Source organism: Aplidium turbinatum, chromosome 14 (assembly GCF_918807975.1).
Source record: "Aplidium turbinatum chromosome 14, kaAplTurb1.1, whole genome shotgun sequence".
NCBI lineage: Eukaryota > Metazoa > Chordata > Ascidiacea > Aplousobranchia > Polyclinidae > Aplidium > Aplidium turbinatum.
The window spans coordinates 18,438,674-18,508,092 of NC_137485.1; the positions used below are offsets into that span (position 1 = coordinate 18,438,674).

General features: G+C 37.8%; 2 protein-coding genes across 2 annotated transcripts; both read right to left on the reverse strand.

Annotated features, from left to right (window-relative positions):
• Window positions 1–679: 679 nt before the first annotated feature.
• LOC145783453 (ZP domain-containing protein-like) lies at window positions 680–26,892 on the reverse strand. The gene is made up of 11 exons (XM_082595332.1): window positions 26,737–26,892; window positions 25,397–25,447; window positions 23,555–23,624; window positions 23,099–23,276; window positions 11,462–11,625; window positions 9,870–10,041; window positions 9,531–9,601; window positions 8,335–8,518; window positions 5,291–5,419; window positions 3,115–3,220; window positions 680–1,657 (listed from the first exon to the last, which is right to left on the reverse strand). Exons 1-11 carry the CDS (start codon window positions 26,801–26,803, stop codon window positions 1,509–1,511), a joined length of 1,341 nt encoding a protein of 446 aa, XP_082451458.1. The 5' UTR covers window positions 26,804–26,892; the 3' UTR covers window positions 680–1,508.
• Window positions 26,893–31,537: 4,645 nt separating this feature from the next.
• On the reverse strand, window positions 31,538–40,935 carry LOC145783305 (dolichyl-diphosphooligosaccharide--protein glycosyltransferase subunit 2-like). Its single transcript, XM_082595148.1, has 15 exons — window positions 40,858–40,935; window positions 40,412–40,512; window positions 39,528–39,620; window positions 39,219–39,314; window positions 38,377–38,491; window positions 37,865–38,007; window positions 37,155–37,289; window positions 36,444–36,623; window positions 35,716–35,903; window positions 35,195–35,332; window positions 34,665–34,776; window positions 33,662–33,859; window positions 32,950–33,132; window positions 32,262–32,337; window positions 31,538–31,872 (listed from the first exon to the last, which is right to left on the reverse strand). Exons 1-15 carry the CDS (start codon window positions 40,868–40,870, stop codon window positions 31,739–31,741), a joined length of 1,905 nt encoding a protein of 634 aa, XP_082451274.1. The 5' UTR covers window positions 40,871–40,935; the 3' UTR covers window positions 31,538–31,738.
• Window positions 40,936–69,419: the final 28,484 nt, after the last annotated feature.

Sequence of the window (69,419 nt, forward strand, 5' to 3'; positions counted from 1 at the left end):
ACCTCATTTTCAAACGTAGTGACCCAAATTTCCCCTAAAAACAACCTTTTTGTTTTTGTACCAAAAAGTTGGTTTTAAATTGTTGACCTGTGCTATCGGCCCAATTGAATCAATAAACATTGGACAATTAATTATATGTTATATTTAACTTATAGACGCAATTATGGAATAAGGGCGGGAATACCAATCTAACATATTGTTGCTCTCAATTTTTTCCAAATTATTTAATTAACAAATTCAAAACTTGATCCACCTCATTTGATGCAGAGATTTTTTTTTTCAATTTTACGTTGGAGATCAAATCATTAAAAAAGGATTTTTTTTTGTGAAAGTTCGCAGTTCACCCATCCTCCGTTGCATTGAAACATGTGTTGAAACAATCATGGATATGCTAACGCTAAAGTGGATGGAAATCAGCAAGATCTACAAGGAGTTCAATGAATAGGTTTGACGCAGTTTCAGTTTCTTTTTTGGAGAAAGAGGATTTTTGAGAAGATGCAGTGAAACTCACACGTTCTTGTAATTGACTCATGACAGATATATACTTTCTTCTTTTTTTTCTCTTAAGTTATTTGAACGTGCCCTTATTGTTTTTCACTGGGGGCTCTCATAACCGATTCGCTCGGTAGCTATGCGACAACGGTTACTCTCTTAACGACCCTATCTGACTGAATGAATATAATCTTGATTTTGTTTTTTATTTCTCGTATATATGTAAACCAAAGAACTTTTTACACAATTTCTGCGATAGTCAATCAAACTAAAGCTGTACACATCAACAAGAAGTCTGCACAGTAAAGCAGCAATAACTTCTTACCGCTCTCAATTCTAGGTGATAAAACAAATAAGCAAGAAACGGTATACAATATATAACTCTTCCAGCATGTGTTTAAATTTAACCCATTTGGACACATTTAACTGATTAATCATAATATGAAGTAAGGTATAAAACATTCTGAATTTTACTTTGAACTATTTGAAATAAACGTTTTTGGTCAAATTAAGTATGTAAACCTAAGGATTACAATTAATTAGGATATAAAATGTGTCACTCTTCAAAAACATCAAGTGATGCCATAGGCTATACGTTGATTAAGTTGTTTTTCGTTTGAAAACATGTGCATTTCGTTTGAAATCCGGATCGACAAAAAGCAAAATTTGTTTAAACATTAAACAAACTTTTTAAAAGTAGAAACAATATTTAACAAAAAAACATTTTCGGACCGAAAGGAAGCTTAGAACTTTGCGGCAAAACAAAACTAAAATTTCGAATTTATTTGTTTCGACCAGATCTAGTTTCATCAGAAGATATAAACAATGTTTAGCAAGGTTAACAAGTTTATCAGAAAAACAATGACAGATGAAACTAACGACACGTTTTCGCATTTTTCGTTATTGAGGTTAACTATAAACAACAAGGGATTCAAAAATGTATTCAGATTTTAAAAGTTTTTAGCTGAATATCAAGTAGGCCTATGATAAGCTGTTGTATATAACTGTTGATGAAGTTATTTCTCAGATCGACGTCGAATGTAGCCGGCCGCAAAAGAAACAACAACTACCATCGCCATAGCAACAATAAAGGCACCGTGGAGGAGCGGCAACATGCGCATTGTCGTTCTACTTTCCATCACTTGTTCAGCATCTTTTCCAAAATCTGACAAAGCAAAAACGAAAAAAAATCACAAAGATGTGAAATATGCTCATATCATGAAGCTACATTATTTGCATTGTCACGGTGTGCCAAACGTCAGTGGGAAGCAAATCAAGCAATAAACTAATTTATAAACTTTTGCTGTTGCTTTGTTAATCGTTACTCATCGGCCGAACACAGCAACTATTGCTAAAATAATTCCAAGGTATTGCAGAAAAAAATTTCTGCATCGGTGTAAAAAGAAAGTTGCAACCTTGTGACATGTAAGATCTACCAAACTTTATGATATTGCTGCACGGAAAGGACATTTTCGTGACTCCAATTCACTTTTTGCAACAGCCATCAAACCAGAGTGTTTAGAACAGGGGTTCCCAATCTTTTTTACACCGTGGCCCCTTTGAAAATTTTGAAAAATCAATGGCCCCCTATTTTTTCAACCTTTTAAAAAAATTAAGAAACGTCATTTTAACTAAAAAAATTATTTTTTTGAAACAACCGGGAATTAAAGACCATTTCATGAAGATTTGGGCAAAAGGTACTACTGTAGTATTTTTATTAAATTTTAATTTATTTCCTTTGTTATATAGTGTTGGAGTGGACTTAGAGATAAAAAATTAAAAAAATTAATATTTTTCAAATTTTTCCATGGCCCCCAGGCTGGGAATCCCTGGTTTAGAAGAAACTGCCTTCCTGGCGTCAGCATAAGGCTGAGTACTCATAGAACAGTGAGACAATCGAGGGTTGGTAGAATCACTTCGTTTTCATTCAACGTTAAAACTGCTGAACCGAATCTCGCGGCTGTTTAGGCTATGCCAGAAAGCCATTTCGTTAGTTAGATGCTGACAAATACAATCAATTATGTTGTAATTTTCTGCGTATTTGAAAGCACCCTCACATTTTAGGCCTATTTGTAACGATTTCGTTTTTCATATTTTTTCGTTTGATGTTAGCCAAACAACTTTTAAACAAGTATTTGATTGCTTCCGTCATTTATATATTATACTTAAAATATAAAAAATCACGAAGCCCAAGCTGCATGATATGTACCGCACAGAAATTCTATCTTCTAATTTCGAAACTCTGATTCTCGAGTATAGTTCGTAAACAATGCAAACAACGAAAACAACATTAATTAAATGAGTGACGAAAGCTGCAAAAATTACCCCACGAGTTGTGCGCTGACCATCAGTGGTACGGTAAACAAAGTGAAACATTAGCTATTAAACATTGCAAACTTTATATTGCCAAACAAAAGTTATTATTTTGGCATTTTGCAATGTTGTGTAGTTATTCTGTTGTCAAAAAAAGGTTCATATTAAAAAGGTTTAGTTGCAATATTTTTGACTATGATACAACCATAGTGCGATTCAATCAACCCTGTCATGATCAATATAGTGGTCAAGGTTGCAAAAATTCACCTATCACCTATCAGAGCAGTTAGGTTTAATTTGAATACTCACACAAGCATGCTTTCCCATCGAATCCAAGCACAGCACCACGAGGGCAAATACATCGTGAATGTCCCATTGCGTCGATAGCACAATCAAAGTGGCAGTTCATAGCCACCTGCATTGTATTCATAGTTGAAACATTATCACTTTTGAAGCAAACACAAGCTAGGCAAAAGAATTTTCACTGCGACACACTCTGAATCTACAAACAATTAAACTTTAATTTTCAATAAAACTATTTGTATAAGTTAAGTGGACTTTCGATTGACAGTATGGAGTTTTAACCACAAGAGATTGGAGTGGGGCAACACTCAGCCGCGCAGTGCAGTGAGTACACCACTCATATCTCAGAACTCGGTAACCGGCCCAGTGTCAAAAGCCTCTACAACAGTGGTTCCCAACCTTTTTGTTGTCACGGACCCCTTTAGACAAATTATTAATTCTGCGGACCCCTATCTAAATTTTGCGTGAAACTCAATTAACAATAATGAGAGAAATGAAAGTAGGCTAAAAAGATCGTTTTTTCCAAACTCATCAAGGTAATCACGGACCCCCAAATGCTTTTTCACGGATCCCCAAGGGGTCCGCGGACCCCAGGTAGGGAACCACTGCTCTACAAGCATACCTATGCGAAACTACCAGGAATAACCAGTCAAGGATTTGTCATCTCCGAGGCTCCGAGGATAAAGATTCAAAACTAAACCAACCAATTAAGGCTTTCAAAAATTTTTATGGTCTAAGAAAGCTCTCAAAATTATTTGCATCATCAGATTTTGGGAAAAATGTTCAAAAAGTGACGGAATGCGGAAAGTAGTGGGAAAACAGCGTTTTGGAATGGGGTGAAGATATTTTTAGAGATAAGCTATAGGAGTTGGCAGAAATGAGAAAAAGCTGGTGAAATGAAGTTGCAATTGGGGAAAACTTAAGAGTTCATGAGCATTGTAGATCAACACTTGAAAGAGTTGGCTAACGATTTTGACAATGATTTTGCGGAGATCCTCGAAATGGCAACCTTTGGATCAACAACCCATTCATCGAAAATGTCAGCACATCCGATCTTAATCTTCACGAAAAAGTCTGATGGAATTATATTGTGATTCTACTTTGCAGTCTAACTTCGTATCTAACTTTCAAAGCAATCAAACTGATGTGATGGTGATTGTCTATGAATCTAACTTTAATTAAAACAAAGAAATCGATTGAATGGTGAAGCAGGGCTGCATGCTGCCGAAACTTCTTTGATGCTTCGCATACTGCTCGCATACTGGCAGCGAAACAGATATAAATTTTTCACTAGCATTAATTTGGTTTGTAAATGGATTAACATTTTGTTGTTTGAGTTGATTTGATAGAAGTTTTGTTGCAATTGTTGTCTCAAATATGCAGCTTATGCTAAAATCTCGCATTACGGCATGCAACAAAAAATTTGGTTCACAAAAGATTACAAATATCTGTTCAATTTGTTACGATTTTTTGTTTCCAGTCCGCGAAGATTTTCTTAAATTTTGCCGGTTCCCCAGTGTTAAAGGCTAGGATTTGGGAACCACAGTCAGGCTACAACGTGAACGAAAGGGTTAAGTCTTGTTGCTACTAGTAGCCCAATTGGTTTCTACATTTTAATCAGAAATTGGGACTCAGCCGACTTTGCAAGATTCACTTTGAAAAGTAAAACTGCTTGAAACAGTAGATGCTTGTAAAATAAAGCCACGTATGCTTTGCAGTGTTGGTGCTTCATGGTCAACAGTCAGATTCATACAACTTGAGCCAATCTTGCAGCTATTACAGACCGAGAAAAGAATGACCTTAGCCGTTGTATAGCGACAATAAACAAAACTTAACATTAATATTATCATTAACTTAAATACATAACAGATGTCCAGCTCAAATGCTACGAGATTGTCCGCCCGCTGTTTGTCCATACCCCTCAATTCTTTTATAGATTTGTTACTGTCTGTCTACACTAGAGCAATAAAAACAGGTCAACAGACCGGTTTTTCTAAACATTAGGTTCCACGTGACATGTATTCGTCTATGAGGCTGCACCGCTCCATAGCAGGCTACATATGAAACAAAACTAGTTTAATTTATGGAAATCTGGCTATTGTACACTGCCGCCAGCCAACCAGCAAGATAAATGACTGGGTAAATGTAAAATCCTTGATGCTAAACAAATATGTTCAATTACTTTGTTACACTTAGATTCAACGGATTCCTGGTGAACGATATCAAACGGTCCCGCTGTGGCATGCTTCACATTTTGTAACTCTTCATCAGAAACTGATCGGCGTCGTCTGTTTGGAAGACAAGGAGGATTCTAAAGAACAAACGTAGGAATAGACACGGTAAGCTCAATTTAACATTATCCTGAGGTCAATCGTCACCACAGTTGGATCAATTGCATAGTTTTCAGTTCAATTACATTGCGATTACCCTGCACGTCCTACAGCATCAAAATTTTTAATTACATTACCATTACATTGTTCTGACATTTTCAAATTACAACTACTTTCAAACGTAATTGATTACACGCTTCAATCACAAAAATTAAATGTTTCGATATTTATGTTCATCGATAATTTTTGAGAGTTTGACTTTTCCAAAGACAAGCAGAATTGTATTTGATAAAGATTAAGTTGCAATGTAAAAGTCCCTTTTGCACCCCAATTGAGGGCTTAACAAAAGTACCGGTAGCCTACTGATATCATGCGTGAGTCTCACTAAGTGTAATTTAGACCGATTTTATTTTGATGGAAATGTGTAATTAATGACATTCAATTACAATTCTGATTGTCACAACAGATAACCTACTCGAAATTTGAAAGTAAGAACACAAAAGATATGAAACAAAGTTGATTTCAAACTTATTGCTTATTTAAACAAAGTTATACAAAGCAAAGATGCAGTGCAGCACTTCAATTCACAATATTCGTTATTTGATCATTCTCTCTTTTGCCATTTATTTGCAAAAGTGCTTTAGTCGCCACATCATCAGGTAGCATATAGGCTACATGTTCCTCAATTAGCCTTTACACTACCACGTTTGAAATACCTTGATAGAAAAATCTTAATTTCATATGGAACACGCATTTTCACATTTCTTTTCACATGGTGATTTTCGCATTATCAATTTCATGTGGAGCTGAACCTAGAACTTCTGCTCATGTGACTACCATACATGCAGTGGCTTACGCAGAATTTTCTCAAGGGAAAGGGGGGAGCGTTCGATATAAATTGACATTTTTTATCAAGAGTACCGTAGCCTAATTGTACTTTATAGTCTGACCAGGGTATAAGGTTGAAGAGGCTATCTGTTGGTGAAATATAAACTCTCACGGTCTTTGCGTATGTCAATGCACATTTGGATTGAATTATTAGATATGTGAATATGATCAGCAGGATAGTAGGCTTAAACCAGTGGTTTCCAACCTGGGGGTAAATTACCTCCGGGGGGGTAATTTGCTTATTTTTGGGGGGTAACGAGACCCTATTTGGAAACAGTGGAGGTTGTGAATATTACAGTATAAAACCGAATGAATTGAACAGCCGTCTTTTCAAGGAACTGTGCAAGAAGATGGGAAAAAGATACGAAGCATTACTGTACCGCACAAAAGCACGGTGGCTGTCTCGTGTCAAAGTGATAACCCGCCTGGTCGAACTTCGTGAGGCTATCCATGTTTTTCTGGTAGAAAAGAAGTCCGACTTAGCTGAATACTTCTCTAACCAGCAGTGGATTTCCCAGCTGTGCAACCTGCCTGATATCTTTGGTGAATTGAACAAAGGCAATCTTTTAATTCAAGGCAAGAATGTAACTGTGATCGACGCCAAAGTAGCCGCATAGCAGCATTTATCTCAAAGGTTAAATTGTAGAACAAGCGAGTTGGAAGAGGCACAGTGGCGCAGTTTCAGACACTCGACAAGTCGTCGTGTACCTCGAAGGTAATGGACTTGACTTGACAGCGGCATTGAAAGAGGACATAGCTGACCACTTAGGCCAGCTAGCCAAGAAGATAGACAACTATACTTTCCGAATTTGGACGCGGCAAGTCTCCAATGGTGCACTGAGCCTTTCACGTGATGACAGCCAGGTGGATGATGATGACTTTCCGGCCAAAGAAGAATTTATCACTCTCCGAATGAACGAAGCGCTGAAACTTGATTTCAAGGGAAAGGCTTGAAACCCTTCTGGATTGGCAGACTCCAGAACGCGCCAACATTAGCGACAAGGGCATTAAATATCCTGACCTCTTTTTCAACAACGTATCGCTGTGAACAAGGATTTTCAACTGTCTTGGGAATGAAGACAAAAATGCGCAATTGCCAGGATGTCAAAAGTGACGCAAGAATCGCCCTCAGCACCACAAAGCCCAGGATCACAAAGCTGGCGGCTGAAGTCCAGGCCCAACCTTCGCTTTAAATGTTTACCACGCATTGTTATTTTGTATTCAGTATGTACATTGAAATACATAGCAATAAACACCTTTGTTTTTAAAAATTGATCTTGGGGGTAATTGGCTCACTTCAGGGTGGAGATTAGGGTAACAGCCACAAAAAGGTTGGGAACCACTGGCTTAAACGGATAAGTAAATACAGCAATAGTTCGACTAACAAGCAATGTCTTCAGATTAAAGCATAAATCGAACCTCTCGGGGAAAGTTTAACATCGAATGCAATTTATTACGGTAGTAGCCAACTTTAAACAAAAATTATCGCAACCGCGCTAAATAAATAAGACCTTGCGTGATTTAAGCTATTGAATATCGAGCTCCTGCAGCAATATTTAAAACATTAAATGAGCGGGCCCCTAAACACACGTGCCCCCCGAGGGGTACGAGGGGCGGTTAATACAGCCCTGCTACCCAAGACAACTCTTGAATAATATCATGTTTGCACTACCCAATTACAACAACGCTATAAAATCAATATTTTTTGAAGAGGGAATGGGGGCATGGCCCCCGCCACTGCACACATCGGTAATTCTATAGACTTTACTCGAATTGTCTGTAGAAGTTATCAGTAATTGGACATCGCTCAGAGACCTATTTGCTTATCTACAGACGTTAAACCCACGAAAAAATGACTAATTTGCTAAGTGGGATATGGATTGGACACAGACATTGCTAGGATACTAATTGGTGCATTTGTTCACATGTGAGTGATTCAATGCGGCCAGTGCACACTCAGTGAAGCCCGTGGCCGTATTTCAATTTAAACCAGAAAGAAAATACTTACTTTTGTGCAGTCTTGTTCATCCCTGTTGCAAATGTTTATGTCGCAATGGACATATATTTTCTGCCCAGCTGTTGGAAGGTGTCTCCAATGAAATCCGGTGAACGAGAATTCGACTTTCTTGCCCATAAAGTTGAAATTAACATCGTTCGCATTATTCAGTCCAATTTCATCAGCGGCAGGGCATCTGAGCAATGAAAAAATTTCAAGTAGCACTATTCTTAGTCCGTACCTCAGGCTAGGCTAGAGAGTAGAAGCTTTGCATAACGAGGCAGCTTACGCTCTTCGAAAGCGTACTTTTAAACGTACCGTACATTGGCTAAAAACTATGTGAACAAAAATATGGTAAGATCAAGCAATAAGTGTCCTAAGTTGTGATAGATGCAGCAGCGCAATATGCACTTAAACACTGAATTTAATAAAAAGAAAATAACACCTCCTTTATTGCAAGCCAAAAACTTCAAACTGTCCATGTGACCATCGCGCCATTTGGATCTCTACGTCTGCGTCATTTCTGTAGGCTACATCAAATTTTAAATTTCAAAGTGGTTTCCACTGAGTACTCTACCTTGAGATCAACAGATTCCTGGGGGTTGCTGGAAGGTTTTAAAGGGTCTGTAACCCGTGAATGCGTTGAGTTTTATAAAAAGTACAAAATAAAATTAATCTCTAAAATTCATGCTTTTAATATCATGATAATTTTGCAAGGGTAGTTTTGCATTCAGTATCACCCTTGCAAGTTCAAGTATTGGCAGATTGGATGCTATTCCAAAGGGGCTACGACTACAAAAATTGGAAACCACTAGAAGTATCAGTAGATTATGCAAAACTTCCAGAATTAGGAAATAATTAGTTTGCTTTAAAAGTGAAAAAATAATAACTTTGCAATGTAAAATTTGAAATATATGATTTGTGAATCTAAGTAAAACAATTATTTAAAAACAGCTTGAAAAAGGTACGACATCTGGCAATGGTGAGATGAGTTAAGTTAAACAATTTAATTATTAGGTGACAGACTAGGTCGCTCCATTTGCTTAAAATTAATCGGACTATTGCCAGTTATCACAAATGCGGTCATGATTAGAAGAATTTACTCAGCGGGGTTTGTCTGCCTCTGCTTATGCACTTGCGGCTACAAAGATCGAAATTTATGGTAACCTGTTATTGACTTATAGTTACTACGGTAAACTATAACTTACCCTTGTTCAATTATATTGTAGCGATACATGTCGTACCGGTCTGGTCCTGGTGTGGCATAGCAGCGCATTGCCTGGAAAAGTTAGTAAAATTGAAATAGACAGAATGCATGCTCGCTGTATCAATGGACATATCGCTGTGACATAACTTAGCTTGGCATGCTTTTATGTTTTTCGTTTGTTTTAAGCATGGACGTAACAGTTGGTGCAATATGTGCAGAAATTTTATTTTTCAATACCGTACACAGAACAGATCAATATACCTCCCTCGCTAAAGCATCAAAAGCTTTGGTATAAAGGAGGCAATTTCATACAAAGTTACTTATCCTGTCATTAGCTCACCTGCAAGGTGATATTCCATTTTGGGTCTACGTCGATGTACGTTTTGAGATAAACCTTATCACCGTTATAAACGTATTTTGATGGTTCCTTGACTTCAAACGTATCAGTAAAGCGGTAAAGTTGTAACTTGATTTCTGTTAGGTTTCCAATTGGCAGGACGTACTTTACAGCACTGAAATATACAAGCTTAAACCAACGTCAAACGACATTACGACAATGATTGTCAACAGACTTCAACAATCAATAAAAGTGAGCCGAAGCGTAAAAAAAATGTTACAACAAATCTTGGTCTAGGCTACTTTAAAAATTGAAGTCAAACTTAAACTTGTTTTTATTCTTAATTTTTTTCGTTATTTTTTAGCATTTTTATGGCTTGCGTTAAACGTTGTGGCTTTTGAACATTATACCTTATGATCAGGATGTGCAACCTTCACTACTGGGAGGTAAAAACAACCCACAAGATTAAACCATGAGTTGCATCTACATTCTACATACGTTACTCATTATTAGCGGCTAACATAAAAACTGGATGCTTTATTTCTCATGAAAAACACCAATATTCTAAAAAGAAAGATTTACCGAAAAAAGAAGAGTAACAAAGCTTTGTGAAAATCTTGTTAGCGATGCAAAAGAGCAATCGAAAAGGTTGGGTGGTCAACGGGATCAACTGTCAGCTTCATGGTAATTTAATCAGTAACAGTGAGCTACGGTAATAGGCTAGTGAATAATACTGTTATTATTGTTTTAAATCATTGATTCATTATAACGTTACACTCATCGTCTCAAAAGAAGTTGACGCTCAACATCCCATTTTAACCACGCTGCTGGTACAAAGAAAATACTTTAAAAAGATATTTATAGAATTTGAAATCCATGTGGAACCAGCCAGGAACTGCTTGTATATTTATGTATTGATAGCAATTTGTCAAGCTCACAATATTGTTTAGATTTGGAATAGCCTACATATCTATGGGTGCGTCAAAGTTGGAATGAGGTTGTTCTTCAGCATGTCGAAGCAAAACTGAAATCAAAGCTTTGTGCATTTGAGGACTATTTGAAGAAAATTTTTTTTTTCAAATTTACATTGATCCTAACACTGCGTAGTTCAAAGGCCAAAGCTTGCTCTTACGTTAAACAGTTTGCTGCAGCCTTCCAAAACGTAATAGAATTTTCACAAAAAAAGTTATTTGTAACTTGAGCGATTTTTCTATTTAGCTCTTCGTGTTTAGAATTGAGCATTTCAATCTTGCTGGTATCACTACCAGATGATATTTTGAGATCGGTAGGTGGCGCAATGATGACTGGCAGTGGAAAAAGCCAATCCAACGGTACTGCGGGTGAGATATCAATCTAGCGACGCGGGTTCGACACTCGGTGATGACAACAAACTAACAAAAATCAAACAATACAAACAAAACCGACGAAAATCGGACCCAAATCTTTCCTTTCAGCAATTTGCCACGAGCACTCTAATGTAGGCTAACACCCTGAAAGAGACATATTCTATTCGCCGGCCGCAGGTTACACAACCCTGTTAGGATAACAAGTTTTTTTTCACATTTTATTGGATAGGTTTAGTTACAAAATCTTACTCTTGAATAGGCTTCAGTGGATATAGATCAAGGCGCAGATGCTTGTAGTAGACACAGCTGAAGTAGATGTATACTTCACTGTCCCTGGTTATGTTGTAACCGTGAAAGTCTGGAACCACACACAGGCTGTACTTGACGTGGATGTAGTCGGTGGTCGTGTTGACCTTGATAAGAACAAAAGATTAACTTTCGAATGCTTGACCACAGCCAGGGGCGAACCCAGAAAGTAGCCTTAAGGGGGGGGGAGCAATTAAAAAAAAAAAAACGATGTGTAGGTCTAAAATAAAAAAAATAAAGGATAAACAAAAATAATTTTTAGTAAATGCCACAATTCTGGTAGCTCATTTAGACGAACTATGCTTTGCGAGCCGAGTAACAACAAGATCGGTAGGTGGCGCAATGATGACTTGTCTGGACAAAGCCAATCAGCGATGGTTCGACTCTTAAGTTGTGCGATTGAACAAAGCAGTTTAAGGGTAGTTTTCTATTCAGTAGCATCAAAAAGAATAAATAATTTGCAGACATCATTTCAAACAGCGAATTGTTCACTCTGTCAATCTCAGTGACCGGGCCTGCGTTAGCGGATCAAAGCTACCTACAAGTATGCGAAACTGCTATTGTCCTTTTATACTATTTGTGTTTGTTTCTCACATATTTTCAAACAACAAAGGTTTACAATAAGAAATATACACAACTGTAAAGGTAAAAATGAAAACAGAAAGGTAAAATAATTTCTGTTGTTTAAAAATTAACTTAATTTTGTGAATCATATGATGGGAGTAAATGTTTTTTTTTAAGTTAAAAAGAAAGCCTGCATTTGAATCAACTTATAAGCCTACAGGCTCATTTTATTTAGTAGATTGACTCACTATTATTAAAGTAACCCAACCTTTACAACCTGTTTCACCCTTTTACGGGATCATGAGAAGATGCTAATCCAGATGGAATTCAAAATAAGCATCATCTGACGATCCAGCAAAGGGTGAAACAAGCTGTAAAGGTTACTTTGATGATGGTGATTCATTCTACTTGAATTAGTTCTGCTCGGCATTAAGCACTCTTTTGTGGTATTACAGCTGTACCATTTATCATATCGGTTCATTTTATTATATTGAATTATAAACATCTCGTTTATATTTCCTGACTGCAAAAGTAAAAAACTCTGTTTCAGCATTAGACTTTTTCGCAAATCCTTTACAAAAACATTTTAATAATTCTATTTTTCAGTTTTCTATAAAATGTATTTCTTTAAACACTACAATTGTTTTAGAAAAAGAAAAACGATTGCAAAATAACAGCAAACATCATTATTTGCGACCCAGTATACTGTAATTTTAGGATGTGTTTTGTCTAAATAGATGTTATAAAAGATGATCTGGTTTGGTGACATCTCCAAGATTTTTTAACGATGGATTAAAGATTAGCAAAAACGTCCTATAGCTTATATTTGGAATCACAATAATTTTTGCTCGCTGCAGCTTGTTGTTTTGTTTATTAGCGTAGTAGCTTCATGTGAACTGGGCTTCTGTCAACACAAGCGCATCACTCTTGTATAATTAACCGAGCTATTTAACTATTTATTCTTAGTGCCCAGTCAAATTTTCAGTAGATTACAGTTTCCACTATTTATTGCATCACTCGTTTTTATTTTAATCAGATAAGTTAGTTGCATATGAAAAAGCTTTGAATCTACGATTGTTTTTCGTTTTGAAGAGTATTTCTTTAGTTTTCTTGCATTTCGAAAACGTAACAACTTCGTTTCTTATACGCTTAAAATTAAAATAAAATGCTTGGAAGTTTTAGAACAAAGAAATGGTCGTGAAGTGCAAAATACTGCACGTGATCTTACGGATAAAGTGTTTGATCAACATACAAAATCTATTATTATCGTTATAAGAGCTGTTTCAAACAAAATAGATTACATGAAACTATGTTTTTGACAAAACAATGATGAAATCTACATCTAACTAAACGGATGTTTAGCTACTGTTTTTTGTACAGTTAAGATTACAAAACGTTGCTTCTGTACTACATTCATAACTTTGGCTACATTGTAATGCGTACAAAGCCAACAAAATTTGTTTCTGGAAAGTACTGTCGATTAAATTATTCTTTGCAATAGCATAGCCATGACTCATCATCGTCGGCACTGCCTGGATAAGGTGTCGGCTACTATGGTTATCCGCTAAGATCGATCGTCCATTGTTCACACTTCACAGCCATAACTTTACTGTATTGAAACTACATCATGGGCCAACTTTCGCATCCCTGCATAGAGTGGACGAATGTTGTTATAGTCAGGCTGCTGTTTAATGTAGTCACATTCAATTTGCACCCACCCCTCCGTACAATTTTTCTTTGAAAGTCAAGCTCTGCTACTAGTCTGGTCAGTTATGCACATTTCGGTGCAAACTTGGGTAGACATTTTTCACCTATATTTTCGAGTTCCTTAGGTGCAGTAGATGTAAAAACCGTCTGGAGCCCAAAAATTTTGGGGGTGGAAGGTGCCCAAACGGCTACTCCCACTTTTGGGGCTACAAGACAATGAAGCGCATACAAGAAAATGTCAAAATATTTTAAATCATAGCATGTGGGTGATCAATTTGAGGTAATTTGGCCCAAAAATCGTTTGAAAGCACCTATTTCCATCTAAAATTATCACATAGCCAGTTATTTACATAAAAATAGCAAAAAATTGCAAAAAAAAAAAAAACAGTCAAAAAGAACAATATTTAGCAAATAGTTAGTTGGTTACCGTACCGTATACAGTTGTTGTTTGATTTACTCAATGAAATAATATACCCAAGCAGACAGCCTCTCCTAAATGATTGTACGCAGCATTGATGGAGATGGTCTGCCTGTGTTTTCCGGAGCCAAAGTCGACAGTTCGTGGGGTGTTGGCATTCCAATCAATAACTGCTTCATGAAAGCAAGGAGGATGATAATTGCATCTGTATCCACAGTCCATACACATAGTGTTGGCAAACCACTTTGCAACATATCCTTAATGTGGCAAACAATCCTGTTATCAGCCTCTTCTAAAGCCAGGTGATCACTATTGCTTGTATCATAATCGCCAAAATTGGCTCAAACACTACTAACGCTAGTGATGCAAAAGTCTTTTTGCCATGACCAATGATGCTCCTTGCTGATGTCAGCAATAAGTTGGTTCAATCTCGTTTGTTTGCCGAGTTCTGGGCTAGTGTCCGACCCACGTTGTTTCCTTGTAATGCTCTTTATGCTTAAGGCGTGGTGGTGGTATTGGTCTGCAATCAAGTCAATTCTGTTTTCCACAAGCTTTTCTGCTATGCTGGCTCTGGCTCTTTTCTCCTTATTTAAGGTCGGCAGCAGTGGCCGAGTGGTTAGCGCGTTGGACTCGCAATCGAAAGCCTGCATGTTTGACTCCAGCCACCCGCACTTGCTGTTGTTTCTCTGGGCAAGTAACTTTACGATAATTGCCTCAACCCAGTGATTGATTTCGAGTAATGAGGAGTACCAAATTTAAGTCATAAGTAGAGTAGACAACCGGAAACAGACATTGTCGTCGGCTGCAGCGTGGGTCAGGTGTATGTCGGAAGGCGTACACCGATGCATAGCTCTCAAGTTTGCTTTCCCGCAATGCAGGATAAAGATAAGAAGAAAAAAAAGAAAAAGAAGACCATTACTGCAAATTCCTCAAATGTAGAATTCTTTTCCACGGTAGCAGCCTTGGCTCGAATGATGACAGAAAGGTCAACCACAAGCCTATCTGCCGTTTTTGGATAAGTGGCTGACTTAATTGTCAAGCAATCAATGATCCTTGATTTTTGGTAGTGATATAGTAAGCCATCTTTGGTTGCCAGGCACTCTGGTAATCCTTAAAATACAGACAGAATTGTGCGCATATTACGAAATACTTTCAATTAATTTGCTGGCTAACAATAAAACTAAACTACAGAAAAAGTAGACATGAAAAATTATAAAAGGCCTTCTTTCAAGCCTGTAAATTCAAAGCAAAAAACATCCATGACAAGTTCTTTCTTGTTCCAACAGGCATCACAAAGCTTGTTCATCATTGCAGGATTAAACATCATTGTGGAGCATTCTATTTGAATTTTCCCAGCAGTGCTTGGCAACTTCAAAGCGTTCTTTCTGATTGGTGCTTTTATTACATCATCTGTCCTTTCAACAAAACGGGTCTTCTTGAATTTGTTGTACTGTGCCCAAGTCAAAGATTTTCTTACAATCAACAGTAAGCTCTATTGAAAAAATGGCCGACGAATTCAGCTTTGTAAACTGTTGTTGACTGCTGAATGGGTTAATGTGAAGCTTTTTGTATAGCTTTTTACAGTCCTGCACAAACTGCTCGATAAATGCCGCTGAACAATTGAACATTCTTTGTGTTGTTTGGCCATATTCTTACCATCGACTTTCTCAAGGTAGTGAAGCATCTCTGGAAGACATATCTCGATCTTGCGTAGAAAGTCTAGACTCTAGACCTTCCTTGTTGACCAGATCGATATATCCTCCTTGGGATGTTTTTACATGTTTGTTGTTTTGCTCGTGGCACGGGTCAAACGCTACTTTGGAGAATTGCTCTCGCACAGTATTTACAACAGAGTGACCAGCCATAAAGTGTTCAAACAATGGACTGTGTAACACTTGGATTTCCTTTAAGTCTTGTATGAAGACTGACGACCACCGAGCATAATTGATGTGATCCAATGCAAAAAATAGAGGTATTAATTCTTCCATTGTACCTATGAAAAGTGGAAGGTTAGCCTCTCGCAAGGATCCCACGTATAGTAAAACTGTTTTTGTGATTTGTAGAATGCTGAACCAATACTTGAACATTGTACTTTCATTACTTTTAGACAGCCAATCTTGGAATGATTATTGTCCGTCTTCATGTTCTGATAGTTCATAAGCATCCTTTAAAAGTTTTTTCAAGCATACTGCTGTCACTTGCAAAGTGTATCTTACTTTTTTAATGTGGTTCACATGACATAGGCTACGGCATTGACCAATCTGACAGTATGTAAAGCAGTCGAGTTGATAATCGTATCAAGACCAGTGCCTTTCAGCAGCTGTTCTACACCTACACAGAGTAGAGCTGTATGTTCAATATGCAATCCACCCAGGAAACAAAATTTATCGTCTTTGAACTGGTTTGTGTATAACAGTGGTTCCCAAACTTTTTTGAACGCGACCCAAATTTGAGTTCTGTTAGCATCTAGCGACCCAAGACACAGGTAACCTGTACAGTGGCGTAGTCAAGGGGGGGGGGGGGGTTTGGGGGTTACAACACCCCCTTTGGCACGTGTGTGACGTCACGATATTGAGAATGATGCTTTCAGTCTAAAAAAAATTGCCTAATTTTAAACAAAATTGCATTAAAAGAGCGAGTTTTGCCAATAATAAACATTCAAAGATCTCAGCCAGGAATTAGCAACAAGAAAACACAGAGACTTAGCTTTATTTCCGAAAAATGCCGAAGAAAACATGATCTTATCCTTTTGCTATGTTACCGGACAGCACCATTTTACAGGAATATTCGTACCCACATTTTTGTTGAAAATGCTCTCAGAATGCATCAAATTCAAAGTAATTTTTCAAAAGTTTCTGGGGGAGGGCCCCCACACCCCCCGCCGCTGGGTGGTCAAAACCCCCCTTTTCAAAATTCCTGGCTACGTTACTGAACCTGTATAATTAATTTTACCACTCCACTGTTTTTGCAATCTTTGCCTGCTATAAACAAGACACAGACAATCAGTTGTAGGGTGGTCTGCTGTAGCTCGTCTTCCTCATGAGACTAAGCAAAAGTGCTAGATTCGTTGCTGAGTCGAACCGGCTTGGCTCCAGTGCCTTGTCGGTGCTTAAAAATACGCTCATATTTTGCATGCATCGGATGTATCTTTAACTTGTTCTTCTTTAAGAATTCGTTTGACAACATTTTGCATCACAGCCTACGTAGTGGCTTGCCAGCACCAGGGTCGCAGAAAAAATGAACTTCAAATTAAGAAAAAATAGTTTAGAAATCTTAAATTGTCAACTTAAAGAATAATTTACGTTTCCCGTGATTTATTGAAGGAAGTGACTGGAATGCCGGGAAAACTGCTTGCCATATTGATTTTGATAAGAGAAGCCAAATAAAAGCATACTATGAAGCAATAATTGTCGATGTTGGGATTAAAACAACTCAATAGAAAAAAAAGTTTATTTATAAATTAATTTACAACAGTCCGATTTTGGCAGATTTGGATCGTCTCTGCACGACCCATTTTTTGACCCTTTGCGACCCATGTTTGGGTCGCGACCCATAGTTTGGGAACCACTGGTGTATAACCACTGTAGGCTATCTGTTTATTCATTGCGTACAGCGGTTGATCTGAACAACCAGCACTTCAACAGCGACCTGGCCTGGATTCAGATATGCTGTATAATCTTTGGCAATGCTCATAATGTGCAGTTGCAGATCCCAGCTATGACTCACGTGGTCAATTATTGGAAGAATGCTATTCATCGTTGTGATGTTTGCAGTTTGATCTGTTGCTTTAGTTGTATGGTATGCAAACCATGAAGGAGAAGTACAGGTACTGTAATCTTCTTCTTCCCTTTGCGTTGCAGTAACTGCTGACAGCATCCAGTCATCTTTTTCCCAGCTTTGTTGTAGGAGTACCAGTTGAATGTTCTCTTTAAATGATTCTTCAAAGTCATGCATAGTGTATTGGGGGCGTTGTGCATGTTTAGGCAGATTTGCAAGTGATGCAATGAGGAATGTATCATGCGAACATGTGTTATTTGACTTCAGTTGGTGTACCTCGTCTGTGGCCATGTCTGCATACTTTCTTTTGACCCGCTGTTCACCTTGATCATTATGCAATTGAAACGGATGTTCCATGCAGGTGATGACTGATGAGTTGCAGCAGAACTGGAGCTGTTTTGGTCGATGTTGTCATCAACTACCACAGTAAATACACCATGTCGAAGGGCAGTTTGCAATACTCTTCCACCTGATCTGCAGTAAAGGTCTTTTACTGTAACTAAGAGTTCTTCAATGAAGCGAAGAGTGCTATAGTAAGATAAGGTTATCCCATGATGGAACAAGGCTTGCATCAAGTTTTTAGACCTAACCATAGAGTACAACTTAATTGATCGTAAGGTGGCAGTTGATAAAACCAGCCTTGTCCTTTGTGCGTCCATGAGACAGCTGTGACTGAGTTGCAGGGGTGCGACAGGGACGAGTGAAAGTTTTGGTGTTCTTTACAATCAACCCAAATATAGTTTGATAAGGCAAACAAATTTTGTCATATTCTGGCTGCTTCTGACAAATTATCGTAACCAGGATGGTGAAATGATTAAAATGGTGAAACAACGTTGACAACTGTCGTACAATTACACTTGAAGCAAGTCAGAACCACAAAACTGATAGCTTGTTTATTCTAACACTAATCAGTTTTGATAGCCTATTGGATAATTCTAACACTGTCTGGTTTGTACCAATATTCGGTCATATTATAGGAGACAAACAGAAGATTTACCGTACCGTACTGAAACTCAGAAAGATTAAAACTGTTGCAATGGTGTGTCTATTGACTGAGTAGCCTAAAGGGAAGTCAAACTTTTCTATTCCCTGCTGGGTAGGCTATAGACTAAAAGAAAAGAAGAAGCCAATTTTTCTATTCCCTGTAGGGAATAGTATAGTTGGATTTCTCTTTGTGACAGACCAATCACAATGTTTCCCGAAGACTGACTGATTGCTTAACAATCCTACTCTTAAAACTCAAAAGTTGATCTGTCTGGTGCAAATGCAATTCAAAACTAAATTCGCATCTCTTGCATTGCCCAGGTTACTGTGAACCTGCCTCCCGCTTTCACGTATTAGCACAAAGCCTACACAAAAACGGTCATTTTATCCATACGGTTTTAGTGTTTTGGACAACTATTGTCCATTATCTGGTTCAATGATTGTTTTAGGTTAAAACTTATGCTTCCAAACAATTTTTCAGGCCAAATTACCCCCAAACAAGTACTCATATGCTATATTAAAAAAATAAAACAATTTTTCTACATGCGCTCTAGCCATCACTACCCCCCAAATGGGAGCGCCATTTTGGGGATTTTCCACCCCCGAAATTTTCGGGCTCCAGACGGATTTTGAGTCTATGGTGTCCAAGGAACTTGAAAATGCATATGAAAAATGTCTACCTAAATTTGCACAAAACAGCCCTAAAACGTGCATAACTGACCAGACTATAGGGGGAAGGTGAGGTAAGTTGAGCCAGTGGGTAAGTTGAGCCACCCCCTGTAACTCGAAAAATAAAAATCGCATCAACTTTCTACTGCCACTTACCTGACCGTTTATCTTATATGGAGCTGTTCTGTCAATATTATAGTTCTTTGTCTTGTAGAAAGACAGAAAAACTGTTTTTAGTGATTTTGGGAAGTTTTTTGAACTTTTTGAAAAAAAAGATTTTTTGAGTTTTACAAAATGTCTGTGGCATTCACCAGTATTGATATGTCTAACAGTAATCACTAATGTTAGCTTATTCAGAAACTATTAAAGTGAGGTTGCTAGCTCATATATGACTGGAGAAATTTCCGTTTAACTTTTAATGGCGGCCTTGAGGTAAGTTGAGCCAGTGATGTACAGGTAAGTTGAGCCGGTGGCTCAACTTACCTCACTTCAGCTGCCAGTGTTAAGTGATGATATATGTAGTCATTAAATAGATAACAAAGTGTATTTTACTTTTTAATAGTCTAAATCTCTGGAAAAATAATTTGTCCATTGGTTTATTGAAGTTTAAATTTATTTGTAGTGTAACCTGCAGCCTACTAGCAACATGCAAGGGAAAACCCGACCTGGGCATTACATTGGTAAAATCGAATGCTTCAATGAAGATGGAGAAATTGAGGCCAATTTTTTAAGAAAAGTGCCTGGAGAGTCCGAGGAAAAGTTGTCCTTTGTCTGTAAACAGACGATGAGTGTGCTTTTCTTAAAGAGGATGTCGTTAAAGCTTCCTCACACGACCACTTGGAGAAACTTTCTGCCGTCAGCAAAAAGTCCGGTTTCCATGCTCTCTTGATCAGTGGCATATGGATTAAGTTTAAATCTGACAGACAACGGAAATTGATTTAGAAAATTCACATTTGGAGGTTTATTTAATCAGGATTGTGTATTAATTCATCGCTTTATTTTCTGTTCTGCAGCTCAGTTAACACGATCTGCTAGTACTACATTGATTCAACGTCTGTTGAGGTTTAATCAACAAAAAAGTGGCAGATTTGTCAGCTGGGAAGTGTGCAATTTCCAGTCGAACTGTCACAACAAAATAAATTTATCCTTTCACATGTTGTTCTTTCTTCCTGGTAGCAGCTATGTAAATTGCTATCCAACCTGTCTTCTTTCTTACTTTCAACTCAAGTTCCACATGTGTTGAGTGAAGATTACATATTGTCAACAAGAGACTGGATCAATTGTGAAGTGGAATAGTCACAGCACACTCTAATACGTCCGTCCGATAGATTTATCACATCGTACTTAAGAGCGCAGAAGAGCTTGGTTTAAGTGCGGCACACTGGACGAACCACATGTAGAACACGGAGTGGCAAAATCACACCTCCACGCTCCGTGACTTCATACCCGACGCCGATCCCCGTTCACCAGGGATGTCTCTCGCAAGGCTTGCGTGGGTCAGACTTAACCGCCTGCGAACTGGCGTCGCCTGCTTTCGTTCGGACATGCACAAGTGGTGCCTGGCTCCTTCATCAGAATGCGAGTGTGGTGCCACGGAACAGACCGCAGACCCAGGCCCGGATTTAGGGGGGGGGGCAGAGGGTACAAGTGCCCCGGGCCCCCCTACTTTTAAAGGGCCCCTTTCGTGGAAAAAATGTGATTTTTGTGTTTTTATTTTTTTTATTTCAGCCTTTGAAGTTTCTACCAAATGCTGTGCAGTGCTGGATTAATGCTACTGTATGCGTAGAGGTGGTTTTTCACGCCGTAGGCGCGAAAAATTTTTTGCACGGGAGGCTCCCCGATCTAAAAGTGCCCTGGGCCCCCCATCAGCTAAATCCGGTCCTGCGCAGACCATGTCATCCACTACTGCCTAACCCATCAGCCTCCACACGGTGCGCATGGTCTGAGGGTCCTGGACGATGAGACTGCTGAGTGGCTGAAGATTTCCTGCTTTCCAATCTAGCCTGGAAAGATCGCTCATACGCCATCATCATCATCACATCGTAAAAGGCCGAACCACGTTTCGCCAAGCGGCGAAAACACGAGTTAGTGAATAGAGAAAAAATAATGAGAGATTGTCGCTCAAGCATGACAGTGCATCGCAATGATGACGTCACCATTGCGTCACAGTCCATGTTACAATTCGGGACACATAGCTGGGCAATAATTTCGTGAACATACTGTATGTATTGCATAGCATTTTATATGTAGGCTACCATCGCTACAGCTTTTGTTATTGAACTTAAATGAGTGGCTCAACTTTCCTCATACCCCGGCTCAACTTACCACGTGGGGTAGGTAAGTTGAGCCAAAATGACGTAATGTTTAAAACATGTATTTTTTCAATACTCTTATGAGTTATGAAAAAAATTTTTTTGTTAAATTAAAGCCAAAGCATCAACCATTATGCTGCCACTTTCACTTTTATTGTAAACCAAGCGGTTTTCTTACTAGAAGCGTTTAAGTAAAAAGTGGCTCAACTTACCTCATTCTCCCCCAGCGGCAATTAATCTACCATTGCTGGAAAGAATACAAGAAAATGCTCACAACTACTTGCGTTTTAGCCATGCAGTGCACTTTCAATTATAGCCTACAAGTCCCTTTATAAGTTATAATTGTAGGCTACTTATGTTGGTCAATTTTATGTAGGCCTAATTGCAGCGTCAGGGCCTAAACGTTTCTATTTCACAAATTTTACTCTTTTCTTTGACAACTTTACTGGATCTACTTCAAAAGACAGTTTCCACTTTAATAAAAGGAAGTGTAGCTTATACCTAAACCAAGGATTGAGCAACTCGCCTCGTATGTTATAGGCAAAGTGTGCAAAAACTGCGTAGGTTATAAATGTAAACCTATTACCAAGTAATGCTTAAATGGTGATGGTCACAGCGGTAAACCATAATCTCTTCGTGGGAAAATTTTAACATAAAGTTCCCGAATCCGTTCGTCTGTATATAATGACCGAAGAAACACACACTTGAACTTCTTTTCAAACAGTGTATTTCTGTAAAATTAGCCCGCGGCTATCGAAATGGGGTGCAACGCGATACACCTCTAAAACTGTCACTACGATACAGATTACTTGGATAAAAGACGGAGAATTTGTCCAGCTAGCAAGCACCAAATAAACCAGTTAAATGTGCGACCGACTTCCAACAAACAACTTCGAGAATGAATCAGAAAAATTTGTGATAACTCAAAGGCACAATGTTTAAACCGGTTTCAACAGGTTTGACACAGGTCTTACTGACGATGGTGCAATTTTGGCTCATGTTTTAGGAATTTCCATGACGTAATATTCAGTAGACCCGAACGGTTTCTACATGACGTTTGACCAGGCGAACAACCGTCTGGAACAGGTGACATTACACTTCTTTAAACAAAAGTACAATAGGTTAAGTGTAAGCTACTTTATTTCTTACCGAGATATTTTTGGAGCATTTTCCGAACTCTGGGTCGTGTAAATTAAATCTGTAGTATCCGTCAGGAGATTTACTTGCCTGACACTTTGGATCATTGAAAGGGACCTTATCCTCGTCAACTAGGACAAGATGTTTAACGTATTTCACATGAAACCAGTCGAAAATAGAATGGTTGAGTCTGGAAAGCACAAGCAGTTAAGCAATAACTGCTCTGAAGCACTGACTGTTTATCCTACGGCGACCTAGCAGGTATAGGACACAGGCCTTGTCATTCAACCTTTAATCCTGAAAATATCGGAAATAATAATTTTTAAGCCTTCTGTAAGCACTAAGAAAAAATGTCTAAATGAATTTCAAATTGCTGACAAAACCATCAAAAATAAACGTCATAAAAACTGAATGAAATATTGTTAATTTTGTAAATACTTTTTAATCCGACGAAAGAAAGTAACTTACTTGAAATTGACTGCTTTCGCAGAGCAGTTCAGATCCACATATTGATAATCGGTAGCGTTGATCATCCAAACTGAAAATCAAATGTTATCACTTAGGTTTTGTCACTATGCAACAACTAGCTTTTCTAGCGACAACCTGCTACAGTTTTTAACACAATTTGATTGATTCTTTATATTCGGACTGGGAAAGCTTCTTGCAGAGCTTAATCCTGGCAGTTTCTCATACTTGTAAAGGCTTTGAATCACTGACGCAGGCCCGGTCACCGAGATTGACAGAGTGAAGTTTCCGATTGTTGAAGTCTTGTTGCCAGGGGATTATTCCATCCGTTATATGACTCTGAATGGAGAGCAGTCCTTAACGTGCGTTGCTCAAGCGCACGCCCTGAGAGTCGAACCAACGCCGCTTGATCTTGAAGCTTCTTCGTTCCAGAAGTGACGCGCTAACCAATTGAGCCATCGTTTAAAATTCACTAAAGTAATTTCCAAGCTGGTGGGAAAGCATAAAAACAAACGCGGTTAATATCTGGGAAACTAATCCTAAAACTTAGTTGATTTAACTTTCGTTGGATACAAGATCAACAACAAAAATCGAAACAGTGAAGGAATTCATATTTCTAGGATTAAAAACGAGCTGGGACTCTAACAACACACCAGAAGTAAAGAATCACACTGAGAAGAAATGCACTGGTTGGTGTGAATACGGTTTCAGAGAGGAAGATTGTCAAACAGGAAACCAAACAGAAGCTGATCAGAAGTGTTATTTTTCCAATTACAACTTAAATAAAACATTGCAACTCGACTTTGTAATTTTAAAGATCTGCAAAGCTTGTCACATACGCTAAAGATGATTAATGTATCAACCATTTCAACATTTTTATATTGGATGCTCAAACTTTTCACACATTGTTGAAATTTTACAATACTTCGCATTAATACCTACTACCTTTCCTTTATTACTCGCAGTAATTTTAAACTTAACTAAATCGGTTTTAGCAAAATGATTCTCGCCTAGACTACTGTCATGGACTTCTAAATGTTGGCCTGTTGGCCCACTGTTGGCCCACTGTGTAACCCTGTTGGCCCACTGTTGGCGAACTGTTGTACCAACTGTTTGGCCTACTGTTGTCCACTGCGTTTCCAGTCCAGATTCTACTATTTAAAAGTCCATGCTACTGTGTTATTAGCGGTGGGATGGCGCAATGCTGGATAAGGCGTTGGCTTTCCAATTATGCAAACCTGGTTCGACTCCCGCCTTCAGCTGGTTGTTGAAAGACACCGCTCACCTCTACCTAGGGTGTAATAAATTGGGTGGGCGTAGTTGCTGAAGTAAAGGCAGCCGAGAGAAAGGAACTGGTCAGTGGCCACCCCACTCTCCTTAGTGCCGAAGGCTTAGTATAATGAGAACCTTATCTTCTCATTCCCCGAAGCTCAGTATCTGAGTATGGGACCTTTACATTACTGTGTTTATTAGATTCCAAAAATGACGTAGATTGCGAGTCGTCATAATCTACAAAGAAAGTCAAATACTTCCGAAGTGTGACAAAATATAACATCAAAACACGTTGAAACAACAACGTTTTTGCGAATGCAATTCCCCTGCTTCATGCAGGCTAAAATACATATGTGACAAGCAACAAAACATGTCAAGATATACTAGTCAGCTAATGGTAGACTTAACCCCAACTCCCTTGTGTGTGCTACACCTTTACATTTACCATTACTTCGTTTCCCTGTATTGCTTTAAACATTTTTCGCTTCAATAGCTAGGCTACTGTGGACTAGACATTTTGCTTTTCAAGATATTAAATAAGTAACCGAAGGCCAATAAACCGTTTCAACTTACCAAGAGTCTCATTGGAGTAATCGCATTTGTCCTCGTCTGGAGCGAGCTTGCCTGTAACATACAAATGGGATAAATGGCCCAAGTATAGATCGATCGCTATTCGACTTAAAAGATTTTTTGAAGATTTTTGACGTGAAACCATGATGATGCTTTTGTAGAGACATCCTGCAGCTTGTGTTAAACTTACATTTGGTGGTCGGTCTAATTTAAAGAGTGGTTTTTGGCACGGACAAAATCGAAACCAAATTATTGCAAACACTCTACCAACTGCAAATATTAAATACAATGATAGGTTTTGTCAACACGATACCTGTGCTAGTAGCCTACATCAAAATCTCTCCAATGATTAGCCTATAGGCTATTTCTGATTATCTAAAATAGTGTTTATGTTGGATTGGATGTTAAACTAATGAATTTGATAAAAAAAAAGGCCACCGGCATATAAAAAGCCGAACATTCTATAGCTTACGATAATTTAAGACTGTTTGGAACTATTTTTGCGCAAAAGTGAAACAAAATTCGTCACCACAGAGTCAAATATGAAATGCAAAGAATTTGAAACAACAAACCATGAGTTAACATATTTGAAAATGTTTTTGTTCTGAACTCTTGTAAGTCTGAATGCTTGACAACTCGTTTCTTTTTTATTTTAAACAAAACGAAACATATTTTCCTCAAAATGATTCGAAATGAAAGAAAGAAAAATGCCTTAACACGTTGTATTTTGAAATAGGATAATTTAGCTTCGAAAGGTCACTCGTCCAGTATCCCAATACGTTATCGAACAGCAACCTATTTTAACATGCAATTTGACACTGCATATGTATTATGTAGGCTGCATGAGGAATGGTCACCTACATTTGTACACCAAATTTCAATCTTTGCATTTCTTTTCATATATTTTGTCACTTTATATTAGTTCCAACAATGAATGAGGCCCACTGTTATTTATTTTTGGACTATCACATTGTCTTTCTTCATGCTAAATATGTTACTGCTGCTCTATGCTGCGGCATTTTTACACAATATTATTGTCAGGCTACCTATCTAGGATCACGACATCGCCCATAGTCTGCGTTTATTCTACAAATTATACTTTTCAATGATGAATTTAGTCAAATTCATCTTATAGGGTAGATAGCCTGTAGTCATTGCATCTTTTGAATTGAGAGTCATGATTATATGCACAGGGTGTTCAAATAGCTTTATGTATGTTCAGAAAAGGCATGACAGGCTCACCAAAGTTGATACTAAATGTCAAAAAGATGGCAATACCGTGGTAGTTAGAAAACAAACAGACCTAACAGTAGTAGGCTATACATATTCTTTAGTTTGCTTACTTTCAGTTACGCTGCAGGTCATCGCCAGCAATAGCAGAGTACACAACAAATGTTTTCCTGACGTCATTGTGTGACGTTGAAAACCAAAATTTTGACAATATTTGTAACTTTTTTTGAAAAGACTCTACCTATTAATATTTAAGCTACAAAGACTAGTTGTCTGCGATAAAACAGAGTTAGCATGCGATTAGCAAGCTGCACGAGGCGAAATCAAAGTTACACCAGCAAATGATAAAAAGACAGTTCAATGTCTCCGCATCTGGTTCTGAAAAAGTCTTGGTTCAATTCCACGTGGAGTCATGCTAGAGACTTCAAAACAGGAACCGGTTGGAGAAAAGCATCGCGATGACAGAGCGACAATAAATGAACCACATCATCTTTTGACATTATTAAATCATGAAAACACCAGCTCAGTGTCAGAATAGCTTCTATTAATGTGTCCATCTGATTTTGATAAGTCATTGTTCAATTTTAGATCCGGTAATGCCAAAGACTTCAAAAACCAGCAAGTCTACTAATTGTGTTATTTCAAGCGTAAAAATATGGCTATAGGCTACTTCAAGACAGTGGTTTCTAACTTGAGATGGACCACTATTTAGAATAGGCCTACCTTAAAAGGAGGTCTATAAATGCCTGAATGTGAAAAACTACGATTCATCTATAACCTACTTCTATAACTCTCACGATTCATCTATAACCTACACGAGTAGCCTAATTTAGAAAAGTACTCGATCAAGATCAATTTTAGAAGTTCATTGGTCCACTGGCTTGATAGTTATTCAAAAGGGGATGTTGAAGTTAACAGGGAAAGTTGAAACTAACAACTTTCCTAATAATGCATAAAAAGTGATCAAAGCAATGTTAAACTATATCTGTCAAAACGTTTTAGAAGGCAAGCCTTCCACACCCCTCACAAAACTGTTTTCCTTTTCAGACTTCGATTTTTTTATTGTTTATTTTATTTTATCTTATAAATTTTAATTGTTGAAAACTCTGATGCTCCCCAGTTTTTTCTTGATCCGCTTCTGTTAGGCTACATATGATAAACCATTAAAGAACAACATTAAATAAATCACACCAATTTAATAAGAAGCAAGAATAAGAATCAAAAGTGGGTCACTTCCTTTTTAATTTTTACAATTGATCAAAAACCCTGGTGGTTTGCTATTTTAGAATCTGAACAAAACTCTGTTTGACATATCCTTATCACTTCCAACGCATTTACAAAGCATAAGATGTGTTGGGCTTTTCTAACAAACGCGTCCACAAGCGGAATTATGCAGAGATGATTTCATTCTTCATTTCCGCTTGCTACGTTAACTATTGTTTTCGGGGCTTGTGAGGCAACGAAGGATGAATGCGCAGAGCAGTTACAGAAATCTGGTACTTCGCGTCTTGAGGTATATATATTCGATGCTATCATATTCGATTAGTAAACATCACATAGTAGCCTAAATGAAACTAGTAAACATTACAAGTTGAAACCCGAAACTGGTGCAAAAACGCAGAATCAATTTAAGAAAATGCGAAAGATCGTATTCAAAAAAACTTTGTTAAAAGCACATTGACTTTCTGCTTTTGGAGTACAATGCTAGAAGAGCATCGAACACCCACTGAAATAAACCTGATGTTATTCACATTATAGACCTATGTTTTGCGAATTTTGCCTCTTCGAAACTAACATGGAAGGTGAAGCATCAAACCGACTCCATTTTGAGCATTTGTGAGATGTTTATTATCTGATACTTAAACTTTCTGCTATTATGAATATTAGGTAGGAATGGATTCTTGAGAGAATGGGAGGGGCTCAGCCTTCGAAATAGGAAAGCTTGGTAAAGGAGGGTTCTGGGGGGCTCGGTTAAGCTTTCATTTTTCAACTCTTCTTGTTGAACCACGACTTCTTCATTGAACGGTGAATAGCTTTCTCACAACAGAACTATAGGCCTACAAATTGCAGAGGTGGGCAGTAGTGCATTACTTTTGTAACGCCGCTATATTTTTGTTAGAGTAGCGGCTGCAGTAACGCTACTTATTTTCAATGTAGCGGTAGTGGAGAGGCGCTACATTTCTTCCAGTCGCACTCCCACTACCAGTTACTTTTCAATTAAAATAAAAAATGACTCGCTTTTGAAGATTTTTCATAGAAACAATGCGTGAAAAAATTAAAGCAGAAATCATACGACTATTGTTGACAACATCAAACCACGTTGATACCGACAAGAGTGACACCAACACCAGTCGCGACTCCGAGAATGAATTTGTTGGTGTGTTGGTGTCATCGCATGAAACATCGGTACGGTACGGAAAGAAAAGTGAATTGCGGAGGCCTTTTTTTAGACAGAAGGAAGTCCTTGAGCTTTCCTAATGCTAATACATAACTTCTTTTGATTAAATACAACACCTCCATTCCTTCCAGTGCTGCGGTAGATAGATTTATCACTCTTAGAAAAGACGAGCTGAAGCCAAAGCGGGCAGGACCCCGCGAGTTGCATTTTCAAATGCTCGTGTTTTTGAAAGATGCGTTACAATATTTCACCTACAACATGGTTTCTATAACGACTTTAAAATGACCGTGTAGGCTATATATATTATAGTTTATGTATTATTTGCAGATTTAATTCCTGATGAGGACACACGTACGTGTCGAAAACGTTTGAGTTTCTTTTAATTATGTTATATTTTTGTGGGTAAAAAAAAGAGTAGGCTATGTTAAACCCACTATGAGGTTTGGCCCCTACTCTGTTTTATTTCTCCACATGTTTATTTCAACACAAATGGAGTTGAATGAGCAACTACTTCACTGATAGTCTACATTGGCCAGTGGGCAGTGGGCACTATTAAATTGATACCACACTGGTTTCGGTTGAAGATCTATAGTTTTCCCGACAAACCCCAACTTTGATGCCGTGTCTTCAAACGACCCAAGGCAAAAATATATAGTTTAGTCAGAAAGACTAACAGCGTGTCTCGAAGATTGCATCAGAGATAGCTCGGTAGCCCCGATAGCTCAGTTGGTTGGCGCGTGACTTCGTGAACGAAGAAGCTTCGAGATCAAGCGGCGCTGGTTCGACTCTCTGGGTGTGCGCTTGAGCAAGGCATTCTAAGGACTGTTCTCCACTCAGCGGCACCTAATGGATGGAATAATTCTTCGGCAATAAGACTTCAACAATTGGAAACTTCACTCTGTCAATCTTTGTGACCGGGCCTGAGTCAAGAGCTTCTACAAGTATGCGAAACTACCAGGAATAATCTATCTAGGTTTTGTCAGTCCGAAAATAAAGATTTAAAATCCAAACCGAAACCAGTGATCACTGAAACGCAAAAAGCGGATAGGCTTTGCAACACCTTTTCACAAATGTGAAGAAACTGGGTAGTGTGAAGAAGGGATCGTTCTTCCCTGCTATCAGCACAAGCTGAGCACTCACTAGTACAGCGAGCAGTTGCGATTCGCTATCTTTCACGCTGGCTATTTAGACCATCCAATCAACTATATGTAGTAAGAATTGCTACAATCGGCTGGCGAGAAGCAAACTGGGTAGGCCTAGTAGTATTAGATTTTCAACTTGATTACAAATTCTTTATCACCGTTATTACGATAAAAATAGGGGAAAATGATCCCACGTTTGATACCAAGCATGGGGAGTTGAGATAAGGTTCTTAACACACTAAGCCTTCAGCACTTATTAGAGTAGGGTGGTCAGTTTCTTTATGTGGACCGTGTATCCTTCAGCAACTGCGCTCACCTCGCATGACCACCAGGCACCACGGCTAGAGGTGAGCCTTGTTTTCTCTATAACCAGCTATGCCTAGAATTGAACAAGGATTATGATAGTTATTTAAAATAATTATTTTACTATTATTAGAAGCATGTGCAAGAAAATACCTCATCAGTTTTTGTGATGTGAAAATTAAAATTTTCAGCCCAAGCATTAAAATGTGGCTAGTTCCCAAGATAAAATGATTAGGCCTACGGTACTTAGAAAAGCAGGATAGTAATTGGCCTGGATATGGACAATGGATGCTGCCTCCAGCTATAGTGACTTGTTGTTTGTCACTTCCGTTTTATCGTAATTCAGCAGTTATATTTTGAGGTCCAAGTAGAACGTGTTATAAATGTACTTGCTGTGCATCCTTCGCTATCGACAAATTATTGGCAACAGCACATAAGAGAAACAGTTGAAATCATAATTTTTAGTGATGAGCCAATCTTGCGAATCGCTGTGCAACCTAATTTAAGTCTCTTTTAGTTGAACTGTTGTTTCGCAAGATCTTTCTGATACTTTTTAACCCTGCTATAAGCGACAGCACTATGTCTACAGCTTACAAAGCACATATGGAAAATTTTGGTTACTCTGTGCGGATGACCAACAAGTGCAAGGTCCTCCCCCGATAGCTCAGTCGATAAAGCGCCTGATTTTACGAACGCAGAAACTTTAAGATCAAACGGCACTGGTTCGACTCTCGGGGTGTGCGCTTAAGCTACGAATATGAAGTACTGCTCTCCATTAAGCGACGCTTTGTGGCTGGAATAATTTACATGCACGAACAATCGGAAACTTACGTCAAACTCCGCGACCGGGCCTGCGTGAGTGGTTCAAAGCCTCTACAAGTATGCGAAACTTCCAGAATTAAGCTTTCAAAGAAACTCAGTCCAAGGACAAAGCTTCCTTCAATCAACCAAATTTATTTTGCGTTCGTTCCTTCCTAGACTGCAGGTAAAACCATCTTCTCACAGTGGAACGATGGTGAAGTATATTACTTCAAAGCAACTACAACAAAAATCCAAAAAAATCTGCGACCTGGTGAACAGAATTACTTCATATTCAGCATTTCGAACTAATTTATTTGCTGAAAAGGTTGCGGGTGTGAAACTTCGACAGTTCTTTAAACAATTTCAGTTCAAAATTAAGTTTAGGACACAAAAGCTTCATATGCTTCGAAAGGAATATCTCATTTGAATCTGCTGGGCCGCTGCGATCTTCGTGTTTACATCGAGGGTTAGTCAGCGGCGGTTGGCCAGGTCTGAAAGCACCATATTCCCGAAGAGGAACGTGACTCCACCGATACCGAGGAGATACTGCATCGTTTCGAACATGTTCAGTGACTTCCAGAAGAAGAAATATAGCACGAAGATGGCTGTGAAAAAAAAAACAAATTTTTAAAGTTGCATTGAAAGGTTCTGTTTTGTAATAGTTTGAAATAAAACAAGGGACGTTTGACTTTCCCAGAACAAAGCACAAGTGTGTGAACCATCCAGGTTGCTGTCTGTAGCATAAACGAACAGCATTGGGATGAGGTTATGGATCTCTCGTACGGCGTCATAGCACAAGTTAGGAGGTGGGTTAGGGGCAAATGCAATGACCAGCTTGCTTAACCATTGGAGGTGGTCACATCTCAGTCTTCTGCAGACGTTGAATCAACATAAAAAAGATTTATTTGGGTGCCACAGGCCGTTTCCAAGCCCGTGATTCATTTTTCAAAGCACAAAATTGAACAACGTGAAAACAACATAATGAACATCAGACCTGCAACGCCAAGATGGAAGATGATGTTCTTCGGTGCGAGCTGAAGGTTTCCAAGATTGGCTCCCACTCTGGCCCACTGTGGATTGAATTATGCTGTTACTACAACGTGGATGAAACCCCATCTTTAATCGGAAAGACGGAGTGAATGCACGAAAAAACTGACTTTGCAAATAAAAAATTTGCAAACAAAAACACTTCTCCACCCAAGGGTAGAAAGCAGGCTGAAGAATGTGCGTTTTCTTGAATTTGGGAAGAACAAGATTAAACGTCCATGAAACTTTTAAAGTTAAAAGTAGTCCTATACTTGATTCCAAGTGGGGACTAGGGATAAGATAAGGTTCTCAGTATAGTAAGCCTTCGCCACTGCCAAGAGTAGAGAGGTCAGTTCCTCTCTCTCTCTCTCTCTCTCTCTCGGACGCCTTTCCTTCAGTAACTATGCCAAAACAATTTATTAGACCCTAGGTAGAGATGAGCGATGCTTCTTAACAACCAGCTGAAGCTGGGAGTAGAACCAGGATTGCATGATTGAAAAGCGAGCGCTTTATGTGCTGCGCCATCCCACCGCTACTGCAACTATTGATAGCAATAAAATCGGTCATCGCAAAATGGTAAGTTACAAAAAAGTTTAACAAATAAGTTGATTATACATAAAATTCTGCAAAGTTTGAAAGAAAGTAAAATCTCGTACCAAGACAAAAAGTACAAGGATGGGGACAAGGCATGCAGCAGTGAAGGCTTGTGACACAACCGCTGGAGGGCGGTCTTCAGGCTTGCGGAACATGTGATGGATTTCAGGCTTTTTGACATATTGGTCCTGGAAGGATTTCTTAGGTTTTTGTGCTTCATCTCCAAGTCTCAGCATAATTTCCCCCTGAAAGAAATAGGAACATGCGACATTCTTGCGCTGCAAGTGATTGAAGGAAATGGTACAGCTGTAATGCATCGTTATATTATGCAAATGAAAACCAAGTATTTATTTTTACTGTAGAGAGAAGGACTGCTGACATTACGTTTTTACGTAATTACGCTTTTACGTATTAAACTTTTACGGTACTGCTGACATTAAATAAAGACTGAAGGACTTTTTTGTTGTTTAAACGTATTTAGTTATCTTAATTGCTTAAGAACCAGTGACTTTCATACACAGAAAACTGTCTGATAACGATGCCGTGTCCCCGTAGTGTTTCACCTATCTTGAAATACTTTGAGCGAAACATTAATGCGTTTTTGGGAAAAGTCTTGATGGCTAGTGTGGAGGCTACACCGGTATGGTCAGCGAAACACAATGCTCGCTGTTCTATAGTGAGTAGTCAGGTAGTGCTGACGCCAGGAAGATCTCTCCTTCTTAACCGAAACATTACTATTGCACTTAAAGTACATAAAAAAAAACTTAGACTTACAAAATTCCAAAACACAGGGTTAGCGATGGCTGCATCACCAATAATGAGGTGCATCAAATATTTGCCGGAAACTGAGTTAAACTGGTCTCGACCGGCCGTAGCCAGTTCCACTTCGAACTTGTAGGTCGAGTCTTTGTCTGGCTCAGCTACGAAGATCACTTCTTGGCCGCTTTCAATATTCAAGAATCTGACAAAAGCCTAAAAAACACAGAAAGCAATGAAAATTAAACGTCACTTAACTTCAAATCAACAGTGGAATGGTTCGTATTTATTATACGTACTGATAAACATATTAGTATTGTCTACTTGAGGTGGCGGCGCGGGGGGGGAGGTTATTTTAGTGATAAGTTTATTTTTGAGCAATTATTACTTAGACTATATTTATTAATTGGTTCATTTTACATTTAATCATTGGAATTGAGGTCAGAACTCATTTCATCAGACTTACAGCTAAACTCAGATTTTCCCTTATGCTTTAATGCACACATAAATTTGTTTTTTGCTTATTAGATACATACAAGCTTGCCAGCTTTTGCAGTGCCCTGTCGATTTCGATCTTAAGATTGAATCAGGCGGAAAGTAGCTAAAAGAACATGCTCAACATTTGCACCTCCCCAAACCATCAAAGCCACCTTCAACATGTCATTGCTGATTCTGTCATGCTGGGGGATTTCCACAATGTGAAAGATTTTACCACTTTGAGCACATCTTGAAATACGTATGAAATACGTATTGAAACACGTATTGAAATACGTATGGTTTAAAGGGCCCATTTTAGCCCGATAGTTGAGAACTTCTGACAAAATGTTGGGCCTAAGATCTCGAGCAAATTCCATTGCTGCATCAATATCATTCAACGATAACCTTTTGCCTCCATATGCTTAAAAAATCTTCATGATTTTTTTGCGTGATTTAAATCATCGACTAGTTTCCGGCTAAACCTCCACAAAGTTATTTCTGAGCCGAGTTAAAAAAATAAACTACTAGAAGTCGCATTTTTCACCTGATGTGGTTCTATCAGAGACTTGTCACCAAGATCTTGAACTTGAAACTTCATGACCACCTTTTGTTGGCTGTCTGCACGGATGACGTCAGCTTTGGCGGGGTATGACACACTAGATAAATATGGATTAAGTGTTAGAGCCCAAACGGCAAATTAGTCGTTTTTTACATTGATTTAACATCTGCAGACGTTGAATCAATGTAAAAAAACGACTGACTTGTTGGCTGGGAGATGGCTTGATACAAAAACTGCATCAGTAGAAATTTTGAATTGTTAATTTAGCAAAAAAATTTGTTTTCCAATTAGTTATTTCGTCTTGCTTATGATGCAATGCAAACAAAGACACATAACTGAAACACAACAGAGAGAATCATAACATTTTGATCGCTCGGTTGGAGGGCGAAAAAGAAAGTACAACCATGCAATATGCCAGCACTCCAGTGAATGAGAAAAGTTGTTTTGGAAGCAGCAAAGTACATGTCTGGACTGTGGCTGTCATGGCCACAAAAGCCCCCAAACTGGGAACGCACCTCTTTAACGTTGCACCGGTTTGATCTTTCTCAGGTGCTCCTAGTTGTACATTGACCAATCCTATCTTCGTGACAATCTTGACTCGGAATTCGACGTCAGAGACTCCAATCAACTGTGACGACCCAGGCGATGACATGCTGTTAGAGAATCAAGCAGTCATCTTTTTAATTTTGCTAAAGTGAAACTATGATGAAGAGGCGTATAATTTGATCAACAAATAACTGAATAGAGTTGTTGACATTTGCAACATTAAGTAAGCTACTGCACAGGGACAACCTAAGGGAAATATGATCGAACGACTCTTAAGAAACAAGTACCAACGTCTCATGACTTCATCAGATCGACATAATATACTTCAAAACCACATACAGTCCACGAATTTGTTGTCTAAAACTTCATTTTAGATGCCAGGTCTGACATTTAGCTGGGAAGACATCTAGCCAAGAAAAGTTACTTCGCTTCAACATTGTTGGACGTTAACTTCTGTGAACTGATCAACGTTGATTTAAAGGATACTCACGCTAAAGTAACGTCGTAGAAACCACTTTTCGGGTTATTTTTCCACAGGGTAAGCTTATAAAGCTTAGTTCCATCAAACTTGAACGGCACATTGGACACCACGACCTCGTTGTCGCTCGCTCGAACAACAGAATCAGCTTTCACTGTCAGCTTTGTCATCGGTTGGCCAAAGACGTTGCACACGAAAATCTAAACATTTCACTGTGATAGTTTTGTTGTGTGTGGCTACATGAGAGTACCATTACTTTTAATTCCGTGTTTTCACGTGTCTGCTGCTATCACTGCATTATTGAATTATTTATTGCTAGAAAAAGCCAAGTTTTCTGTTCATGTTGGAATGTAGCACAATTGATGCAATGGCATATATCTTAGGACTGCAAAGCCTTTTCACAAGCTTGTCTTGGGCGTTTCGCACACCCGGTTTTCGAAATTCAAACCACTGATGCAGGACCTTTCGACGGTCTATGTTTTAGTTATGTGCTAGTTTTGTGATAGCTTCCACGCATGCCATGGCGGTTCGATTTAGAAATTCACAAAAGTTGTGAAAAATTAAGAGAAGCAGGGAGGATGGTGATGAACACAAATTGTATTTGGCCTTATGCCGCTGTTGGCCTCCGTCCACTTCTATGATAATATGATGAGACAACAAAAAAGTGATCATGCTGATGAATCCAAAGGATTGCAAAGATCGTTGGTCACTTATGTGTCATCTGATCAGATCTTACTCACTGAAACTGCTGGATTCTCCTCAGATATGGAGCTTCCAGACATAATTTCGGCTTTTCCCAAGCTGATCTGTGAAGAGGAGCTAATTCTTCCGAGAGCACCCAGGATCAGGAAAGCTTCTTTTGTAGAAGAAGCGGCGGTTTTGCTCCTCAAAAGGAAATTTGAAAAGAGAATGATTTGATCCTGAAAGAAAAAAAAAGCTTTTCAAGTTTCGTGTAATATATACGTGAGTGAAACTATATAAATGATTTCATCATGAACAAAATTTCTCAAATATTATGTGTTCAACTGTCCATAAGTATGTACGATTCTACATTGTTGCATCATCTTCCTTGTTCAGTGCAACATTAAGATATTACAACAGTGCTGCTTTGTTTAGAAAACTGAACGCCATACATTACAAACGTGTTCTTGTACTTGAGTTACTCTCAAAACCAACATGATTTACAATGCATTGAGGTTTTTGTGAGGAAGCTTGGAAAATACGACATAGAGTACTATCTTACCAACATCATTGCGTTGGGTAGGCTATACAGATTAGTTAACAATAAATCATTCTCTTTATTTTCATGGAGCTGTTAAAACTGTGACAAAATTTACCTAATAGTTGGAAAATACTATCTATACATGAATGACATCACGGTCACGCATTGCAACTGATTACTTTTCAACACAGTGATAATCACTTTCGAACAAACTACATACTAAACTCACAGATGAAATAGCAATAGGTTGCTTGGACACATCAGCGATTGCGAACACAGCTGAAAGAAAGGTGGAGGTAGCTTCAAGGTCGTTTTCAAAATGGAGATATCGTTCATCTACCTCGTCAGCTTGTGCTGCCATGTCCTGTCAAGTTAGTTACAGAAGGTTAGTGAAGCTAACTTGTAAAAAAGGTGAGAGATTGCTTACAAGAACCTTCTCCTGGTGAAACTGTCTAAGTAATAGATATTGAGCTAAAATTTATAATGCATGACTAAATCATGCTAAATAACATTTTGACCAAATTCATCATGTGATTGTATCTTGATTACAATTTAGTTTGAAAGCCATTTGAGAAATATAGTGTAAAGCTTGTTCGAAGTAACGGCTCGTTAAGTGGAAGTAAACTTCTTATATCGACTTAGATTTCAACACCAAATAATTAAAGAAATCAGTTTGTTGCAATTAAATGGTACTGAGTTCGATTTTCCAACAGTTAGTTAGTGTAAGTAAGGGTGGCACTGATCGGTCGGCTTATTGTTACCCACATACACTACAAAGGATCAATTCGATTTACGATTACAATATTTTGGTGCAATAATATAATGAAAAAAGAGATAGATCCATGATTGGTGGGTACAATATTGATAGACAATGCATTGGATTTATAGTAAATAATTTAACTTTACGAATAGGTTTCTGTATTATAAGTTTTTAGAAACCTCAATGTCCACTGCTTTAAGTAAAGATGCAAGGCTAGGGTTGTGAAGTGTGGAAGCAGTAAGAAGAGCAAGTGAGGAACCCATGACACTGTTATCTTCTTTAACAGCATTCAAGAGGGAGCTGACAACCGAATCACTATCAACTGCAACAAAATAATAATACGTTTACGGTCTAAAGATAATTTACATGGAATATAAGTTCGTAATAAATACAAAAATAAACCAAAACCGCTGAAAATTATAACCAACGTAACTTATAAAAACACAAAAAAATTTCATGCCAGATAAAATCAAATGCAAGAGACATCAAAAACACAAAACAGCCAAAAAAAGAGAGCAATATAATTTTAATGTCACATGAATCACTGTGAGTGGTTTAATTCTTCGACAAGTCAACCACATTTCAAAAACTTGATGACTGTAAATAGATTTCTTCAGTTCAAAGATGGAAATTCCGACTATCAATCAAATAACACAACATAAATCGAATCGTCAATGATGACATTCTTTACCATTTCTTCCTAGATTTCTGATGGTAGACACAGCAGCATACAAGGTTTTGACATCTGATGATTTATCTCCAACTTTGCTGTTCACAAAGTCCAAGGTTTCTTTGGAAAAATCATGCTGAAAAACATGCAATTAATATGAGTTTGTTGTTAAAAGCTGATAAATGATAGTGATTATATTCAAGCATAGCGATATATATGCAGTGGCCTTGCCAACGTGCATACTGGAGGCTTCACTGAACAGCATGGCCCGTTTCGGTGAGTCCGATCTCTATTTGGTGATTTTTTCAATTTTTTTTTTTAAATTATCGGGTACCGTAGCCTAATTATCATTGCCGTTTTAGAGTTAAGGGATAGGAGTTAGGGTTAGAGGTTAGGAACTCAAGGAACTCACCGAAACGGACTCACCGAATAGTAGCAGACCCCTCACTGAAAGCCGATGGAATTTCGATTTTGAACTTTGAGCTAAATTTACTTTCTATCCCTTCAAAATGATTTTAGCACAAAATCACACAAAAATATACAGAAACACTATCATATATTTAATAACTAAGGTACTACACTATCAACTTATACAATTTAGCACACCAATTTAGTACAATTTAGCACAATTTAGCACTACACTATCAACTTATACAATGTACTAGCAATTTTGGCTACTAACAGGTCGGTCTTCAGTCAAATTTTAAGCTGCATGTTGGCACGGCTTGTGTATAAAGGTCGCCACGATTCAAAGGTATACGCTCCTAAAAAGCACTTTTAATGTCCTAGACAGCAAAATCCATCATTTTTACATTGAATCAATGTCTGCAGACGTAAAACTAAAAAAAGCATTTGCTACATACCTTGCAAGATGCTCCAAGTTGATTCAAAATGGAAGAAGCTTGATAGAGTGAAGTGAGAGATTTAACGTCACATCCTTTGGCCAATTTGCAAGCAGACTACAAAAAAAATACAGTTCTGTAAAGTCTAATTTTACTCATAACTTCTCAATTTCTTGCTGCTAAAAAATGTAAACCAAACAACAACCAATTATTTTCTTGTGTGATGAAGCAAAGTGTTCTTGCCAAGTGCTAAATAAACAATTTTTCTGACATTGTAATAAAACTAATATTTTAAAGAGAGCAAAAAAGTAACAGATTTTATATATATACCTCTTTTTCAGGAGTTCCAATTGCACCACCTTGTGAATATCGCTTGAAGCCAGATACAGCATAAAAAGCTGTTTCTAAATCCTTGTAAGGAGCCTGAAAACATAAATAATCTAATGTAATTAAATAAAGAAAACATCGATAATGTTGTAAGCACAGTAGTAGTGTTTTTTCACCTTGCATGATAAATTACATATAATTTAACATCATGAAGGCTTTCATATGTCAATTTGTAATCCCTACATGTAAAAATTCAACAGAATAATAACTAAAAACAATTGGAATCTTTAAAGTCTTTGCAAATGACAAAAACTTTTGGCAATTTCATGACAATTATTTTTCATGGAAGACACAAAGCACTGACTTAATTTGAAAAAAAAAAAAACAGTGAGAAGGTTAATCTTTAGGCTACTGATCTCATATGTAATTTTAGAAATCTTTCAACGGACATTGTTTTGATTGAATTTAAAACAAAAATAATAATACAGATTATTATTCAAAATGTTTGCTTTGGTTCGATTTTTATTTATTACATTCCTTCTTTCCTTGTAAAGGATTTCATTAAGTTTCAACAAAAACATCAATTCAAAAAATGCCTACCTACCACAAAGTCAAAAAACAATTACTGGAGGGAAGCATAGTTTTTCAGAAAGCAGTGGAAAAAAGTCAGTAACTGATCTTTTATATATATACACTATACAGTATCAAGAGGGAAGCAGATTGTTGCCTTTTCTATAATCTCTAACTTCTTAAATCTAAATCTTTCCAACAGTACAGCTCTGCTTATTGCAGGATACAGAAATCCACTTTCAAATCAAGTTGTATCCCACATTCCAATGCAAAGTTACACACTACACACCTTGATTTATATAGTACAAACAAATTACCTTGAAGTATTGTAAAAGTCGATTTCCATCTTCAGGTGTAATTACAGAACCCAGCTCGGCTGCCAAAGATAGTTGCAAAAATGCCAATGCAATGAAAGAAACTGTTGATAATAATAATAATGTTTTATTTTGGACCCATTGCGATAACATTCGCTACACTGTAATCATAGATGCGATATGATACGACAAGAAGAAGCAGGGAAGTGACATATAGTCTTTAAGTCAGCTTGCCAAGACACAGCAGCGCAGATGTTCTTACCACTCGACAAATTGAGTACGGTACAAAAAGTAATTAATTTTCAAAAAAACTAAGGTTACTTTGTAGACTAATTTTTACTTTTTACTAATTTTTAATTTTAATTTAAAAATTTCATGACATATTTTGACAACCAGCAGATACTATTAGAAAAACGTAGTAATAATACAAGTACAATACAACATATTACCTTTAAACATCATCTTGAGGAACGGTTTATGGTTTCTCAGGTTCACAGAATTGAGTCTAAGCTTTAAGAAATTATATTTTATCTGCATTTAAAATGATAAAATGATGATAAAACTACTTTAAAATCACTATTCAGTTTTCATATCTACTAAGTCCAGGAAACAAGTCATAACTTCTTCCACCAATTTATTACTAAGTCGATGATTTAGCACCTACACAACCCAGCGAAAAAGCTCTTACACCTCTTGTATAGCCTATCACTACCACTTGCTGCCCACAGTGCCAGACTAGCCTATTTAGATAGCAGGTATGCAGATAACAGATGATTGTAGGCTTGCTGTAAGTTACCGTATCTTGTTTAGTTCTCTACCCATGAAAAAACATTGTGGCGTTCATTCTACCCTGGTTTTTACGGGCCCTGACGTGAAAAATTTACAATTCCAAGTTACATCACTGTACTTGCAACTGCAAACACTTACATAAATACAATGCAAACTGCAACTCCCCAAACTTGTCGTCCAAGATCAAATCTAATACGTTTTCGTAATTTGTTTCTCGGCAGCCGATTTGTAGCAAGAATTTGTTTGCGTACAAATTACACGCTTCATAACACACGCCGGCATAATTTGCTATAGCGAAAATGTATTTACGTGGCATAACCTTAGAGCTTCCATTTAAAGAATAAAAACAACTGTGATAATTCAGTTCAGATTGTTTTTATTTCTGACCATGACCATCACTCCAGCTGGGGAGCGAGGGCTGACGCAACAGCCTTCACCCTTGTGTACTCCTCAGCAGAGTACTGTGCACTTGTTTAGTGCCGCAGTGCTCACTGCTATCAACAGCACTCTGCACACAGTGACCGGGTGCCTGCACCCCACATCATTGAACAATCTTCCCATTCTTGCTGGCTGGCACCCAACCTGCTGAGCTTCATCGCGAAGAAGCTACTCTGTCTCTCGATCGACGGGCACTAGTCCGCTACAAGACCAACCATCTTCTCTATTCCAAGATCTCTGCTACCCCAAGCGAGCACCCCTGTCGACTGAAATCAAGACACCCATTCGTGTCAGCGGCTCAACTTCTGCTCAACGAAGTTGATGAACAAAATATCACTGCAGATAATTGAGCGGACCATAAACGGAAGTCTTAGTGGAAGTCAAGTAGGCTACCACCAGACTTCATTTTTTCATCCCCAATAACGATCGACACCCGTCCCATTGGTCTGACACTACAGAGACAGGCGTAGGCTAAGTGCGCCTCAACCGTCTCCGTAAGGGCGTCGGGATTTTCCGCTCAATCATGCACTAATGGAGAATGACTTTTCCTCTAGCCTACTTGTGAATGTGGTGTAATAAGGAACAGACTCCAGACCACATCATTAACGATTGCACCATCTTCAAGCCACCTAATGAAGTGGAAGGTCTGCGTGTCTTGGATGATAAAATAAAATACTAGCTGCTCTCTAATAGCCTTCCAGTTTAGTCCGGGAGCATCGTAAATCTGGAGTGCAAAAAGGATAGACCCTCTGCCCCAGAGGCTCACACGACGACGACCATCACAACGAAAACAATAGCCTATAGGCTACCGCAGGGCCTCCGAGAGATGTCAGCATTGGTCGGAAAACAATACGAAAAATGGGCCCCATAATATTTTTTAGCATATATACAACTAATTTGTATCTTCCGTTGCATGCTCGTGTTAACACTTTGCTCCTCAAAGGGAGGCCGGATTTGGCCCCCCCCTCATATTTCCTTTAATTATTTGAAGCACAGTAACGCCATGCACTTGGTTTTTCTTGACTTTTCCTAAAATTGCCAGGCGGATCTGATGATATTAAATTTGATGCTAAAAGTTGTGTAGTTTTCTTGTAAATTCAAGATTTTGGTGAATTTTTGCTATTTCTAGCTAACTTCCAGCAAAGCGTGAAATGGATTACATTGCGATGACAAGCCATAAGCTCATAATTGCTTCGTGCATCGATATGCGCGAGCAGAGAGAAGCATTCTCTTGCTTTCTTTTGTTTGGTTTGACCTCAATAATACAAAGCGCGTTATTTCTTATGCTACAAAGAAAAGCCAGTGATCGCAAAGCTGTTAATTAGAAACAATAATAGCAAACGTTTTTTGCGTTATCAGCTCTACAAAGAAGAATAGCAATCCACGATCAAAATAGTAGGCTATGTAGGCCACAAACTATTCAAAACAGTTGTTTCAAGCAGATAATATTCATTGACGAATAAAAAACGTTACAATAAGAAATCTTCTCTTGGACAAAGACACGAAAACCTGGTTTCGAAATAAACGTTCTATGGAAATGCTCTCATTGACAAAACTTGCAATTGAGGAAATGTATCACTGCAAATGCTTTTGGGAGAAGCCGGAGAAATAGCGTTTTTGCAAACAGTAATTGTGAGATACACTCAAAATTATGAGATAGGCTCCATTTACACGTAGCAGCTAACTCGATGGCGTCCCTTCACTGCTTTATGTCGCCTACTGGTTGTTATGTCCTGTATTTTTGTTTCACGGTGCACTGTGTTTTGTTCCAAAGAGCGCAAAATAAAGATGATAATGCCTTATCTACTGTACATTACAAAATATTTTGTAATGTAGGCCTACAAACAAAATGTACAATGTACACAATGTACATTACAAAATATTTTGTGCTGTAGACGAGGCATAAAGTTAGGCGTCACATAAGACAAACAACAAATCAGCTTTCTTCATCATTGATTCAACATCTGAATACGTTGCGCCAATGTATAAGAGGCCGGCTATTGTGAAGACCCGCCATTTATAAACGATCCGATTATACCAAAAGTGAGACAAACTAGTGGATCAAAGAATGAATAACCAATGCTGAGAAAACTAAATCTAAGTGACGAACAATACCGATGTCTTCATTTATCTTGGAAAAATGCTGCCTAAACTTATCAACAAAAAATACCGTAAATAACGGCAGGGATCCCGAAAGCAGAATTTGCTCGACTTTGGCATGAATTTAGTCAGACATCTACAGTAATAATTCCACACATACAATAACGGGCTCTCAACTGCTGTAAGATACATAATAATCAACCTGAATCTGGGCGATTTGTGTAACAGTTTAGGGGAAGACACTACTTGAAATGATGCACCACACAAAAGATTTTCAATGAAGACTGAGTCTAAAAACCGATGTGGATTGTGCTGCACAATGACTTCAAGTTTAGGACAGAAGAGGCACAAAAATATCACGATAAAAATAAAGACCTTGTGGGAAATCTTCGAGAATCATAACACGATGCAAATACCATAAACGCGTAGTTTGCATGCTGCTCTAAGCTGGCCGGCAACTACAAAGGTAGACAATACAGGCAGTTTATAATTCGATAACAGCGCAATAAACATTATAAATACGTAAACCGACAATTTTCTTTTACAAACGTTTTACGTCTAATAGTAAATTTCCCCCAACAATTTTTTGTGAAGCACTTGCAAACCACGGTTTTGTAAAATAATTCATCATTATTAGTTTTTACTTCTCGGATATTGTAAAACGTCATCAGCAAAATCACACAAAAAAATTTCATTACTTCAATGTAGTAGGCCTAAGAATTTTTTATAGAATTGTAGCCACGTTGTTTCAACAAAGAAGCCATTTTTTAGCAATATAAAGTTATAGAAAATAATTTGCAATCATGCAAATGGTTGGAAAGAATCTAGGAAGTCTTCTCACAATCTGGCACAAAATCATTATGTTTATTGTATCTCTGTAAAATGTTTTACGACAAACTTTGAAGCTTCGTTATAATCATTTTTATCTTTGAAGTCAAAAGTTATTTTTTTTTTTGGCCAGAAACATAATCACTGCCTTGCTGATGTTGTCGCTTTTACGCGTATTTTTAGTGCTTCAAACAATAAGGACCCAGTCAGCAATCCAGTCCTTTTACATTGATTCAATATTTGTAAACGTTAAATTTATGTAGATTTGCTGACTGTGGGTTATTTCACATTTCTTTTGTTTACGCATGTTCCTCAATTCTCTGTTGCATTATTTCGACGCTGGCGGACTAAAAATGTATTTTCAAATTGATTGACACAACCTTCAATAAAAAGTGAGCTTCGAACTTAGCTTTGTTGATGTAAATGCTGTATTTTTTGTGGATGTAATTTATGAGTCATGTTTATAAACACCCGTAAGCGAAATGACTTATGATGTGGCCTGCATGATATTTGTGATGCGACTTGACACAAATCCACAATTTCAAAAGCACCTAATTCGAACTTAGAAATTTCAGATAATTTCAACAACTTGTTCAATTGTCTTCTCTCTACTAAAAATATTCATACTACAAACTCAATTGTAGACCTAAAATACACAAACGAAGATGTAAACAGCTATTCAAGCAGGCTAAGGTGTTACTTATGAGAAATTTGGTTCCATAAAGCTAGAAGCTAGCCATGAGTTTCGGAATGCATTAGTTTAGGATAAAAATGTAAGACAACAAACGCAGTTTTGTTTTTTTTTCAAATTCGTGTAACAATGTTACTCTGATTGTAACTATTTTAGAATCAGTGAGTAGCTTACAATAAGATTTGCTCGCAAGTCGTAAATTCTAATCAATGCAATGATTCGGCACACCGCACACACACTTCGTGCGTTCGATCGAGCTCTTTGTTATTTAGAAGTTTGCATGAAATCGGATTAGCACGGTAATTAAATAGCGGCAAGTTAAATCAAAATTGTCGTTTTTGGGTACCTTTGCAAAAATTGAAATATCAAGTTTAAGATATAAAATTTTAAAATAATGAATTTTCAAACTTATAGACAAATGATTTGCTTTCACACCAGTGCAACTTCTGTTGAAATAGCATCAGCGGATAACACGTAACAGCTGATTGACTTTGATCCAAAAACGGCCCCCCCTTGAGCAGTTAACTTCCAAAAAAACGTTGAAAAGCAAAGGGTTAAGCTGAAATTAGCCTACTTTCCTCAGCATGAAAAGAACTTCGTTCAATGTAAAAATCGTCAATAATAAACACTGGATTTACACTTGCAGCAAAAAAGCCATTGAGGCAAACTATTTTGTCTAGAAAGCTTTGTAAACACACAATAGGCCTACAGGCAACAAAAATAGTTCAACCAAGCATTTCATTCAGGAGTGTCCAAACTTTTTCCCACACGAGCCAGATTTGATAAGTTAATAAGTGTTCGCGGGCCAACAGCCACAATAATTTTTCTGAAAACTGCAAGTTGAATTTATATGATTTTTGTGTGTCTGCTGGCCAAAAATAACACATTGTACAACAACAGGCGCGGGCCATACAAAAACGTCTCGTGGGCCGGAGTTGGCCCGCAGCCGGACTTTGGACATCCCTGATTTAATTCAACCCTTTCTGGACTTTTTGCAATGCAAAGTTACGGATCACAGCATCAAATGATAAAATTTTGCGACGTCTGAATTGATGCACAACATGTAGGCTATAGTTAGGCTTTTCAATCGGTTTTGAGTCATTGGCCTACTGCCACTGGAGTGCAAACAATTCTTTACAAATTTCAGTAATTGCTAAAACCACGTTCTCAAAGCGCGACCGTTGGAGGTAGCTACCGGAACACAAAAAAATCATAACAAAACTATTTGAAAAAACCTTTCGAAAGTTGCAATCAATGATTCCTTGTGTAGAGACTATGGTGTGGTTCCTTCTGGTTTTCAGCTGAAGTTTGCTGTGTGGCTTTCTGTCAAAAGTATACCAACTCATCCAAAAAGTCTTGAAAAATGTCATCGTTGTAGCCTACACATGGTTTAAATTTGTCCCACATATGCCCGCAACTGCACAACAGACATACGATGAAATTTTCATGAAACTTCAAACTCATCGACGATATATGGTTGAGTTTGTTGATACATTTGTCAATTCCAACAACTATCGAATCCTTTGCAATGTACGGTAGAATACATTTCCTTCGAATGATTCAGCTAGTTAAGTGGAGTTATAAAATCGTTCTGTCCTCAGGAAAAGAAAATCATTTTCTTTTAAATTTATAATTGCCTCTGCAACTTTAGCTTGCGAGTAGTAGCCCACTCTTCTCAGCTTTCTCTTACTTAGATTACATATTCCTTTAATTTCATTAAATTCATCAGTGAATCTTGTATAGGACCGTAATCCACATAATGCAAAGCAGTCACAAATTTCAAACTGCTCAGCTTCCGATCAAGCTCTTGTTGGTTGCAACTTGATGCATTTAAGAAACGTCTTTAGAGCTTCAATTGCACAAGGGTAATGTAAAGCATTGGGTTTGACTGCATCAGTGCACCACGCCTTGATTACTCTTTCGAAGTCAATTTTCTTTGCAAGATGATAGGACCGCTTACTTTTGATTTTTCAGAATTTTTCCTCTTACTGGGCTATAACTTTAAAGATGCCACAAGCTTCCAGATAATCAATTACTCCAAAATGATAAGACATTTGAACAACGCTGTCTGTAGGCAACATTATAAATTCCAACTAGATTTAGCCTAAGCAACAACATCCATAAACAAAAAACTCAAATAAAGAAAAAACTCACTACCTTCCAAAATCATATCATGAGAAGCATGACCAACAAAAGGCTACTTGACTACACTTGACTAATTGACCACACGAAAACAGAAGATCTTTTAACTATGACAAAATTACATCCAATTGCAGCAATAATAAAATCAAAAGTTTTAAAACTGTTCGGCCACACTACAAATCACAATTCGGAATCAGCAAAGTTTGCACAGAAGGAAAAGTAGAAGGAAAAAGATAACGTGGCAGACAACCAAAACTATGGCAAGACAACATTCAATCATGGACCGGACTCAACTTGGCGACACTGAGCGAGCTGGCTCAAAATCGCCACTCTTGGAAGCAAGTAACTCATGTTGGTGCGCAATCTGCTGCAGGGGGAGATGATGACTGATGATCATGATGATCCATAAACAAAAAATATACAGAATTTACTTTCTTTAATCGTGCTTGGACTGATACCTTTAACTTTCCCAGATAACTTATGTTGGATACAATAATTACAATATCCTATGCCTGGCCAACGCAGATTTTGAAGTTAAGGTTCAGTTGTCAAGAAAAAATAGTTCCCGCTTATAGCTACAACAGCACCAATTTTCAAGTTGAAACTATCAATACAAATGAAACCGTTCAGTGATACAGAAATCATTTCAGCTTCAGATTTTACGTCTTGAAGCTGTTTAACATCGTCTACCTTAACACGAAAATGATTTGTTCTTAATGAGAAGCATCGAGAGTGACATTTACAATGATTGAGAAATACTTGGAACTACGCACTTCATTTAAGAATTTGTTGATTATTTAGTTAGTACATTTTTACTTTAGTACTAAAAATGGGCCCCCTTCAAAAGTGCAAAAACAACAAACTACTCGTTTTTCCTTTACAATGTTTTGCTAGGGGAGAAACTGGCCCGACTTCCCCCCTCTCGGAGCCACTGGCGCTACCGTATGCCAAACATAGCAGCTGTAGCGATCCATTATTTCGTCATATAAGTTTCCCTTTCTTTACAGCGATCGAGGTCTAAGTCTAAGTAAAGGAAGAAGCACATCGAATTCTCATTCATTTAATTTGAATGAATGGTTATCTCGCACTGGAAAAGCATCTTTGAGAGTTTGATTCTGGCAGTTTTGCATATTTGTAGAGACTTAATTCAAGCCACTGACGCAAGCCCGGTCACCGAGATTGACAAAGTGAAGTTTCCAATTGTTGAAGTGTTGTTGCCAGGGAATTATTCCATCCATTAGATGCCACTGAATGGAAAACAGTCATCAACGTGCAGTCATTTAACCTCTCAAGCGTAGCCTACACCCCGAGAGTCGAACAAGCACCTTATCTTGAAGCTTCTTTTTTCACGAAGACACGCGCTAGCCAACTGCGGGCTATCGGGGCAAAGTACATTGAATAAGTTTAAGTCGACGTATATAATAATAATTATGCTTTATTTTTTTGCGCCTATTGCGATAACATACAATCAGGACCGGCGCAAAGCTATCTTGCGCCCTATAGGCAGGGTTGCCATCGACATGGACCCAAAAATAAGAACAACCGAAAAATTAGATTAGCATATAAAAAACGTTTATGGACATATTTTGTATTTATACAAGCCGTGTCATATCACATTCCATACTTTTTGCCAGAAACAACCTGCTCCAGCAACTCCTTGTTATTAGAAATTGCTTCATGGATCTCACGGCAACTCAGGTATAGGTTTACTTTTACTTGTAGCCAGTGTTGTACGTTGACGCCGTCAAATTGACGGCGTCATTTGACGGCGTCAACTTTTTGTTGACGCTGAGGCTAGCGCCGTCAATTTATTTTTCAGTTGACGGAAGTGATAGCGCCGTCAACTATTTTGCCGATTTTAAGCGTCAAGCGCTAAGCGTCATTTTTTGTTTCCATGGAAAATCTCGTTTCACAATAAGAGTTTCACAATGTATTCTGGCCAGCGCGACTTATCCGAATTACCAGTTTTTGCGTTGGTTGGAATGGCTCCTTGGAATACATGCGGAAGAAGTTCGCCAAATGGTGTTCACCCATGTATTGAGAACGAGGGATCAAAGACAGAAAGCGAAAAATCCATGAATGGCATCGCGGACGTTGAATATACTTTATTTCAAGAGCTCTATGCCCCTGAAAAGAGCGATGTTGGTGCAGTGGACCTCGTTAAAAGATTTATACATGCTAAACTATCACAGCACGCTTGGAACAGTGATATCTTTCCGACTAAACGTTTTCAACTTGTTTTGAAATACAACACACCAATACCAACCAGCGCTGGTGTGGAACGCATGTTTTCACTTGGAAAGGACAATATGCGCAGGGGCGCCGGAACCGGGGGTGGAGCAGGGGGAGCGGATGCCCCCTGCCCTCAAATTTCTGTGGATGGGGAGGGAAGAGGGGGCAATGGTGCCCTGTTATGGTCATGTATGCTACTGCACACTTTGCAATATAACAATTTATGCTATACGCTTTTAGCCTAATTATAATGTTTTATTTTTGCCTCAAAATAATATTCACGACACAAAATTCTCCATCACAGTAAGTTATATTACATGATTATAAAATAGCATGATGCCTTTCCGTGCCATTGTTCTTTGTGTAGCGGATACTTGTATCATTACTCGATAATGAGCTGATAGATGAGCATTATCGCTATATCTTATCTTAAAACTTAAAAAAAAAATTGGCCTTTCAGCAACAAAAGTGCCCTTATTTCATACTCCTGCCCCTCCAGTCAAAAATCGCTTCGGCGCCCCTGAATATGCGTCCCATACGCAGCAGATTGTCAGACAAACGTTTTGAAATGCTTGTTTTTCTGAAAGGAAATAACTAATAGGCTGAGCAGCTAGTTACAATACAGTCTCAAAACATAATACCTGCTCTTTATTTATAGCTATTGTTAGCCTTAACTTGGTTGAAATATTTGCGTTTTATGAGACGCTGGCAAAAAATAGCGCTAGAAATTAGCGCTGACGCCGTCAATTTCTTTAAGAGCTTACGCAGTCCTTTACGCCGTAAAGTTTTTAGGCAATTCGCGCTGACGCTGACGCCGTCAAATTATTTCAATGACGCGTACAACACTGCTTGTAGCTGGGATTTGACTGTCATTTCACTAAGTCTGTTCCTTTCCTTGGTCTGCTGCGCCGAAACAAGAGAGTACACATACTACACCAACGCATTGCTGGCCGGAAGCGAGAAAATGATGCTAACCAACTTGTAGAGCAGCGGAAAAGAGTTGTTTCCGGTAAAGATATTCATCCACGTGGCCTCAGGTTCATCCTTGCTGAACACATGATCTGGAATCTTCTTGAGCAGAGCATTAACAGCTGAGACCTCATCGAACAGCTCATCTTTCATTGCCATTAGTGGATCAACATGCTCCGCCAACCGCTTATGACTTCCACGTACTCGATTGCTTGATCTTTCAGCAGGGTCCACTTGATGTAGCCTACGTTGGATGCTTCTCAAATCGATACCCCTTGTTGATATATTCCAAAGTAATGCTGTAGAACTCCTGGAAGCTTGCTTTGAGAACCTTGGCATGCTCTTCATCGACTGTTCTTGGTAGTTCGTCTGTTGTTACTCTGAAAAACCCTGAACACTGGTGTTGCAATATTTTGATCTTGAAAGATTCAATTATCTCTGCCAGTTCTGGAAATAATGCAGTTGACTTTTGCAGGAGTAACAGTGGTTTATTGAAGAGCAAGAGAGCGCTGTGGAGGAATGATACGATGATCAGTGACTCTTCTGATTTAAAGAAATCCTCCAATATTCTTGGTGCATGTTTCAGCGAAAGAAAATGCGCTTTGAGTGGTTCCCAGAGATCGATCATTCGCTCGAGTATAGCATCAGGTGTGGTCTATCGAGTCGGCGTGTGTGTTGGTAGAGTCGAGTAATCTAGTTGCTATCAAGCTCCTCACAGAAATGGTTGAGCCTCATCGTTCTACCAGTTTAGCTTTTGAAGCGGCTACCAATCTTCAGTACGATTGTTTCTATGTCAAGTGTGAGGCGCTTTGGTCCCTTCTCTGCTGCATTATGCAAAGTATGAGCAGGGCAGCCGACTGGGATCAGATGCAATGTTTGCTCTTTGAGACGAGAGAAGAAGTTGTTTTTTCCACTATGTTGTGATCCTCCAAAATTCACTGTTGCATTATAGGCACAAAAGGATGACAGCTGTTTCATGTCTACGCCATTCTCTTGAATAGAGGAGAGAATAAAGTTTGTAATCTGTGCCGAGGTCTCGCCTGGCATCGATCGCAGGTCATGAAGACACACTCGCACTCCAACTTTAACGTTGAAGAATCTGATGACTAGAGGAAACTAATTAGACTAATTTTAGAATATTATGCAACACCGGATACCAGAGGAAAACGATCGAAGTTCTGTAATTGTTGAAAATATGACAAAATAAGGACGCAAGTCGAAAATAAGGACATTTCTTAGAAATAAGAACATGTAAGTTTTCTAAGACCTGGCCCTTCAAAATAAGGACAAACCTTAGAAATAAGGACGGTATGGTAACCTTGCCAATATGCAAGGTTCAATTTCTGCGCCCCCATTGGCTCAACATTTCACTGTATGAAGTGAACAATAACACTTATAAAAAAAATTTGGCTCCTGTGATTCAGATTGTTGATGGTCAAATTACTTTACAGCAGGCTAGTAATTATCAGTTCAAAATTTACACAATGCTGGTTTACTAATAGGCGTACAGCTTAGGCTACGTCAAAATATATTACTTTCTATGCTTACGTTTCCACTTGCAAGTTTTGTTCGTCATGCTGAGCGCGAAAGCGTAGCCAGGCTTGATGTATGTCGATGACTGCAAACGGCTCGTGCTAATGAAAGTTATATAGCCTATGGTCAGATATTACAGCAGCCATTAGCATTGACATGGATCGTCCAGTGAGTACTCTTTGGCCAGGGCCAGGGATCAATTTAGGTACGATACCCAAAAACTTGTTGAAAAACCCGAGATATTTTTATAAATGTTCTCGTTTTTGCACTATAGTAGTTAAGGTGTCCTTCTTTGTAAAACAAACACCAAACTCGTTCTTGGAAATTTTTTTTAGAGGCCTCAATTTCTTCAGAGAATATCCCTTATAATTACGCTTAGTACCGGGCTTGACCTGTATGCTCAGCAACTCTCGCCGTAGCTACTGTAATCCATCATCCAGACAGCAAACCAGTTCTTTTTTACATTAAACCGTATAATCGTATGATCAGCGTATAATCAATTGCCATTTTCTGTTAGCCTGTTGCTGTTAGTTTTTAACAGCTCAACTCATTGCAGTCTATGCGCCTGCTTGATTGTAGCCTACCACCTTGTTTTAAAAATTGCAACAATGTCAGGCTCTTTTGACGACTTTGCAAATGCAAGCCCGTATCTCCAGATGAGCCCATACAATTTGCGGTTTTCACAGTAATGCATCAGAGCGACCTTCACGTTTAACATCTTGTAAAGTAGTGTGTTTAACCCTTTTTTCCCTTTTTTAGTCACGGAATACTTTATCTATCAAAATATTCTGGTGGAACACCATATAAAATTTTATAATGGCGATGCAATAAAATAAACAGCACAACAACAAATCATTCACTTTCAATTTTTCTCAGTGATATATCAGGGCCGCTTTAAATGAGCACAAAGTTAATATTCTGGCAAAAACGGCAGAAATACAAACTTAAAACTCTTTTTATTTTCAACCGATGTTCCATGCAACACTAGTCAAACTAATAAATTCTTCCGGACACCTGACAATCTTTCACGGAACTCCGGTTGAAAATCGCTGGTTGTTGCAAAGTATAGGCCTGCAGTTCGTACGACAATATTCGAAAAACAAAGACGTATTTATTCAAAGAAATATAAGTTTAAAAAATTAAAAAAAATTGCAAGAAAATAAATTCTGCACCCCCTTGAAGGCTGCGCCCTAGGTGTACGGTCGTTTGGTCGACAGGATGTTTGGTCGACAGACATTTGGTCGACAGGACGTTAGGTCGACAGAACGATTCATTTTAGGGTTAGGGTTAAAGTTAGGGTTAGGTTAGAGTTAAGGTTAGTTAACTAACCCTAACCCTAAAATGAATCGTTCTGTCGACCTAACGTCCTGTCGACCAAATGTCTGTCGACTAAACGTCCTGTCAACCACATGACCGGGTACCGCGCCCTAGGCGACCGCCTAGTTTTCTTAATGAATGCGCCGGCACTGCACACAGTAGGGTACACTACGGTCACAGATGCGACACAACAGTCAACAAGAAGCAGCAAAGTGACATGTAACCACAAGTCTTCAAGTCAGCTGCTCTCCTTCTTTTGGAATAAGGGGCACGTTAGCACATTAAACGGAAGTGTGCAATTACCGCAAAATCGTGCAATTCAAAGCTATCACGTAGAGATCCAGAAATCCATCACCAATAGGCTATAGCCCAGAATAGATTTGTGGGTTTGGAGAAAACTTCGTCTTGAATAACGATAGGTCTTTGTTTCAAGATTGGTCTTTGACCTTCGAGCACAAATTCTAACTGTCTTTCATGAGCATACCGGTACTTAGAAAAACGGAACCGCAACTTTTGGTGAAGCAAAATATGTCGAAAACTGTGCGTGATGCTTCCAAGTTGGTGGATTGATAGATTTTTATCAGCATTGAGATCTAAAGCGTTCAAAGATTAGCCTACAATATTTCAAAATCTACTTATTTTTAAATATTTAGCTCATAATTTAGCCTACTGTCATCAGAAGGAATCCACAAATAGGAAAACTACTTATTTGAAAGAAAAACAGCACACTGCAAAATCTATAGTAAACTACCAATTGCCACAAGAACTTGTTAGATTGTGCGTGGAAATGCATATGAACACCCATTACGCCATCAAATACTTCAACGTTTCATACTTTGAATCAATGTGCAAAACGCACATTTTGTCAGTTTGATCAGAAAAAACTGTTTTTCCAAATTTTTTTTCCGATTTATAAGCTTGTTTTTGCCAAATATTAAACTTTGGCTTCGGGTCAGTCCTACTAGTGATACCTTTCTTGTTGCTTCATCTTGCCTTGTGTGGCGACACCTTGTGCCTGAAGAACGCACTTTTCCTTTTTTGATTCCAAAAACGCAATTAGACGTAACCTGCATGGACATAATCAAGTAAAAACTCTGCTTGCAGTATTGGCACGCAAAGTTGATAGACGTAATCGAAAAATTGTTGTTCTTCACTGAACCCAATGTACACTGCTGCCAAACAAAAATATTAAGTTAAATTTGTTTCAGTGATCAATTCAGTGGTCCCACTTATCAACCAAGCTATACCCAGACAGCAAAATTTGTCATTTTTACATTGATTTAACTGCTGCCCGACGTTGAATCAATGTAAAAATGAGAGATTTTGCTGTGTGGGTATGTTACAAATGAAATAGGCTCACAAATAAAATTCATTTTAGTCATTAAATTAGAAACAACACTGATTTGCAATATGAAGGCTACAATTTTCTTTTAGCAATGTTTATGATTCCACAATTGTTAGCTCAGTGGTTAGCGCCCGGCTCAAGATCACGCGGCGCAAGTTCGACTCTCGGGGTGTGCGTTTGAGCAACGCATTTCAGGACTGCTCTCCATTTAGCGGCACCTAGTGAATGGAATAATTTCCCGGCAACAATACTTCACAAATGGGAAAACTTCACTCTGTCAATCTCGGTAACCGGCCCTGCGTCAAGAGGTTCTACAAGTACTGTATGCAAAACTATCAGAAATAACCAATCAAGGTTTTGTCAGTTCGAGGATAAAGATTCAAAACCAACCAATCAATTGCTTTAGAGCTGAGCAGGAAAATTGATTTCGTGTCACTGAGGTAGGCCCCGTGGTCGTCAGTGAGTTAAGCTCTCGGCTTTGTAAACAAAGAAATGGAAAGATTATACTAAGCATCTCGTGGTATGCGCTTGAGCAACGCATTTCAAGGCAACTTTTTATTCAGCGACACCTAGTGGATGGAATAATTCACAAACAACAACTGGGAAAACGGGGAAGGGAAACAAGGGAAAACAAGGGAAACAAGGGAAACAAGGGAAGGGGAAAACGCCAATATAATACAAGTGAATATTGGCTATAGGCATTTGTAGTAACGTAAATGAAAAGAAATGGCTCATGCCACAGTTATGACAACGTTAACAGATTACAGAGAGCATTCAATTAGCAAAATGCTGGGAGTGGGACAATAATAGCTCGCCACTATTACAATACATTGACATAATAACACCATCATTCATGTAAGTTATACGCTAGTAATCATTACAAACTCTAATAAACATTCAAGAAACTATAAAATACTGATGCAACAACTAATATAGCTTATAAAGTGTATTTGTACTGCTTGCAAGGTGTAACGATTGCAGGTGAGGCGACATTTTGGTCTTTTGCGGCTATCTTAGTTTTCCAAAATCAAAACATTGTCATAAGTAGGCCTACATGTAAGCTAAAGTCTATTATAGGCCTACTGCTTGTATTTCATCAACAAAATCAAGTAAAAATGAATTATTTTAATAAGCATGAATATAATTGCCAATTCTGAAGTTAAACGACCTTGCTTTGTAAGCGATTGATTTCATCTAACTTACTTGCTTCTTCGTTTAGCGGATGGAGAAATTTTCTTTTTCTTTGATATTCTGTTGGTTAGAGGATTTGTTACGTCAATGTTTAGCTTCTGTCGGATCTGTGGAAATAAAGTCAACTTTGTCAGATCGTTTTCAAATATTAGGCCGAGTTTCTATTTTGTAACCAACTGATGGTGTAAAAAAAATGAGGCTACTATCGAGAAGATTAATTAGTGCCAAAAGCGAGGCCTGCTTTTAATTTTTGTGATCCTTTGACACTGTCTGTTGTGTAAAGTGCTGAAGAGCAACGCATATCTGCGATGGACTGACACTGACAGAGCTATACAAAAACACGCATTTTTATTAAAACTGCATTATCATACAACCCAAATGCATTCTAAGTTGTGGCAACTAGTGGGTAACTAGATTCGGCGGTCGGACTTACTGAATTTTTAGTTGTGATGCCACATAGGCTACTGTAGACTAGCCTACTTTGTAACATAATAGTTATCAGTATAACTGGACGTAGGCGATGTGTCAGGGATTAAATGTACCGTAACCGAAGTGTTATGTCATCTTTTTATAGACTACACCAACTTTTTAGAGTAGTTTAAACCTTTAACGCAAATTTGGCAATGCTTTTGCATAGCAATTACGAAAAGCTAAAAGTTTTTTTTTTCTCGGCTTGGTTGCAGTATAGGCTATCTAGCTCAGGGGCAAGTTATTGCGGCACCCTCAATAAAGTAGGCTGCAAAAGCAGCCTGTGATGGAGAAGACGTTTAGACAGGCGCAATCCTGGTTGCCATAAACAGTGGTCGTGTGATTTGTCGGCTTAATAAGTTTCCATTTGGTCTTTATAGAACTAGAAGTTCAGTTCAGTTGTTTTTATTTCTGACCACCAGAGCAAAAAAATACACGTCAATATAGCAAAGGTTGAGAAAAAGGTAGAAGCGACAAAACGAAAACGTTAAAACGTGTTTGTAACCGAAATTACATTAAGTTGAAAGAAATTTGGCACGGTCGCAACACATTCAGAAAAATTGAAGATAGAAAGGAAAATAAAAAAAGAAAAAGTTGCAAACAAAAATAAAGACTATAACATAGCCTATACTTAGACAATAGCTTTATTAGCCCATATAGCTTTAGCTCAGGGGTTCCCAACCTGGGGGGGCCATGGAAAAATTTGAAAAATAATATTTTTTTAAATTTATCATCTCTAAGTCCACTTCAACACTATATAACAAAAGAAATAAATTAAAATTTAATAAAAATACTAGTATATATTATACACATTAATAAAAATATTGCAAAACCAAGCTCAACCATCACATTGCATATGTAATAACTAGTTAATGTACTATCATGTTTATTGTGTGTTGTATTTAAATCGTTTCATCATTCTAATTACCGGTTACTGTATAAACAATTTTTTAATTAAAATGACGTTTCCTAATTTTTTCAAAAGGTTGAAAAAATAGGGGGGCTATTGATTTTTCAAAATTTTCAAAGGGGGGCACGGTGTAAAAAAGGTTGGAAGTTTCCCTGCTTTAGCTAATATTTTCAAGATTTGTATAAATAGACACTTATTGCTATAAAGATCGGCCATGGTGCGTTATTAAGAGTGCTGATGGGTGTGAGGGGAACACATCTTGATGCGTTTAGCTCACAGCAAAGAAGAGCAAGGCGTTTTGATCTATCAAGAAAAATTTCCTGTAGTCTACTGGTTGTCGAATGCCCATATATATTTCATACCCAATTACCCAGGCTGCTTACCTGTTGAGTTTCAAAAGGTGGGAGAAATAAAGGCTTTTGTGTGACTTGCTTCAATTGTTTAAAATTAGGAAGTAAAGAAGTCGTTGAATTGGAAGATACGCGGTTGTGACGTGGTGGAAATGGGACGGGTGAGCCATTTGTCGATGGAAGCGGAACTATCTGACAAAATTTTCTCATTAAGGCAACAGTAGCCAACTTCAATCGTTTGTATAGAACAGGATATAGAAGCCGTAATCAGTATTCACATCGTATGGACTCAAACTAATTATAAGTTTTACTTCCAATTAGTTTTTTGCAATTGATTATACGTCTATATAGGCTATCTATTTTCGTTTCTTTCAAAACGTTTCAAAACTTTTTATCAAAAGATAAAAAAAACTTTCAAACCTTTCTGAAAAATCACAAATAATTATCAAATACCTTAATGAACGACAAAAGAAATAAAAGAAGATCAGTTTTTGAAAAAAAAAAACCTGTTGCATTTGTACAATCCTTTGATACGGGTGGGACGGTACTGGCATAGAAGACCGTGTGACCACCATTGGACTCCTGAAAGCTTGCTTTGGTATAACGGCTTCGTGAAATAATGGTGGAACAGCATTCACAGGACGTATCGTGGGAATGCAAACCGTTAGCGACATCTTAAAGTAAATATTAAGTAACAGTATAATGGATTAAAATTTCGAAATACATTTGTAATAGTTGATTTCATTTGCAGAATTTAGGAAAGTTTGTGTTTCGTTTCAACGCAAAACTATTTGTTTTGTTTGGTTTCGATATACATTTCTTTGTGAAAATTAATAGATTGATTCGAGCTTTATCCTCAGACTGGGATAGCTTCTTTGAGAGCTTCATCCTGGCAGTTTCGCATACTTGTAGAGGCTTTGAATCACTGACGCAGGCCCGGTCACCGAGATTGACAGAGTGAAATTTTCAATTGTTGTTAAAGTGTTGTTGCTGGGGAATTAATTGAATTAATCTATCGACTAGCCGCTGAATGGAGGAGAGCAGTACTGAAATGCGTTGCTAAGGGGCATACTCAAGCGCAAGATCCAGCGCCGCTTAATCTTGAGTCGTAGCAAACTGTAGCTACTCAAAACTATTATCTTTATGCTAAAATATGACTTTGAATTGGCATATCTGAGATTTACAAACAATGCATCCATAAATTAGGATAACAATCAACAAATGCTTTGTTTCATTAATTTAAATTAGGCTTATCGCTAGATCGTTATGAAACACCTTATGTTATGAATTATGATTTACTCAGCAAACCATATCCTTAACCTTCAGACATGCGTCTAGTAGGCTACGCAATACGCATTTGTGTCTCGGACACTTAATGACATGGTATGATTAATTCGAAGCAACTGACTTGATGCCTGCGTGTCCCTTCGCTGCTTTCAGATGTTTGGTGTGTTGCATTTGCGTAAAGTTATGTTGTCGGAATGGGAAAAATATGAAGTATGACTAATATCATTATTATATGTCAAGGCAATTCAATTTCAATTTTTCTGTAATAAAATAATGTTGTAAAAAAGGAACACAGCAGCAAAACTAACAAAAAAAGAAGGAAAACTAACTTACGGTACTTAAAATGTGCTTGCGATGAAGATCTGGTTCGATGAAAACAAATAGGCAAGGCCACCAAATCAAAGCAAAAAACAACGTTAAAACAAACATACCTTTCCCTCCGTCGCCATCACGAAATCAAGTTAGGATTTACGAGATAAAGCAAGTATTATTATTTAATCAATGGTAAATCAAGGTTCTACGATCTGAAGAACAGTTTCTTGTTTTCTTTTGAAGATTTTACGATTGTTGTCATAACTTTGGTCACTAGTAGGTCTACATTTTCTGCCCCACTTACTTACATTGCTAGTTTTCTGCTAAATTAAAAACTAATATTGGAAAGTTCCTGCTGAAGCATCCCATTGAGAAAATTAGTTTTTTTGCGCCGATTAAACGTCTGCAAGCGCAATATCAACATAAAAAAGACTGATTTATTGAATCCGATGTTTCTGATGAGACTTTCTTTTTTTCATTTTCAAAGCTATTTTATGGTGCAATGCGAGCATTGTATCGCAGCAGCCAGGATGCGTCGTCAGTTTACAGAACAATACAAAAGTCTCAATGCAAAAGTGGCAATGCGATGATAGCAGTCTGCACCCGTGGGTTGGCAATCCTTTTTGAGGCCGGCTCAATGTAGTTTTTTATTTTTCGCCTGGTTTTTGTATCAAACTGCGGAAAAGGCTGGGTCTGAAAGGGTTAATTTAGATAACTTCTGAGCAACCACTAGTATCAGACTAGTTTTGCACAAACAAGGTTTGGGAATCACTACTCTAAAGTAGCATTTCTGTTGGAAATTTGAAAACATTCGTTATCACTTTTTCTTCACACTTTTTCATCAACGGGTGACGCCGCCTAGTTGGAAATTCCGTTCTTTTGAATCCATGTCCCAACCCAGAAAACAAATCATCACTTTTTACATTGATTCAACGTCGACTGGTTACGTGTATTAGAAAATGCGTAACTTCTGAAGCATTAACCAACTTTCGATCCAACGTACATCTTAATCAAAGTTTATCTACCGCATTTATGCTGTTTATCAATTCATGGTGAAATAAAATAAAGTAGTCGCCATTGACACTACTACGACAAAGAAAACGCTGGAAAAAATTTCAAACTGAGAATTGGCTATGATACTGTAGTAGTTGCCATAGGCTATTTCTGAAACAGTCGCAGCACTTGCCAGTTCAAGGATACAAACTCAAACTAGTAAAATCCCGTTTTGTTTTTTACCAAATTCAAACAAGTTAAAAAAATATACATGCTACCCCTGATAGAACTTTCTACAAACAAAATTTCAACTTGTGTGCAATTTCCATAAACTTTCAAAATGGAGTTATCGGTTATCCGGAAAAAGTGACATTGGCTGAAAATGCATTTATAGTTGAATAAGAAACATCAAACATGGCTGAAAACAAAGAATACGTGTCTATCGCTGTCAATTCTTGCTGCAATTGACTGCAGAAATACGTATACTTAGTTGATTTGATGGTCATCTGGCTAACGAGGAAGCTACACCGATATGGTTAGCGAATCGTAATTGATTGCTGTTCTAGTGGGTAGCCTAAAGCCAGGCTACTCAGCCTTGTAGGCTACTGACTGCTAGGAAAAACACTTTTTTCTATATGCAAGCTTGAAAGTCAAACTAATAGTAATAGCCTACTACAACTTTGCCACTCGAAGTTTGTCATAAGTTAAGCTCGACCGAGTCTTGATTGCCTCTGGTGACAACTTCCTGACCAAACAATACAAAGTATCATAAACTCCGGGTAAAAGATTATCAATTTTTAATCTTGTTCCGGCTTCAATGAATCTATGATCTCTTTATGTTTATAACTTGTCATGAAACCACTAACTGCCTTGGTACAATAAATTCTAATAAAATATTTCCTTGCAAAGAATTTTCCAAAATCTTATTAATATAAGCTGCGTAGTTTTAGGTTATTCAAATTTGTTTGACATGTATCTCGACAGACTACGCTATTATTCAGACATGGTTAAACGTTTAAAGTGGAGAATCTTCTTGATTTAGGCAAGCGTGGATTTCAATTACATGTATTTTACTGCTACGTTGAAGACACTGAGTTTGTCCATTCAACACTGATTGAATTTCACCCGTGCCCTATTCCTGGAAAACATCACTCCAATGATAGATTTGCGTGATAAACCTACAATCAAATTTATAACTTTACTATAATTCTCGAAAGACTTCAAAAGCGTTTAATTTTTTTGACGTATTAATGTTGTATCAACGTAAAGCTAATAAACCAGCAGTGCTCTTTTTCGCGTTGCACTGTTGACTTATGTAGAAAAATGCATTAACCTTAATGAAATTCCCATTGGGAGTGTTGTTACCCGAACAGTAACTCATAAATAGATTTTAAAACGTGCCGAAGGTACAATGTGTGATCAACATTGTCAACATGGAAAGACATAGTCATGAATTATAATTATTTGACGTCATAACGAACTGATTCAAGAAGATTTGTGAATGTAACAGGGGTGGGCAAAATTGCGCAACAGAAGAGTCATTACAATGCTTCCTCGATTAACCGGCATTCGATGATCCGGTCGCTTTATTTTGCTACAACGTTTCAAAATTTTATGGTTTTCTAGCCATTGCACGAATTGTTTCCGACGATTTTACTTTAAAATAAATCTAATCATGAATGCATCAGCTACATTGTGCTGAACCAGTAGGCCTAACTGCCGTTAAAATTTTGAGATGGCTTCATATCTGAAAGATAGCATAAAAGAGTTGTTGTATTATTTTGTTGAAGACAACCTGAAAGTGTGTGATATGGTATAATAAAAAATTCCAAACATTCTCCATGTGTGTCAAAAAAAAAACACAGTCCAAATAGGACAGGAATTAAAAGTACTTTTGATATTACATAACTACTCAAGTCGTCCGAGTGGGACGGAAAGGTTGTTGCCAACCCGTACAGCATCGTTAGGTTATCGGAACTGTTCCGTAGACGCAGCGTTGAGGCATAAGGTATTTGCCCTACAAATTGGCGTAATGTCAGCAATCAATATTTACACAACATGCATTTGAAAATGGTTCATATCATTAAACAATAACATGTTTTACTTTTTTGGTGATTATTTTATCAGCTATAGAATTATTGTTAGTTGGCAAATGGTTGGTTCTCGGCAAAAAGCCCACGGCGACGTTCACGACCGTTGGCCAATGAACAGTCGACGCTAGCCTATTTGCTGTGGCGGAAAGTTTTTGGCTCCAAATGTCACTCCAATCATACAACTCATGGATCAGGGTCTTTCAAAGTGCATGGCGAGGACCTATCGTAGCCTACCTTCATATTTAAAGACCCTATTCTATTTTAGTATCTCCATATTTTATTTTAAGACCTAGGCTATACACTGTAGTTTCTTAGATAGGGAGAGTGATAGCCTATGCTTATTTATCTGAAGAAAGTTGGTACCGGTATGCTAAGGGTTGTAGAAAAAATAGCAAACGCTTGAGAACAAATAAGTCCAGACACATAAAGGAAATCTTGGCAAAAACCCATTCCACTCGTATAAACGTGCTAAATAACGGTTACTTGAAACCATTTGCGCAATAAATATTTTTTGTCGCATCCATCGTCGTCGCATGGTGGTTGAAGATTTCAAGTGGACTGGAAGTCAAGGAAGCTAATCTTTTTGTCCACCTTCAGGCATGCCTCTGCCAAATACATAGCCGCATCCTCATGAGCGGTGTTTAACCCTTTTTCCTGTGACGTATTTTGGCCAGTTGACTTGCGGACGGGGGGGTCGGTTCGACACTATCACTTTGAGCTCGTGTAACTCAAAAACTACGCAAGATAGATCAATCAAATTTTCACATGGTGTAGATAATTTATCTGACAACATAACATCGAAACTCTTTTGCAATTTGTTCAACAGCGCAACTTGAAAAATCAAATAATTTGATGGTTGGTCATATTTTTTTATTTGACTTGAGAAATTGCTTCCTAATTAACTTATAATTGAGTGTGACGGGATAATTCCATTGTGTAGATTTTAATCTCTTACGCGGAGACGTCGTCCACGCTTCAATGAAATCGTAATTGGCGTCCGACTCGCGTTTGCTTGTTGTTTTGCCGGAGGCATTGCAAAAAAAATTTGCTTTGTTTCAACATTTGCAGAGAATGAGACACAATCACCGGAAAAAAACTATTTCAAGTTCTTTTTGAGCCACATGTTTATAGTCTACAGTTTTTCAAACGTACTGTCATTACTTGATATTGGAACTAAATCAAGCAAATTTTTTTTCACATTCACACTGTCGAATTTGGTTATGTATGATCAAGAAACACTTTGCATTTCACAGCACATCTCAGGAAGCTATTTATTCGTTTTTAACATTATTTCAACGTCTAAAGAGGTTGAATGGATGTAAAAAGTGTCTGATTTGCTGTCTGGGTAGCGATTGAATACAGAAAAGTAAGGTAGCCTAATGGTGTCACGTGGTATTTGAACAACAACCTATCCAAAGGTAGTGACTTGCTTCGATAGGAGCTTGTTCCATTTTAGGCCATCATGCACTCCAAAAACAAAGAGCGTTTAAAACTCCTGACTGATAAACTATGTCACGATGCATTCCAAAGTGATATGTTTCAATACTTACCAACAATGATCACTTTGAATGAAACAATTTTGCAAACAGTTGTGACAAAATGTAGTGATAATAATCGTTTAGTCAAATCGTGTTGGTACGCTATAGAAGAGGTCGTTTGCCAAATGGAACTCCCGTTTTGCGTAACAAACTCAAAGTCGTGACATAACGATACAAAAAATAGAAAAAAAATCTTTTTCGGGCCGAGTACTATTGTCGTAAAAAAACAAAAAATCACTAAAGTGTTGACTTTTTCCTTGGGCAAAATTGAAGGTTGTTGATATTTTAAAAATGCACGTTTGTATCAAAATGATTGAAGTGTTTATTTTCATGTTGTTAACTAGATTTGCAAAATAACGTTTTCTACATTTTTTTTCTAATTTGTTGGACATGCATTTTGTGTCAAGTTATTTATTACGCATTAGAAGATTTCTTTCTCTTCAAATTTTGAAATAGCATTTTAGATGCAGTTTGCGGTTGATGGCGTTACTGCAAAAGCCATCTTTTGTAATTGACACACATCCAAAAACAAAAGACGCATAAACTACTGCTGGCTGATAGACCACGTCACAATACATCATAATGATGTTTTTCCGAACCAAAGACCCAGAAAACCAATTTTGTCGTATATTAGTTTAGACGTCTGCAGACGTTGAACCAATCACAAAAAGTGATTTGCTGATTTGAAACAAAGTGATTGCTGTTTCCAATGTGCAAACATTTTGATAAAAAGTAATCAAGTTTTGGCCACAGCTTTCTGGTCCATTTAGGCTACTATATGGTCAATCAACTCACGTTGCAAATAACTTGTTTTGTGTAAGGTCTTGCTTGTGAAAAAATCGAAGTAAAAACACAAAAATGAAGTAAGCTATATTTACAAAGTGTTATATTCTTGAATGAATCATAGTTTTTAAAAAAAATAGTTTGAACAGGTTTCATCTGATAGAAACTATAATTGATATCATCGCGAAGGATTAAATAGCTGCGAAAATCATTTCAAACAATTCTTTGGGGTGATTTTCATTATGCAAAGCAAGGTGAACCTCAATATACATATTTTAATGCCAAACGATAAAAATCGTTTTTTCTTTTTTTCAAGGATAAGGAAAACGATCCGTATAAAATATAATTCAATTCAACATATTTTCCTTATTTTGTCAGATAGCCTATGCATTTTGTGTAACATTGCTTTAGAAAAATTGCTGAGTATCGTACAGCGTTTGAGATGCAGTCAGAGAATACAACTCTATGGTTGATGGCGTTATTACAAAAGCCAATCTTTTGTCACGGAAATGTATTCGAAAACAAAAAGGCACAAAAGCGCTGACTGATAGATTACGTTACGATACGTTACAAAAACGAGGCATTGATTTCAGATTCTTTCAACCCAACAAACAACTTTGCTCCAAATGACACAAACGTCCAAGTTTATGGAGAAAAATATATAGGCCTACACCGTTTTGTGAAAATAAGCTTTTGAAGATCAACATTTGAACGAAAAGTTTGAAATTATTGAGTTGGTCCTAATAGTGTTTCTGCTGAGATATATCAAAACTTTTCAATCCTCGTATAAAAAATAATTTTGTAATCTCTCAAGCAACTGCAAAATTACCATTTAGGTAAAGATTCAGTGATGATACAATATGCACAATGCTTGTCAAAGCATAGTAATTTAGCTGCGCGTGTTTTTCCACAAAAGCCAAGCAGTTTAGATAGCCTGTGTCAAGTTCTTTTCAGTATCCTTCAATCTCTCGTTTTCATAAAACATTTTCACAACATCCATAAATATTCATGTGAATATAAGTGCACAAGTGCACAGGTACATGCAAAAGTTTATTGGCGGGTCAAGAACGCATTCCTTGCTTTCCGACAAGAAATCAAGAAACTTACCACATCAGTATGTTTGTTTTATGAGATAAACAGAGTTTTGTAAAGAACTTTCCTACTGCTTCTTGTTATAAGTTGGAAACAAAATGTATTCGCCATAGAAAACAACGTAAAATTACATTTTTTTCAGCATAGCTTATCGGATACTCTCTGATAATTTCAAAGCAACTCAGATGTAATTAAAAGATTAATCAAAGCAACTCAAAACTCGAGTTTGCAAACAAAAGGCGGAATCATTACGGTTGAATGCTTTACAACAAAACCAAATCATGAGATATCTGCGTCGCAGTTCCACGCACGGCGGCGCTCAGTAATCCTATTAATCCGTATAATTTGAAAACAAAAGGGCTAGCTAGTAGCTAGCTAAAATATCAGAGTATGTTATGAAAATCATGCCATATCTCTAAAACTATAGACAATAGCAACGTCATTTAAAGCGGAATAAATACTTGAATAATTTTTAGGAAAAGTCAAGAAATTTCAAAGCTGTGGATCGCGTAGTTCTTTAATGATATTGCTTTGAAAAGTACTAAGTCTCCACCGACCCCCCCTCCCCACAGGAAATAGGGTTAACTAACGCTCTTTCGAGTGCCGCACCATAGCTCTCATCACTCGACTATGTAGCCGATACGAATAGCCATTAGCCAGCCTCCGATATTGATGGCTGGTTTCAAGCTTTATGAACACACGAGTGAATGTAGTTTACCTTGTTTTAGCAGCAAAAGAGGACGTAGCCTATGTGATGATGAAAGAATACAGAACATTCAACGCAAAAAGCATAAATAAAATGATTGATGATTGATTGATAATGCCCTGTTCCTCGAACAGAGGCAATACGAATATTTGGCCACTAGCTCTGTTTTCAGCAGGAGACAACAGTTTCATATACATCATCATTATTAGGACTTTACAAGGTAGTTGCAGAAATACGCGATTCTTCTTGCAAACAATCTAAAATTGCTTAATTTTTCAGTTATATCAACTGTTGCAAGTTGCAGCTGATAGTCAAGTGGGCAAGTTTTTGCTACAATATTAAACTTTATCAAAATCAAAACTTTACCAAAACAAACTGAACTGAACTATCATCATCATCATCATCATCATCATCATTATCAGCCATTGTTGTTCCACTGCAGGATGAAGGCCTTCCCCATATCTTTATAATTTTGTCTGTCTTTGCACGTTTGTGTCCAGTGTTTGTCGAATTGGTAGAGTTCGTCTCGCCATCTTGTTTTCTGTTTCCCTCTTTTGCGTTTATTGTCAAGCGGTATCCAGTCAGTAGCTCTTCTTGTCCATCTGTTGTCAGTTGTTCGCATGATATGTCCTGCCCAATTCCACTTTAAACTTTTTATTGTTTGAATGATATCTTTGATTTGTGTTTGTTCTCGTATCCATTTGGCTGGTTTCCTGTCTTTCCATGTAATGCCTATAAGAGTACTTTTTCATGTGATCTTTGCGCAGCGCGTAGTTTGAGTGTTAGTGCTTTCGTTAAGTTCCATGTTTCTGCTCCGTATGTCATTGTTGGGAGAATGCATTGATTATATACTTTTCTTTTCACTGAGATTGGTAATTTACTTTTAAATATTGAGCTCGCTCTTCCAAATGCCTGCCAACCAAATGTAATTCTTCTTTTAATTTCTTCTTCTTTATCAGGTGATGTGGTTACTATTTGGCCAAGGTATGTGTATTTGTTTACGTTTTGGAGATTGGCTCCATCTAAGGTAATGGTAAGGTTTCCTTTGACATGGTGATTGAACATAACTTGTGTTTTAGTCAAATTCATTTTGAGACCGACCTCTTTGCTTGTCTCGTCGAGTTCAGTCAACATTGTTTGGAGTTTATTGGGTGTTGAAGATATCAAACTGATGTCATCAGCAAACCTGAGATTAGATAGGTATTCGCCATCTACTTTGATACCTTTTTCTTCCCAATTTAAATTTTTAAAAATTTCTTCTAAGCATGTTGTGAAAAGCTTAGGAGAGATGGTGTCTCCTTGCCTAACATCTCGTTTAAGTTGAAATTTGGCTGAGTCTTTGTGTAGTCTGATGAAGGAATAGCAATTTTGATAGATGTGTTGAAGGATATTGATATATGTCTGGTCAATTGCTTGGTTTCTGATGGCTTGTAGCACTGCAGGGATCTGTATTGAATCAAACGCTTTACTGTAGTTAACAAAGGCAAGGCAGAGAGGCAAGTTGTATTCATTTGTTTTTTCGATTATTTGGTTGATTGTTTGTAGGTGATCTATGGTGGAGTAGCCACTTCTAAATCCAGCTTGTTTTCTTGGTTGGCATTCATCCAGTTAATTAGCTAGCCTATAGGAAAGGATTTTGGTAAAAAGTTTGTAGACACTACTAAGTAGACTGATTGGTCGGTAATTGTTCAGATCTTTGTGATCTCCTTCTTAGTGAAGCAAGATCATGATAGCAGTATTCCAGGCTTCCGGAGTCTTTCCCTGCTGAAGGCATTTAGTGAAGAGGTTAGCTAGCCTTTTCAATATGGTCTCTCTAGTATCTTTTAGAAGATCATTAGTGATGTTGTCTGGTCCTGGAGCTTTTTGTGTTTTTAGAGCATCAATAGCATGTTTCACTTCAGAAACAGTTATTGGTGGTTCGTGGTTTGTTGCTATTTTTGGCTTTGGTGTTTTGGAGAGATTCTGCAGATTTTTGTTACTACTGTAAAGTTTTTCATAGAATTCTTTTGATCGTTCAACAATTCGATCTTGATTGTTTGTGATTTTTCCGTCTTCTTCTTTTATAGCTGTTATTTGGCTTTTCCCTTGACTTAGTTTTTTCTTTGCAAAATTGAATCCTCTACCTTGTTTAATGGTTTCATCAATCATTTTCATGTTATGGGATCGAATGTCCATTCTTTGGTTCTTTTTGATTAGTTTTGTTTAGTTCTATCTCTTCGATTTTGTTTCGATTATTGTCCATTGTTTTCCATGCTTTACGTTTTTTCATTAGCTGTAGGCCTATAGTGTTTTCAGATAACTTGCTTTTCTTCATTATTTTTTCTTCTTGGTATGCCGAGGCAGTTTCATGTAAGGGAATGGTTATGTTATTGTAAAGTTCCTCTATGTTGTTGAGTTGACTGGTGTTTGTTGTTTCTTGTTTTTTAAGAGCTGTTTCTAAGTTTTCCTGGAAGTTATTGACCTGTTCTTGGTTGATTTTCAGTGGTTGGAGTTTGCAGTGGTGAAGTTTTTTCCTTTCTTTTTGCACATCGATTTTCAGTGTACTTCTTACCATTCGATGATCACTGCCTTTCACATTGTTTAAGACTTCTGTGTTCTGCACTACCTCAGGTTTGTTTATGAGTATATAGTCAATTTCGTTATACGTTTGGTGATTGGGGCTTCTCCATGTCCATTTACGATTTAACTTTTTCTTGAAGCAAGTGTTGGTTATTTTCAAGTTGTTTAAAGTTGCAAAATTGATCAAATCTTCTCCTCTGTTGTTTCTTCTGACTCCTCTGACATAGTCTTTGCTAATGCTAGGTTATTCCTGGTAGTTTCGCATACTTGCAGAGGCTTAATTTTGACGCAAGGTCGGTGAGCGAGATTGACAGAGTGAAATTTCCGATTGTTGCAGTATTGTTG

Bases quoted from the DNA above. Each gene is read 5' to 3' on its own strand.
- LOC145783453 (XM_082595332.1), bottom strand. From the start codon at position 26,803: ATGACGTCAGGAAAACATTTGTTGTGTACTCTGCTATTGCTGGCGATG. The intron at 25,448-26,736 runs GTAAGCAAACTA...TGTATGTTACAG, and splicing joins GACCTGCAGCGTAACTGAAA to GCAAGCTCGCTCCAGACGAG. The intron at 23,625-25,396 runs GTAAGTTGAAAC...TTTGATTTTCAG, and splicing joins TTACTCCAATGAGACTCTTG to TTTGGATGATCAACGCTACC.
- LOC145783305 (XM_082595148.1), bottom strand. The intron at 38,492-39,218 runs GTATGTAGCAAA...CATGTTTTTCAG, and splicing joins AACTTGGAGCATCTTGCAAG to CATGATTTTTCCAAAGAAAC. The intron at 36,624-37,154 runs GTGAGTTTAGTA...TTTTTCTTTCAG, and splicing joins AACCTATTGCTATTTCATCT to GATCAAATCATTCTCTTTTC.